The following is a 72,089-nucleotide window of genomic DNA, read 5'->3' on the forward strand; positions in this document are numbered from 1 at the left end:
GGCAGGATTCGAACCTGCGACCGTAGCGGTCGCGCGGTTCCAGACTGTAGCGCCTAGAACCGCTCGGTCACTGTGGCCGGCTGTACAGTAGAAGAACAGCTCAGAGACAATGATTGTGTCAGCCTGACCATGCACCTTGTCTTAAAGCAGCATCCGTGAGGCAATGATTTGTGGATAACAGCATTCCTGAAATGGCTGACTTGCCAGAGTCCGGACTTGAAACGAACGCAACACCTTTGGGAGAAGTTATAACTCCGACTTCGTTCCAAACCCCAAAGTCCAACATCAATAACTTCTCTGTTTTAGGCTCTCGGAGACAGAATGAGCTGCCATTCCTCCACAGGCATGCCAACACATCATTGAAGATGTCCCCAGTAGAGTTCAAACCACCATTAAAGGCGAAGAGTGGACACATCCCGTAGTCATCTCCACTGATAGGTGTCTGGGAACTTTTGTAAATCACCTCGTATATAGGACTACCAGGAAACAATAAAAAGGCGGACTGAAAAGGAGGTATTACGAGCCGTGCAGAATAGCAGGAACCGTTGTTACTATACGTTCCAAGTTTGCTTCGAATAATCAAAATGAAAAACCGTGGGTTTTGACAACTTTGGCGTGAGTACCAGCTTTGTTGAAGTTATTGGCCGAACATTGTTCCACTCTGCCCTGCAGGTAGATCTGCTGCGAACCACGTATCTTGTGGAAACCAACATTGACTTTAGGTCGGTGGCCGAAAATGCCGTAGAAAGCGGAGGTTACGACAGGAAATAACGAGAGCTCAAATCAGTATCAATGAACAAACACACAACACACTATCAGGCTTCTAAACCAAAGTCCAGGCCCATAAGAGCGAAGTAAGGGTTCTATTAGAGGACCGCCGTAACTAGGGCTTTAATGACGAGGTTGGGTGTTTATTTGCATTACAGACTATGCCATCCCCATGTGACGTGTTAGCCGTGTCCCGTGGACTCGCGGCTTCCTAAGGCGGAGCTATGCGCCAATCTTTTAAGTATCTTCGCACTTTTAGATTGCTGGGACATTGGATGCTTGTTCATCAGTATTATTCAAAAGCCTATGTACTGATAATTGACATAGGCGTTCTAAAGGTCTTTGAGAATTGCCTACACCTCTACTGCATCAAGTGATTTATGACAGACGCTGAACGCAAGGCGTATGATAAAACGAATGCCGGACATTTGCCACGCCGGACGTTTGCCGCGCCGGACGTTTGCCACACTTGCCCCTTCGCCAGGTAGCGATCCCTTAGGTAAGGGACGCCCTTCCTTGTACTTCTTCAGTCCGCTTTCAAACCGCCGTCTCCACATCGTACTCGAGTCAACCAGTACGTAAGGGACCTTATTCTTCGACACCTTGGCCAAATACAGAGCTTATTTTCCGAAATCGAAATATTTATAACTTTTGGGAAACGAAAGCAATACCGACGATTATGTCAGTATGTAATTAGTTCTGCCAAGAATAAATATAGATCCCCCTGTCTGTACGGTAGCTTGCTTTCACGCTTACTGATTGCGATAGAAACAGTTCATCGCCATGGGAGCAACAAGAAAGGAACGATGTAAAGAGAATGTAGCAGCAGCAGCAGCACTCCGTCTTCAGGCCACAAGTGGCCCATCGGGACCATCCGACCGCCGTGTCACCACAGTGAGGATGCGGATAGGAGGGGCATGTGGTCAGCACACCGCTCTCCCGGTCGTTATGATGGTTTTCTTTGACCGGAGCCGCTACTATTCGGTCGAGTAGCTCCTCAATTGGCATCACGAGGCTGAGTGCAACCCGAAAAATGGCAACAGCACATGGCGGCTGTATGGTCACCCATCCAAGTGCCGGCCACGCCCCACAGCGCTTCACTTCGGTGATCTCATGGGAACCGGTGTATCCACTGCGGCAAGGTCGTTGCCTAAAGAGAATGTGAATGTACGCTAATCATTTCTTTATGATCACTGCATTTGTACCTACTTTAATTGCTACAACTGCATGCCCAAAAGACAATAAGGAAAGAAGAAATGGGTATGTGAATGTTTGGAAAAAAGAACGGCATTTTCCATATTAATTTACTCTCTAAAATGCGATATCCCTTGCGGCGAAACATTAGTTGATAAAGTGTAGCGGGACAATGTTCAAAACATGACTGAAAATACGTTCATTAAATAGAGATAAGAACATCTATGACTGACATGTCATCTAAAGTCGACGTACAATTTTAAAATGTTAGAAATAAGGAAATGAAGTAATATAGAATGCTATGCTTGTAACGTACGTTGTTGTTCTACATTTTTTTAGCTCTGGTATCTACAGGGTCAGAGGAGAAAGCATCCTAGGTTTTGGAGAGAAAAACCTTAATTGTAATTATGTGCAATACAACAGAAACAAGAAGCACAACTTAAGGAAAAATAATGTAATATGTGTTCCAGCTCACAAGCGACATTGAAGCAGATAGTTCCTGTGATTTAGTATGGGCAGATGTTATATTCGACAACCGGAATAAATTAATAACTGACTCCTTTTACCGACCTCTGGTCTCAGATGAAACAGTTGCTGAACAGTTCAAAGAAAACTTGAGTCTCATCACAAGTAGGTACCCAACTCATACAATTATAGTTGGCAGTGACTTCAATCTACCTTCCGTATGTTGACAAAAATACATTTTCAGACCCTATTGTAGATAGAAAACAACTTCCGTAATTGTTTTAAATGCTTTTTTAAAAATTATTTTGAACAATTAGTGCACGAGGCCATTCAAATTGTGAATGGTTACGAAAACACACTTGACCTCTTAGCCACAAATAATCCTGAACATCACGACGGATACAGGGACTAGTGAACACGCAGTCGTAGAGAGGCTCACTTTCGTAACAAAGAAATTCACCAAAACTAATATATCTATTTATAAAAGCAACTAAAAATTCCGTTGATGTCTTTCTAAGAGACAGTGTCCAATCCTTCCAAACTATGTAAGTGAAGACCATATGGGGCTTAAGTTCAAAGAAATAGTGTCAACAGCACTCGAGAGATTCATACCAAATAAATTATTAATAAGAGACGGAACTGATCCCCCATGGTACACAAAACAGGACCGAAAGATTCTGTAGGAGCACCGAATAAGGCAAGTATAATTTAGACGAACGCAAAATCTCCAAGATCGGCGAAGTTTTACTGAGGCTCGAAATTTAGTGCGGATTTCAGTGCGAGATTCAATTAATAGGTTCCACAACGAAACTCTCTCTAGAAATGTGGCGGAAAATCCAAAGAGATTCTGGTTCTATGTTAAGTAAAACAGATGAAAGGCTCAGTAAGCGATGAGGAGGAGGAGGAGGAGGAGGAGGAGGAGGAGGGGGAGACAAGGGACCCAACCCTTCGGAGAAGGTAAAAACGTGGCAAATGTCCGGCGTGGCAAATGTCCGCACTCCTGATAAAACCTCCTGGAAGATTAAAATTGTCTATCGGACCTTTGTATTTCGCGTGCCAGGTCCCATTTTTATTCTTGAAAGTTTCAAATCAGAGTGAAAAATGATTCAGGATGTATGTTGATATGATTCTATGGTCTTGCGAAAAAGAAGCAGCACAGCGTTTAGCACACTCCGCTGACATTCGGGAGAACGACGGTTCAAGCCCCGTCCGGCCAGCCACATCTATGTTTTCCATGATTTCCCTACATCGCTCCAGGTAGGTCGTTTGGTTGGTAGATTTGGGAGGAGGGGACCCAGCAGCGAGGTCATCTGCCCCATCGGATTAGGGGAGGATGGGAAAGGAAGTCAGCTGTGCCCTTTCGAAGGATTCATCCCAGCATTTGCATGAAGCGATTTAGGGAAATTACGGAAAACCTAAATCAGGATGGACGGACGCGGGTTTGAACTCTCGTCCTCCCGAATGTGAGCCCAGTGTGCTAAACGCTGAGCCACCTCGCTCGTGCTCCAGGCAGTATGGTTCCTTTGAAACAGAGCACCACCGATATCCTTCATCATCATTTCGTAATATTTGCTTGCCTTTCGTCTCTAAAGATATCGTTGTCCACAAGATGTTTAACTCTAATCCTCCTTCCTTCAAGAGAAGGAAGTGAAACTCCATCTGCATATGTGCTTAACGCTATCCGATGATTTTTGTCAAATGGTTCAAATGGCTCTGAGCACTATGGGGCTTAACATCTGAGGTCCCCCTAGAACTTAGAACTACTTAAACCTAACTAACCTAAGGACATCACACACATCCATGCCCGAGGCAGCATTCGAACCTGCGACTGTAGTGGTCGCGCGGTTCCAGACTGAAGCGCCTAGAACCGATCGGCCACAACGGCCGGCTGATTTTTGTTACCTCGGTGTATAGCCACCCAATATTTTACGCTTTACGGGTATGCTCGTAGAGCGTAAATTTTTGTTCAAAAATTTGCACTGGCTGGGAATCGAGGCCACCTAAGCAAGCGCATTCTGTCAAAGAGTCACACTGCCTCTTGAAACAAAAGTTGCCTTCTGTTTAGGCTGTTAAAGATGTTCAGGAAACTTGAAAGATGATTTCCTCGAGAATGTTTGACAGTCACATTGCACTGCTTTGGTACAGTGATATTTGAATTCTGTACTTCGCGTACCATAAATGTAAAAAACTACGAAAATCCAATTTCCGTGTGGTGTCCTTGTAAATCGAAATGGAAATTAAATGGACACCCTAGCTGCAAACAGGCGTTGATGTACTTTATTGGGGACATGTTGAAAATGTGTGCCCCGACCGGGACTCGAACCCGGGATCTCCTGCTTACATGGCAGACGCTCTATCCATCTGAGCCACCGCAAGAGATCCCGGGTTCGAGTCCCGGTCGGGGCACACATTTTCAAAATGTCCCCAATGAAGTACATCAACGCCTGTTTGCAGCTAGGGTGTCCATTTAATTATCATTTCATTTCTACCAAAGCTGCATGGTCATCCACGGTAACTGTTCTTTCGGGAACAGATACTACCGTCATATATAGTTAAAATATGGCTTCCCGGCCATTGACCTTCTTGTGCGAACGCACACGCTATGCCCGAACTCGTACGGGACTTGGTAGATTAATCTGCCACGAGTAATGAGTATGATGGGCAAACATCTATTAGGCGCACTACGAATGTAGTAGTGTGGATATGTTGGGAATGTGGATCTCACGGGGAGCGTGCAAGGGATAGGTCCCTGCGGATGCACTATCCTCTGTGCCCGCGGTGGCTCAGATGGATGAAAATGTCTCTGGTTAGCAACGTCAACAACCATCAGTTTTCGTGTGGTTGGCTTACACGCCAATTGTATAATTGAAAATGAATTGAACATGAATATGACGCAACCGCTTCGCAAAGATACTTTGAAGTTCACGTTCGATGATCGCTTTGCACGACCTAAAGCATTCGAAGTAGAACAGTTCTTGCACGATGTAGTAAAGCTCAGTTCCACTGATATAATTGGGATCCACTTATCGATTGTGAGTAGCACAATATATGTAAAGATGGTGAATGTTAAATGCTGTGATAGGATTATTGAAGGATGTGGAGGATCTTTTAAATTTAATCACTGTGATGGAAACGTCGGATGATGTCAAAGTAGATCATGCAGGTTTCGGGATAAGAACAGTCCGTATTTTTGAACTTCCCTTTGAAATAACTACGGAACAAATTAATTGCGTCCTCAAAGCATATGGGAAGGTCATTAGTCATGTTGCGGAAAAGTGGACCACCTTTCAAACGTTTCCAGTTTTAAATGGTGTCAGGCAAATAAAAATAGATCTTCAGCAGCATATTCCCTCGTATGTTTACGTATGCGGTTATAGAGCTATTGTGGTGTATGATGGACAGCCGCGTACTTGCTCCGGCTGTGGACAGACTGGACACGTGCGTTCAGAATGTATACAGAGGAGAGTGACGCCGGTACCGGCGAGGGAAGTAGTCCCTCCCATGACGATGACGACCTTACCAGTGACATATGCTACGGCCACCCGTGGCCACACTGCTACGACATCGAGTTTCGCTTTGGAGAGCAGTGGCGACAGAAAAGACGACGATCAAAACTTGTCAGTGACCACTAGCTCTACTGAAGTAACGACTGTCGTTCCGTCACCTGAAGCGGCGCCCATCACAGAAGGATGTCTTTCCAAAAATGACGGAACTATTGAGCAAGATGTACAGAGAGACGAGAACGAGGATGCTATACAAGATCCCAGCACGGCGTCCGAGACTGAAGAGCGACAGAAATCCGGATCTCTTCCCAAAAAGCATAAAAAATGGAGGATAGCTCCACCTGACGCTCCTCAAAAGGTACAATCAGTGCGTGAAAAGGCACAACAAATCGGTCGCAAAATCAGTTGTATGACATCCGTCAATTTTGACGTAGACCCTCAGACCCCGCATACAGCGGGAAAAGACGAGTTTCGAAAAGTGAAAACGCAGACGCAACAGGATGGCGAAACGAAACAGTCCACAAGTAAAGAAACAAAGAACAGAACTCCATCTCAACGTGGGCCAGAGATAGAGTTGTCTCAACGCAGTGATACGAAAAATTGGGCAGATGACATTGAAGAATTTCCCGCAGATGAGGAAATGAAGGAAGTGTCACACCTACCAGGTGGAAAGATTCCAGTGCAGAAAGAGAAGCAAATGAGGGACGAGACATCGTCTCGGCCATTACAAGGAAAACCTTAGGCTTTGTCGACAGTGGGCCATAACGACTCGTATACTTACTTAACTAATCATGAATTCATTACAAGCTTATAGAATCGGGACTTTGAATCTAAACAAGATCCGTAGCGAATTAAACCTTAAGAACTTGCAAGACATGCTCTACGCCGCTGATATTGATGTTATTATGTTACAAGAAGTAACAGATATTAGACTGGATGCCATCACAGGTTACAATGCAGTCGTAAATCCAGGGAGCGACAGTGACCTCGGAACTGCGATACTCGCCAAAGAAGGAATTATCATCAAAGATGTCGAGAAACTGGTAAACGCCAGAGGTCTAGCTGTCACCATTCACAATACGCGTTTTATAAATATTTATGCACCATCTGGCACCGGGAACAGGAGGCGAAGAGCTGAATTTTATAAAGATGATATAGTTCCCCTTTTCGGTGGCCGCTACGAGCATATCATTTTTGGAGGTGACTATAATTGTGTGCTGTCTCCAAAAGACCAGACGCCGCATTTTAATAACTGTACAGAACTCGGAGCCGTGATTACAGAACTCCGCTTAATTGACACCTGGGAGCTCAAGAACGGTGCATTGCCGGGTTTCACTCATATTACGAATCATTCCGCTAGTCGCATCGACAGGATCTATGTAACAGTCGACCTGGAAACGCACATTCTCCAGACATAGTTATGGCCCACTATCTTTTCGGATCACGCTGCATACATATGTACCATGAACTTAAAACGGCAAGAAACGTACAGGGGACGAGGCTTGTGGAAGTTGAACGTGGAACATCTAAAAGACCCTGAATACCACGAAATATTCAATAACGTATGGAACGCGTGCGAGAACAAATTCACTTCATATACCTCGGCACCGGCATGGTGGATGAAATGTGTGAAACCCGCGATAAGAAAATCGCTGACGAATTACTCCTGCGAGAAAAGTGTTTGGCAAAAACGGACGATAGAATATTACTTCCAAGTCCTTCGTGACCTCTACCAATCTGATGCGTCCGTAATCGCCAACTACGTGGAAATAAAACGGATTCAGGCTAAACTTCTCGGACTGAAGCGGAAACAGCTGGAAGGTCATCAAGTAAGAGCAGGACTTCACGATGCTGTAAAAGGAGAACAAACATCTATATATCATGTGATTAATGAGAGGAAGGGGCAACGCAGGAAAATAATAACCGAACTAAGATCTTCTGACGGCAGATTACTGACGCAGCAACGTGACATCAAGAACGAAATTGACAAGTACTTCACAGAGTTATTAGGCAAAACGACAATGGATATCCCGGTGGACAATGACTTCATGACGGGATTCACACGCAGGCTCGACCCGGTAGAAGCAAACAACTTGTTAACTGAAATTACAGAAGAAGAAGTCGCAGACGCTATAACACGAAGCCCGAAAAATAAGTCTCCTGGGCCTGACGGAATCCCGGCGGAGTTTTATCAAATGTTCAGAAGGCAGTTGATTCCCAAATTAGCGTGTATCTGTAAGGAATTAATGAATCCCACCAATGGCGTCCCACACGACTTCCTAGAAGGAACCATTGTTCTAATCCCGAAACATCCTGCAGGAAAATCTGTAACAAATTTTAGGCCTATCACTCTCCTAAATTCGGACTATAAAATATTTGCCCGCATCATAAACGAAAGATTAAAATCAGTATTGAACAGTCACTGGATCATATCAATCGAGCGTAGGAAAGACAGATCAATTTACCAAACACTGTGCGACTACAGAGATATTATTTCCATTGCCGCAGTCTGTAAAATAAAATGCGCCATCGTATCATTGGAATTTGAGAAAGCGTTCGATAGAGGCGCTCATGCTTACCTTTTTCACACCATGCGTGCCATGAACTTTCCGCAAGGTTTTATCAACATTATTACAAATCTTCTGCAGAAGTCAACATCGACAGTTATAGTAAACGGTCAGTCCAGTAGGCCCATTGTAATGAAAAGTTCGGTGCGACAAGGGTGCCCGATGTCTATGTCACTCTTTGCAATAGCAATCGAGCCATTATTTATTCGCCTGAGCCACAACCTACAAGGATTCACTACACGCGGCCGTAGGATTGTCTGCACGGTATATGCCGATGACGTTGCATTTATTGTCAAAGACAACGACAAAATAGAGAAAGCACTCGACATAATAAACACATATGAACAAGTATCTGGTGCGAAACTGAATAGAAATAAGTCTGGCATAATGAATATTGGTTAGGTTAGTGGTGTTTAACGTCCCGTCGACAACGAGGTCATTAGAGAAGGAGCGCAAGCTCTGGTTAGGGAAGGATTGGGAAGGAAATCGGCCGTGCCCTTTCAAAGGAACCATCCCGGCATTTGCCTGAAACGATTTAGGGAAATCACGGAAAACCTAAATCAGGATGGCTGGAGACGGGATTGAACCGTCGTCCTCCCGAATGAATATTGGAAGCGGATTAGGAGTTCCCATTCATGGACCAATAAAGGAAATCGTCACCATGACGTGTCTTGGGGTGGAGTATACAAGGAATATTCGGCAGACCATCGCAGTTAATTACAGAAGAATCCTCAACACCATCCTTGCCTGTATACGTCAGCACAATCTCCGTACTCTTGATGAGATACAAAGAGTGGCTCTCGTCAACATCTATTTGTCCTCTAAATTAAATTACGTGGCGCAAGCCCTGCCAATGCCGAGGGAAGTGGCGAACAGGATTTTGGCTGCTTTTGGCCACTTCGTCAGCCGCGGCCACATCTTTAAAGTCAAGTGTCAAACGTTGACTCTACCGACTGGGAACGGTGGATTGAATCTCACAGACGTGTACAATAAAGCACATGGATTGTACGTCTGTAAAACATAAACTGTGGAAGCGGTCAGTCAACAGTGTCGCCGCATTCTTGTTAAATGAAATAGCGCCGGCCAGCCAGGACGCCCCAATAGACGTTCACCACATCCCAAATGAACTTTACCACCTAAAACATTTCTTCGTAGAATATGGCTACATTAGACTCGGAACACCCGAGAAAGATGTCATCAAAGTCAAGAAAATAAACCAAAACTTAATGAACTTCCAGACCAAGAACATCATAGAACAAAAATACGTCGGTCACTCTTGGCATGATATCTGGAGGAACATACACCACCCGTATTTACCAACAAAAGTGCGGTCATTGTGGTACTATTTTGTGAATAGGAAATTTCCAACGAACTCCAGACTATATTCCATTCACCTGGCTGATTCCCCTTTGTGTACCACTTGCAACCTGACTCATACAGATGAACATCAATTTGTCTGTGGAAATGCGAATAATATATGGTTGTTCAAATGGCTCTGAGCACTATGGGACTTAACATCTATGGTCATCAGTCCCCTAGAACTTAGAACTACTTAAACCTAACTAACCTAAGGACAGCACACAACACCCAGCCATCACGAGGCAGAGAAAATCCCTGACCCCGCCGGGAATCGAACCCGGGAACACGGGCGTGGGAAGCGAGAACGCTACCGCACGACCACGAGATGCGGGCTATGGTTGTCAATCAGAAAAAAATTAGCAACTATGCAGAGAAAACCGCCGTATTTGATAACGCCAGCGTGCCTTTTATACCCGGAAGAAGAGCTATACCCCACCTGGAAGAAAAACGCCGTCAACTGGTTGAAGGGACACGCGGTATTTTACCTGCTGTCCAGTAAAGAAAGGAGCGAAGGAGATTTTTGGACGTACATTTCCGACCAGCATCACAAGGTACTACGCATGAATAATTATTATGATACATACGCCAACTTCCTCAGAAGAACAGTCATGTGAACTCCATTTTCGATGATGCGATTCAGAACATGAAGAAACGAGAGACAATTTGATCTTTGAAAAACAAATACGATCAAGTGACGAACATCACTATCTGGTTTAGACTTGGATTTTTTTTCTAAAATGCCAACGAACCTGTAATTAATTTTAGTTTGTTTTATTACTTTTAAATGTCAGTTGAAAATTATGTACTACTGTGGAATGACATGACTAATAATAATAATAATAATAAACCCCGTGGAGGCCCGGGAAAAGAATAGGCCTCCGGTATGTTCTGCCAGTCGTAAAAGGCGACGAAAAGAACAAACCACTAATAGGGCTAACCCCCCTTTTAGTGTGATTACTTGGTTCAGGACAGAACTAAAGAAGCCTCGGACAAGCGCCGTCATGGTCGGGGACGGCGCTTGAACCCTATGCCCGCCCACAATGGTAATGACACTGCTAGCCAACTGGAAAATGATTTAAATCCAAATAGAGGTATTTTGCAGGATATGCTTCCTGCAACCACCCTAGAAGGAAAACAAAGCCAGAGGATGAGATGGTCAGATGAAGTTAATCGACACCTCATATTCTGTTATTACCAAGCAACAAACCTAGGAACCAACACAACTGGATACAGATCACAAGTATACACAACATTTATTACCAGATACCCAGAATTAAAATTTTTAACAGAACAACGTCTAGCTGATCAGATTCGTGTAATAATAAAAAATAACAGGATACCCCAGTCAGAATTAGAAAACATCAAACAACAAGTACAACAAATACTGGAACAAAATAATGTGCAATTAGAAGAAGAAGAAAATACAGTAATGGACTCAAACATCCCAAAGAAAACAAACAAAGAACAACACGCATCAATTAAACAATCAGAGGAAAATGAAATTTTAAGACAGCCACCAGCACAAGCACAAATAGAACACGAAGTGACACACATGTTAGATATAGAAGAAAAATTTCAGTTGACATATATAGAATACAAAGACACAAATACAGACATTAGACCATTCTTGCATAGACCACCAAATAGCCCACAAGTCGAAACAACAATAAAAACTATCAACACAATCATACACAACAAAATAAATGAATACACAACTATGGAAGAGTTACAACTACTGGTTTATGTAGGAGCACTCACTACACTAAATATACACACTAGGCAGATATCAGAACCAACCAACACACAGAAGAAACCCACAAAACCAGCATGGCAACACAGGCTACAGATCAGAATAGAAAAACTGAGAAAAGACATCGGACAGTTAACACAATTTATAAGAAATGAAATATCAGACAAAAAACGAAAAAGGTTAGGTAAAATCTCACAACAAGAAGCAATAGAGCAATTAGATGAAAAGAAGCAAAAATTACAAGCTTTGGCGAAACGACTTAGAAGATACAAAAAAAGTGAAAATAGAAGGACACAAAACCAAACATTCAACACAAACCAAAAGAAATTTTACCAAACAATAGATAACACACACATAAAAATAGACAATCCACCAAACATAAGAGACATGGAACACTTCTGGAGCAGCATATGGTCAAACCCGGTACAACATAACAGGCATGCAAGGTGGATACAAGCAGAAACAGATACATACAAGATGATACCACAAATGCCTGAAGTGATAATTTTGCAACATGAAGTCACCCGAGCAATTAATTCTACGCACAATTGGAAAGCCCCTGAAAATGATAAAATAGCAAATTTCTGGCTAAAGAAGTTCACCTCAACACATTCACATCCAACTAAATTATTTAACAGTTACATTGCAGACCCATACATATCCCCTGATACACTTACACATGGAATAACTTATCTGAAACCTAAAGATCAAGCAGACACAGCAAACCCAGCTAAATATCGCCCCATAACATGCCTACCAACAATCTACAAAATATTAACTTCAGTCATTACACAGAAATTAATGACACATACAACACAGAACAAAATTATAAATGAAGAACAAAAAGGCTGCTGCAAAGGAGCGCGAGGATGTAAAGAGCAACTGATAATAGATGCAGAGGTGACATATCAAGCTAAAACTAAACAAAGGTCTCTACACTACGCAGACATTGATTACCAAAAAGCTTTTGATAGTGTACCCCACTCATGGTTACTACAAATATTGGAAATATACAAAGTAGATCCTAAATTGATACAGTTCCTAAACATAGTAATGAAAAACTGGAAAACCACACTTATTATCCAAACAAATTCAGATAATATCACATCACAGCCAATACAGATTAAGCGTGGAATATACCAAGGAGACTCATTAAGTCCTTTCTGGTTCTGCCTTGCTCTGAACCCACTATCCAACGTGCTAAATAATACAAATTATGGATACAATATTACTGGAACATACCCACACAAAATCACACATTTGCTATACAGGGATGATCTAAAACTACTGGCAGCAACAAATCAACAACTCAACCAATTACTAATGATAACAGAAGTATTCAGCAATGATATAAGTATGGCGTTTGGAACAGACAAATGTAAGAAAAATAGCATAGTCAAGGGAAAACACACTAAACAAGAAGATTACATATTGGATAACCACAGCGACTGCATAGAATCGATGGAAAAAACGGATACCTATAAATATCTAGGATACAGACAAAAAATAGGAATAGATAATACAAATATTAAAGAAGAACTAAAAGAAAAATATAGACAAAGACTAACAAAAATACTGAAAACAGAATTGACAGCAAGAAACAAGACCAAAGCTATAAATACTTATGCCATACCAATATTGACCTACTCATTTGGAGTAGTGAAATGGAGTAACACAGACCTAGAAGCACTCAATACACTTACACGATCACAATGCCATAAATATAGAATACATCACATACATTCAGCAACAGAAAGATTCACATTAAGCAGAAAGGAAGGAGGAAGGGGATTTATCGATATAAAAAACCTACATTATGGACAGGTAGACAATTTAAGAAAATTCTTTCTAGAACGAGCAGAAACTAGCAAAATACACAAAGCAATCACTCATATAAATACATCGGCTACACCACTGCAATTTCATAACCACTTCTACAACCCTTTAGATCACATAACATCAACAGATACGAAGAAAGTAAATTGGAAAAAGAAAACACTACATGGCAAGCACCCGTATCAACTAACACAGCCACACATCGATCAAGACGCATCCAACACATGGCTAAGAAAAGGCAATATATACAGTGAGACAGAAGGATTCATGATTGCAATACAGGATCAAACAATAAACACCAGGTATTACAGCAAGCATATTATTAAAGATCCCAATACCACAACAGATAAATTCAGACTTTGTAAACAACAAATAGAAACAGTAGATCACATCACAAGCGGATGTACAATACTAGCAAATACAGAATACCCCAGAAGACATGACAATGTCGCAAAAATAATACATCAACAGCTTGCCTTACAACATAAACTTTTAAAACAACAAGTTCCTACATACAAGTATGCACCACAAAATGTACTGGAGAATGATGAATACAAATTATACTGGAACAGAACCATTATAACAGATAAAACAACGCCACATAACAAACCTGACATCATACTCACCAATAAAAAGAAGAAATTAACACAACTAATCGAAATATCCATACCCAATACAACAAATATACAAAAGAAAACAGGAGAAAAAATTGAAAAATACATCCAACTGGCTGAGGAAGTCAAAGACATGTGGCATCAGGATAAAGTTGACATCATACCAATTATACTATCAACTACAGGAGTCATACCACACAATATCCACCAGTACATCAATGCAATAGAGCTACATCCAAACATATATATACAACTACAGAAATCAGTAATTATTGATACATGTTCAATTACCCGAAAGTTCCTAAATGCAATATAACACATACCATACAGTTAAAAGGAAGTGACGCCTGATCAAGGTCCGCGTCACTTTTCATTTTTAACCAGACTTAACGTCTGAGAAAGTAAAGAATAATAATAATAATAAAAAAGATGGATAGAGCGTCTGCCATGTAAGCAGGAGATCCCGGGTTCGAGTCCCGGTCGGGGCACACATTTTAAACATGTCCCCAATGAAGTACATCAACGCCTGTTTGCAGCTAGGGTGTCCATTTAATTATCATTTCATTTCTAGCAAAGCTGCATGGTCATCCACGATAACTGTTCTTTCGGGAACAAATACTACCGTCATATATAGCCTTGTAAATCGAGTGGATCTGACCTATTTGTTGCAAGTAGATCCAGTACATTTCTCTAGCGACTGGCTGACTCAACAACTGCTCAAATTAATTTTTTTAAACTCGGTTTAGTGCAGTGTTACAAGGGTTTTCGTCCCACTTCGAACAAATATCCGACATCAGCAACGCTGTGTATGACTGAATTTATTCTTGAATATTTAAGGCATTCTGCCACTGGAATTCTGACAGGCGCTAAGTTTGTCGCTGGGCACTATTTCAAGCTTATGTCACTCAGGGTTCACTAAACCCTTGGTTCAACAAAACCAGACAGGCAGTAGGGGTATCGAAAGTGAGTACTCTGAGATAGAGAATCAAAGGTCATAAAAGTTAGCTCAAGCGCAGAGAAGTTGGGAATGAACAAGGTGGACATACGAATACAAATACTGTCTTATCTTTCGAGACAAACACAAGCAACTGCCTATCGAGAAAACAAAAACCGGCCACAGAATGCGTACACAGCGACAGTTGGGTAATGTGGACATCCGTAGCGAGTGATGGGGACTCAGCCGGCCGTGGTGGCCGAGCGGTTCTAGGCGCTCAGTCCGGAACCGCGAGACTGCTACGGTCGCAGGTTCGAATCCTGCCTCGGGCATGGATATGTGTGATGCCCTTAGGTTAGTTAGGTTTAAGTAGTTCTCAGTTCAAGGGGACTGATGACCTCAGATGTTAAGTCCCATAGTGCTCAGAGCCATTTGAACCATTCATGGGAACTCATTTACTGATCTCTGATTACGTGCGAAGCCACGGCGGGACCAATGTGACGGGTACAGGGTATTGATCATTCTTTCACGCATTTCAAAGCCATCCTCCAACATTTGCCGTCTGATCTCTTCTTCACATGTCGATGGTTTTTGTGTCCCATTGTCGTAAATGTATTTGTCTCAAATGTCTCTGAGTACTACGGGACTTAACATCTGTGATCATCAGTCCACTAGAACTTAGAACTACTTAAACCTAACTAACCTAAGGACATCACACACATCCATGCCCGAGGCAGGATTCGAACCTGCGACCGTAGCGGACACGCGGTTCCAGACTGAAGCGCGTAGAACCGCACGACCACACCGGCCGGCTGTAAATGTATTTCAGTTCATCTTTTTGGTATTCTAGTCTTTAGTTATTTTGTTATATGGCAATTTCTAGTCATAGAAGGTAAAAAAAAGTCTCAACTTATATCACTTTCCTCATGGCTTTGTGCATTCAGACCGTCAGTACACCATTTCAGTTCTCTAAACTTCTTTATTAGCCGTATCATTCTGACCGAAAGGATGAGGTTCCAGGATTGCAATTAGATGGCATCGAAATCTTGCTACGATATTTCTAACGACGACTATTTAGCCATATTCCTGTAAATGTTACACTGGAGATTGCTTGTTCATGCGCTGAGTTTATACCACAAATTGATGTAACCATGATATTACATGAACGACTTCTATTGAATTACGGGTCTGCAGAGTTGAGATTCAGTTGTCAAAATTATAAACTTAACTGGGGCAAGACGTGTCATTAGGTGTAAGATATTTTCTTTCTGAAGATTTTAAATGAATCTACGCGCCTTACGCCTTATCCATTAACAAGATCTTTTGCCAAATGTATTTCAACTGATTTCTTAATTTTTGAATCTCAGAAGGATCTCGTCGTGGTCAAAATCCCCGTGGCGGAATAATCCATAGAATATCCTGTGGAGGGACAATCTTCGGCTTGGCTGACTTAATGGGTTGCTGAAGGCCTATGTGGCGATACGTTGGACGCACCTTACGTACTGTGCGGGTGGTCGGACCAGTGTTCCATTTGCCACACTGGCATGGTATTCTGTTTTCTCCACTCTTCCACAAATCCAGATCATCCTTTACTAGGCCGAGAAGAGCACAGGTCTTTTTAGATTTTGTGCAGAGCGCTTTCGGAATTGCAGCCAGACGACGTCGACATATTGCCACGGCAATTCTGTTAGCAACCATAAAGCCGTCTTCAGGTAAGTTTTGAGCTGAAAATTGCTGGTGCACATCGCTAAGTTTATACTAAAAATTGGCGCAGATGAAATCTTTTGTCATGTTAACATAAACAAAGACGGTTATGGAAATCCTTCAGAGAAAAAACTACGCATATGCTTCACCTCCTTTACCCATGTCAAAGATCGACCTCCTTTAGGATTAGAACATGAATTAACTGAAAGCTTACATGTTAATATATGTTGCGGCCGATGTTACAGTGGAGCTTTCCTCATGAGTGTTGTACACAATCGTGTGCAAGAAAGATTCAACTCACAACTTAAACTTAGTTCTTAAAGGGGCTGTAAGTTATAAGCATGAAACCGTCCTGTATTACGGAAATATTGACAACATCCACTAAGTTTTAGCCACAATGTGCTACTGTTGTATTTAAAAACTGCTTACGTTTAAGACACAACCATTGAAGTTCTTAAGGCTCTGATAAACATAATTCTTACGAGTCATAGATGTAATGAATGAACCGTAGGAATAGATCTTAAATCCTACAACTCTGTCGTTCAACGTAAAGTACTAGAAAAAAAAATCGCTATAGTACCGGTTGATCAAACAGTCAGTATAAATTTGAAAACTGAATGAATCACGGAATAATGTAGATAGAGAGGTACAAATTGACACACATGCTTGGAATGACATGGGGATTTATTAGAACCAAAAAAGTATTAAAGTTCAAAAAATGTCCGACAGATGGCGCTTCATGTGATCAGAATAGCAATAATTAGCATAACAAAGTACGACGAAACAAAGATGATGTTCTTTACAGGAAATGCTCAATATGGCCACCATCATTCCTCAACAACAGCTGTAGTCGAGGAATAATGTTGTGAACAGCACTGTAAAGCATGTCCGGATGTTGTCTTTCAGCATCCCCAGAGATGTCGGTCACTCACGATAGACTTGCGACTTCAGGTAACCCCAAAGCCAATAATCGTACGGACTTAGGTCTGGGGACCTTGGAGGCCAAGCATGACGAAAGTGGCGGCTGAGCACACGATCGTCACCAAACGACGCGCGCAAGAGATCTGTCACGCGTCCAGCCAGGCTGGGGATGATGCGATTCTGTAACATATCGGCGTACCTCTCACCCGTCACGGTAGCAGTTACAAAACCAGAATCACGCATTTCCTCGAAGAATAAAGGTCCGATAACGGTAGATGTGGTAGATCCAACCCATGCCGTGACTTTCTCGTCATGCAATGGAGTTTCCACTACAGTTCTAGGATATTCGGTAGCCCAAATTCTGCAGTTGTGGGCGTTGACAGACCCTCGGAGCGTGAAATGTGCTTCGTCGGTCCACAACACGTTACTCAACCAATTGTCATCTTCCGCCATCTTTTGAAACGCCCACACCGCAAATGCCCTCCGCTTCACTAAATCGCCGGGTAAGATTCAGAAGGATGTAGGTTGCAGTAGGTACTGGGAGATGAAGAAGCTTGCACAGGATAGAGTAGCATGGAGAGCTGCATCAAACCAGTCTCAGGACTGGAGACCACAACAACAACAGTTCATGAAGCCGATGGATTCTGTACGAATAGCATCGGAGGGTACGCCAAGGTGCCAACCAAACAGTAGAGTATGGAGTGCCGGTGCGACGTGCGACTGCTCGAGCGCTGATTTCCCCGTGCACAGACGAACCCGCTACAGTCTCCATTTCTTCCTCAACTGTCTCAGCAGCATTACGCCTTGTGCTCGGTCGGCCACTACGGGGTCTATCGTCTAAACAATCCGTGGCTTCGAACTTCGAAATCATTCTCGCCACAGCTGCATTTGTCAACGGACCTTTACCCGTTCGATTCCTCTTCCTATGGCGATAGAATCGTAACGCTGAACTAGCACATTCCCCATCCTGATAATACAGTTTCACTAAAAACGCCTCTTCAGGTGACGTCAACATGCTGCGACTGCTGGCGCATCTGATTACACAAGGCGGGCTGTCAGCAGCAGAGTACGCCGCTCTTCAGCCTTGAGTTCAACAATAAGTAATACATAGAGGGGGCACAGAGAATACAATCAAAACGGCGGGCAGAACAATGTAGAAAATGGTTCAAATGGCTCTGAGCACTATGGGACTTAACATCTATGGTCATCAGTTCCCTAGAACTTAGAACTACCTAATCCTAACTAACCTAAGGACATCACACAACACCCAGTCATCACGAGGCAGAGAAAATCCCTGACCCCGCCGAGAATCGAACCCGGGAACCCGGGCGTGGGAAGCGAGAACGCTACCGCACGACCACGAGCTGCGGACAAAACAATGTAGACACTAAAAAACAAAAAAACATGGAGCCGTTCACGCTGGACGAGAAAACATCACTGACACTAGTTGACACGGCACACATAACATGGATGATGGCGACGGTACACGGGAACAGTGGCGGCGTGACGGCGAACAAACACTAAACAAAAACGAAGGCACACACATGAGACACTGATGGCGATGATCTCTGGCGCGCGAATGTTCACTATGCGTGTGCGAGTCCGGGGACCTGCCAAGAGAGGAGGAGGAGGAAGGGGAGTGGGAGAGCGAGAGGGGAGAGCAGAGATGCCATGGGCAGGGGAGATAGGGGGAGGGAGGAAGGGGAAGGGGAAGCCTGGGGGAAGAGGGGTGGAGGGAGGGGACGGGGGAAAAGGAAAGAGAAGGGAAGGGAAGAGAAGGGAGGGAGGGTGCCCAAAGGAAAGGACACCGAAAGTGGGGGGTGGGGCAGGGTTAAAGCTGATAGGAGGGGTAGATGGAGGGGAGGAGGGCATCATCAGGGAGGGGGAGCTGACGGAAGCCACCTTGGGAGAGGGTAAGGAGGGTGGAGAGATGGAGACCAGGTGGGACATGGGAATACAGGCGCGGCAGCGGGCGGGGGTGGGAGAGGATCGGGGAGACTAGTGGGTGAGGAGGATCGAGTTTACGGGAGGTGTACAGGATCTGTATCCTTTCAAGGAAAAGGAGGAGGTGGGGAAGGGGATGAGATCGTACAGGATCCGCGTGGGAGAGGGGAGACGGATGCGATAGGCGAGGCGGAGAGCATGGCGTTCAAGGATTTGGAGGGATTTATAAAAGGTAGGGGGGGTGGAGATCCAAGCCAGATGGGCGTAACAAAGGATAGGGCGGATGAGGGATTTATAGGTGTGGAGGATGGTGGAGGGGTCCAGGCCCCACGTACAGCCGGAGAGGAGTTTGAGGAGACTGAGTCGGGAGCGTGCCTTGGCTTGGATTGTCCGGAGGTGGGGAGTCCAGGAGAGGCGACGGTCGAGGGTGACGCCAAGGTACTTAAGAGTGGGAGTGAGGGCGATAGGACGGCCATAGATGGTGATATAGAAATCGAGGAGGCGGAAGGAAGGGGTGGTTTTGACTACAATGATCGCCTGGGTTTTGGGGGGATTGACCTTGAGCAACCACTGGTTGCACCAAGCGGTGAACCGGTCAAGATGGGATTGGAGAAGGTGTTGGGAGCGCTGTAGGGTGGGGGCAAGGGCAAGGAAGGCGGTGTCATCGGCAAACTGGTGAAGGTGGACGGGGGGTGACGGCGGCGGCATGTCCGCCATGTACAAAAGGTACAGAAGGGGGGAGAGGACGGAGTCTTGGGGCACACCGGCGGAGGGGAAAAAGGTGTAGGAATCTGTGTTATGGATGGTGACATAGGAAGGACGGCGGGAGAGAAAGGAGCCGATCAGACGGACGTAGTTAATGGGAAGGGCGAAGGTTTGGAGCTTGAAGAGGAGACCGGAATGCCATACGCGGTCATAAGCACGTTCGAGGTCCAGGGAGGGGAAGATTGCGGAGAGACGGGAATTAAGCTGGTCGGAAAGGAGATGGGTGAGGTGAAGGAGAAGGTCGTCGGAAGAGAAGGACGGCTGAAAGCCACACTGCGTAACGGGAAGGAGGCGGTGCTGGCGGAGATGCTGGTGGGTGCGTCGGGTGAGGATAGATTCCAGGACCTTGCTGAAGACCGAGGTAAGGCTGATGGGACGGTAGGGGAGACGGCGGACGGCGGTTTGCCAAGTTTAAGGAACATGAGGATACGGGAGGTTTTCCACAGGTCGGGGTAGTAACCGGTGGACAGGACTACATTGTAGAGCCTAGCCAGGGTGGAGAGGAAAGAGACAGGAGCTTCACGAAGGTGACGGTAGGTGACACGATCGTGACCAGGAGCGGTGTTGCGTTTGGTGTGGAGTGTAGCAATGAGATCCTGTGTAGTGATAGGGGCATTGAGTTCCATGTGTGCAATGTTGTCCAAGTACTGGAAACCAGGAGCGAGGGGAGGGACAGAGGTGTCAGTTCGATCGCGGATATCCGGGAAGAGGGAGTAATCGAACTGGGGATCATTGGGGATGGAAAATACATCGGAGAGGTAGGAGGCAAAGTGATTGGCCTTACTAAGGGTGTCAGGGAAGGGGTGATCATCATGGAGAAGAGGATAGTAGGGAGAGGGTTTAGTTCCGGTAAGGCGACGGAAGGCTGACCAGAACTTGGACGAGTTGATAGGTAGGGTAGCATTTAAACGGGTGCATGTCTGTCGCCAGTCCCGGCGTTTCTTAGCCGCTGATTCCCTCTCTCATTACAGCTCCTTTTATACACGATTGTCATGCGCAGTCACTGACGTTTTGCTGTGCAGCGCCATCTGTCGGACATTTTGCGAACTTTGTTTTTTTTTTTTTTTTGTTCTAATGAAACCCCATGTCATTCCAAACATGTGTGTCAATTTTTACCTCTCTATCTACATTATTCCGCGGTTTATTAAATTTTCAAATTTATACTGACTTTTTGATCACCAGGTACATAAGGCTGCGTGTTTGAGAGTAAGAAGGTAGCAGCCGCGTATGACCTCTTAGAAACGACGCTGTCAGAAACATAATAAGCTAACATCAAAGGATCATTCAATAAACAGCTTGACGAAATCTACATCATTGGAAGATAGCACATCAAGTGCAAATTCTCAAACAAACAAATAAATAAAAATAGCAAAGAAGCGCTTCGACGAGGTTACTAAGGACAAGAGGCTGAAAGTGTCCATAATTAGAATCAGAAACACACTTCATTTACCCAATTTCTGATAATATTTATATGCGCAACCAAGCACCTTGTTTTAAGGAAAGTTATAACTGTATACAGAGTAATGGAGTCTTTGCTCGCTTAACTTAACGTTATACATACATCAACAAAATGTTTTCGGCACCTCTTTATTTCGAAATTCATGACACAGAAAACAAAAACTGACTCTGAAGCATGCACATACATTTATTTGCAACGAGTCCAGACCACAAATAAAAAAAAGCGTGTAACGACAAAGTCGTCTGTTTCCCTTGGTGAGTTCTTCAGAGCACTCAGTACGTGTTCGAACGTCCCCTTTCTCGGATACGAGCTTAAGTCCGTCGTGCCGTATCGTCGATTAGATCATGAAGCCAGTCTTAGTCAAAGTTGTCCCCCGTTAAACGGCGATTCTGCGTAGGTCACGCAGAGTACGTGGTCATTGTCTATGTCCAAAAACAGGTCGTTTCAATCGATCCCACACTTATTCGATTGGGTTCATGTCTGGGAAACATGAAAACCACTCCAGTGTGGTGGGTCTACCTTGCTGAAGGAACGTGTTCACGAGTTCATTCATCATTATGAAAATGTCATCAAAATGGTGGCGATACGAACCCACTATTGGTTGCAGAATCTCGTTCCTGTACTGTAGAGTAGTGAGAGTGCCCTCAACAACCACGAGAGGTGTACGGTGGCCTCATGTAATGCCGTCGCTGTACATCAGTCCAGTACTACCTTGTTACACAAGTGGGACACAATGTTGAAGGCGTTCGATATTAGTGGGCTGTCTTTAAACACACTACCTGCAGTTATCAGGGTGCAAACGGATCCGAGTTTCGTCTGTAAACAACACCCGACACCAATCCTGGGGTGTCCATTCTGCATGATTTCCTGGCTATTTGTAATGGAGTCCACGGAGTTGCAGTGTATGACGTGGTGCTTACTATAGCCATAGGGAATGGAGATTCCCGTTCTGCAATCGTCCCCTGATGATATGATGCGACACATGACATCCTGCAGTCTCTTCGAACGCCGAATTCAATTCTGGAGCACTCGGCCCACAGTTCCTTTGACTCAAAAACCGTAGAATATCGATAATCCTGTGCAGCTGTCGAACATGGACGGTCTTTGCGGTGTACTTCTTATACACTACCTGTCAATTCGAACCGATTCCATATCCGCATCACATCACTTTGACTCTGGTGCACTCATCGAGCAACTTACGTGTTTGAGAGGTCTTCTGCGCGCAATTTTATAATGCAGACCCAATCACTGCTCGCGATTGTCATTCGTGGCATGGTGTATGTTCACTCTAATGTTCCACAAACATCTCTAATGTGTCCCTACTGGTGCTTCACTATTAATTGAAACACTTGCGGCGTTCGACATGTAGGTAACACTCTTGGTAACTGTGTGTATGTTTACAAACAACGTTAGTTGCGATCTCCCAATCACTACAGGAACAATCACAATAGCAGTGTATCTAACGAGATATCAGGATAGTGCAAAATTTTTGTTGCAACATAATTATTTTCAGAGAATGAAGTACTCTGAAAAATAGTTGAAGAAGGAGTTAATACTTAGTTCAAGAGGAAGTAGAGACATTGATGCAGCTAGAATGTTCAATGATTAGTGTTTTGAGGCTTTTGCTGTAGAAGTAGACATTAATGGAAAATAAAATGTAACAGTGGAAATATACAGGGTAGCAGCTTGTAGTTTTGATTATTGTATGAAGCAACTTGATGCATTACTAACCTTCTTGGCTTCTAAACAGAATGAGATTAAGGGTAGATTTAATTTACTTTTTGAGGTAGAGCTGTTCTAGAGCTATACTGAATTCCCTTGCCATTTCATGTAATCTATTTCTACGCAATACAATTTACAACAATAGTTGTGGCAACCAGCAGCACTTCCATTATTCACATTTTGATGGACATGCTAGATTGCAGACTTGTACTTAAATCAGAAGAAAAAGGAATTGAAAACTTGAAGTATTTATGAAATAAAGACTTAAATGACGTGCACATCAGAGTTGCCGTCAATTACAAGTATAAAAGTTTTGTAACTTACACAGGCTATCTACCTTGAAAACTGTTGTCCTAAAAATTTAACCTAAAAATTAGATTAAATGTTCTGCAGAATAAGTATCAATGCATATCTATTATATAAGAGTTAAACCAAATTACGAACTGAATCGTAAAATTGTAGAGTAAATCATAAGTGAATGAAAATATGTGTCTTACCAAAGAATGACCTAGACCACAAAATCCCTTGGATTCCCTCAGAATTTCACGATTTGTGTCGTTTTTCATTAGAAAAAATAACCCAGAACCCACAAAAATATTCTACTTTCATTCTTCTCATTCACATCACTGCTAAGAAAAATAGCTACAGGAGCAGAGAAATGACACTTTTAGGTATAATATATATATACTATTATTTATTTATGAAGAATTCCAAGAATGTGACAATCTGCAAAAACATTGACTTTGGTAAACATATCTTATTTTTCAAGTTTTAATTAAATCTTACATTTTTTATTTTATTTATAAGTTTCTCTTTCAAATTTTTTATGTTTTTACACTTTATCAGTAGTAAGAGGATACACTGGGTGAGTGTGGGTAGCAAAATTACCATCCTTTTTTGAACCCAGTACAATGATGACCAAGAGCTTCAAATTGAATCGATGAAATTTTAAGAATAGAAAACTAAAGGTAACATTCGAATTACACTAGAAATTCTAGTTCATGAAATTCGTTACTGTTATTCTTAATCTACCATACTTCACTTCATTGTATCTGTGTTTAACTTTTGGATCTTCAAATCAATGTAAGTGCCAATTAGTTATTAATTTCAAAACTCTGTTTGCTAAAACAATCTTATTTCTGATATTGAATTCCATACAAAATATCCCTCTTATTTTGTATTCAAATACCCACAGCCAGTAATGTTATACTTAACATTTATCTGTAGCTGACCAATTCATTAAAACAAGTTAGAGTTACTAGTATTGTCGAGCTTATTATTATTACATTTTTCCATGTAAAGGGAAACTTAGAAAACAGCAATGAAAACCTATAACAGTTTATACAGCTGAAGAGATGGTATGAATGATATGTAATGAACCTGAATTATACTATTCACTTTTTGAAGGTGAAGAAGAAGACAAAGAAGAAGAAGAAGAGATTTCAGATTTGGATGATGACGATGACGATGATGATGATAAAGATGACTGTGGCAGCTGATAATGTGACTGTGTAACGTCCATTTGAAATATATCTATTTTATTTTCCAAACAAATCTTTCATCATTTGAGGACTAAATGCTTTTTATTTACCTTGATTGAATAAATTTCGCATTCAAAGTTTCATACCTAATTCATGGTTCTTTGTTGTTCAGTATTATTAGAACAAACAATTTTTATGATATCTTCTATGCTTGGTTTTATTTTTAACAACACATCTCTTGACTCGTTTTGATTTTTTACTCTTCCCTGTCACCAACTTTATAAGTATACATTTCTGCTCTCAAACCATAAAATTCTTCCATTATTTTTCCATTAAATTTATGTTTCTTTTTTCCTAAAACTCTTTTGTTTACTTGTGGAACATTGTATGTATTATCTGTTGGGAAGTCACTAGTATCAAATTTATCAATCATTCATTTCATGATTCCATAGAAATCTTCAGTCTGTAAGTTGTAGACATAACTACCCATGTCTCCATAACAAGCTAAATATTTTCACTGTATTTTGGTTTCACAACTCTATAATGAAAATTATACATCAGTTCTTTAGATAAATCAAGTATACTTATAAGAATGTAGCTCTCTTCATTTGAATTGGAGCCAGCTTTTGATTACATACTGTTCTTCCTTTGAAGTTTTGCTTTGCCACAAGTCTTTCACATTTCTCTCCACATGAAACTAATTTTATGTTCACTCTCTTTCTAATATTTCCATCATTTTTCCAAATACTGAATATTCATCAGTTTGTAGAAATCTTTTTCAAAATCATTCTTTGCTTTCATCCTCATTTCTATATTCAAATCTACATAGTTTTGGAACCAACAAGATTATTGAAATTTACAGACCTTTGTATTTTTGTTGTCTTAATTCCTAGAGGAACAGACTGTTTCAGATTTCTAAAGTGAACTACATAATTATTTTTATCATCCAGTGTAATCAACAACTTACTTTCTTCTGTTCCAGGCACAGTGTTATTTTCGTGAAATGGTATATCTTTAAGTAAATCATGCAATGGTCTTGGATATTCTAGATGTAATTCAAATGTATATCCAATTTTAGAAGCATCTGACATCTCACTTTTTTTAGAATCAAATGAATGTGATCATCCCATTCAAATCCAGAATAAGGTAAGTATTGGCTTATAGCAAAACTATACAGGTTGTTAGCATCAAATATGCTAAATAATTTGATATATTTTTACATCATAATCTTTCATATAATTATTATTTGCCTTCATAAATCTTTTACACCATTGGGCTGTACCACATTTTAGTGGTTATCCAGTTACTTTTAGCATTCAATTACAAGACAAACAAAGTGCAGTAAAATACTGACTTGGATCTTAATTGTAAGCTTGTATGCAAGGTTTATTGTCAAGTACATCAGCCAATAACAAAACATCAGTTTTAAAATACAGATAATGAAATTCACCAAGATTTTTGACACTGAAATTGTTGCAGACTAATTTTACATGGTTATAGCTTTCATCACTTATTTACAGTCATTCAGTTTATTGTGAAATTCTTTTCTTAATGGGAGCTCTGTTTAGTCAAATTTCTTCCAACTATTAATATATTCATAAGGATAGACACCTACCTTGATTATCAGAAAGATCAAATTTTCTGGAAAAATCTTTTTAATATTAGTCACTTGATCCTTTTTCAAATGTGATGAAACTTTGTTGAGACTTGAGGCCATGAAACTAAATCTATCAATAAACCTCATCTTCAAATTATCTGTCCTCTTCCCAAAATTAATTTATCTATTAGTTGTGCATCATATCTATTGCAATTTTATCATAACTGGGTTCTTTTATGAACAAATGAGACTCATGTCCTGGGAAATTATGTAAACAAACTGAACAAACTTAGGATGCTTCAATTGAAGATTACATTACTTTCATACTAGAGTTATATATTTTCCAGTCCAGTGATAATGGTGACGGCCTTGTGTATTGTGTTTGGGGTAATGATATCTACATAATGTGCATATTTTAGATCTTGCATGTCTTGATTCTTCTTCAGGTCTTAATGGTCTCATTTCTTCAGTTTCAGAATAAATTCTACCAATTTATTCAACCTCTTATTTCATCAATACATTTTTTTTTGGAAGTTTGGTCCTCAATATATAACTGGATCTTTATAATCCTGATATGGTAACAAAAACTCTTGATTCATGTTTTTGATATTTCGTAGTATAACACTTGTGACTTAATTTTAATTCGATTAGATTTATTTGTTCATTGGTAAGTTAATTTCTATCGTAAAAATCTCTCTATAAACCAACATGAATATCATTCTCTGTTGATACTGGATATTTTAGAACTAATTTAAATGTGCTTGTCATTTTTAATTTAGTTCACAATTAGCCATTTTTAAAAGCAGAAAGAATAACCTGTATATGTTGATAATGAGCCTTTATCTGGGAATTCTACTTTTAATGACATGCTAACTAAGCAGTTTGTTGCAGGACATCTAATATATCCTTACTGTTGATGTGGAGTAAACACATAGGACAAATAACTTTTAAATCTTCATGTTTTGTAATTAGACTTGAAACAAGTCTAGCTAAATTTTTATACAGCTTTTGTGTGAATTACTCTTTCTCTTAAAACAAAGAAGATTTATGTGGTTCTCTTTCTTACATTGCATAACTTCTAGTGGATACAGTTCATATTTTTCATTAAATGAATCAGTATTAGTAGATACATTAATTTCATACTCAATTCTTGGAATATTATGAAGCACCAGAGGGAATTTAAAATTTTCAAGTTTCTGGCCAATATCAAGAGCAATATTTTTATATTTTATGACTCCAACAGAATGTAATGAAGATTTTACAGCCTGTAGAATATATTTTTGGTCATTGTTTTTGCATTAATACATGTTCTTTTATTTTTTTGGTAATCCAATGTCAGATGAACCTCTTAAGGGTACATAACTATTAATTCCTAGTTGCAGACCAACAACTGTATTTAATGTCCAATTGGAACTAGGAGCTTGAAAGTTCTAAATTTTTCATATATTAAATTTCCCTATTAATATATCTGAATGCAGAATTTATTCCTGTAGGAAATTCAGAAATAAAGCCACACATTTAATTTTTAAAATTACATTCATCCATCTTTGCATGGAAAAAATAATTAAAGAATATATATGTCCGAACTGAATATGTGTTTACTACAACATTTAATTCAATATCTTTATGTAATCCTGTACTAGACAGTGGCTTTGGGTATTGTAGGATTAACTGTAATAAATGTAATTTATCATGTGTATCATATTGACAACAGATAGAACAACTTCGCCAGGTTGTCTTTGATATACTTCAGCTACTGTTTGTAAACCTTGTTGCACAAATGTTAACCATTTAGTTATTAATTACGATTTCATATCTTTGCCTATCCACACTCACTTCTGGTAAAAAAATTGTAAGGTGTCATTCACAATCAACAATTGATTGAACTCCTTAATTTGACATAATGAAGCAACTGACTTACTTTTTCGTATAGATGGTTGTGGTGTTAAATACTGAGCGACTGCTGAAGCAGTTTTTTGAATGTATATATAGTTAAGTTATCTTCTTGAAATAGCTTTGAATTTGAACCATTATAGTAAAGATATGCATTAATTGCATTTAACATGTGTAAGGGCGCTAATAACCTCGCTGTTGAGCACCAAAACCATACACACAGCAAGGATTTGTTACCATCCATAAACATCTGAATGTTGCAAACCTAATGTTTGGCCAGTTTTATACATTAAAACTTGAAATAAATTTTATAGTAGTTTGCCACATTCCCAACAGTCTCCAAGTACCATACTTTCTCTTTATTCATATGTATCTCTATGGGATTATTACTCATGTTTGGAAAAAAGATGATCTAACACATTACGTTTTCCATGTAGTTCTTTTGAACATTGGTTTCCATATATTTCATTTGTATTTATTCATCTTCTGCCTGTATTTAAAACATAACTATTATTACTATAATGAGCAAACTGTATATCAATATATTTTTACCATAAATGAAATGCTGCCTCTATTCTTTTTAATACTTTTTATTGGTTCCTTTATCCTTCCTTTTTATATTTTTATTCTATTTATACATACTGGTTCTATAGCTACCAGAAGCATCTTTTACACCACATTTAGATCTATTCATAAAACTGAAGGTCTCTTCACTTAACTCACCATATATCTCAAGATTATGTGTTAATTGATATGTCAGTAATTTTTGTTTGAATGTATCATCTCTCTCTCTTCAGTTGCTTCAGCTGTTTGACGCAATTTCTAAATAACCAAAGCCAAACAAGTTTTCTATTGCTTTACTCTTCTTAGGTTGAGGTGCTACTACTATTTTCACAAATAACAATAGTAAAAGTGCGTTCACTTGTAAAAAATAAATGGATTAAAAAAATTTATAAGGAAAATTTTCTATTAAATGGAGTCGTTCATAGATCTTATCAAGAACAAGTTTACCTTACAATGAGAAGCAAGCATTTGCAATAACTGATAACAAGAATAATCCTTTGTATAAGGATAAGTATGTTCCTGAAGTTTTAAAATATGATAAACATATAAACATTATACAAAAATATGTAGATGATGGGAGTAAGGTATATTAGGCTGATTTTAAAGTGGTTCCCAATTCAGGGCTCCTTCAAAATTCACAACTTCACTTAATATCTATCAATGAATGTGGTCTAATTGTTAAATTTTTTGATCACAAAAGGCGGAAAGTGAATTATTTTCTCTTAAACTTGGAAACAGGGTGAACATAAAAGATGACATTAGATATTTATATGGAGATTTAATACTCATATTCAAAAAAAAGAACGAAATTCAAGTGAATTGCTTAAGGATCAAAATAAAAATGAAGGATAATTATATACACAACTCGGATTAATATTTTAGTAGATCTATAGAAATATTAACAGAGAGAAATAATATAAGTGAAGAAATGGCTTAAGTGAAGAAATGGATAAACATGTTTTGTGCGACAAACAACTAACCAAGATTCAAGACCGACATTTGTTCTTTTAAGATTATTTGATGAAAACTGTTTATATAATTATAATGTCAATAGGGAAGTTATACAGATTTGGAGTTAGACATCCAAGCTCTTTTGTTCTAGCTTTTAGTGTTAGTAGGCTTTCCATTTAGTAGCTTTATTTTGAAATAAGGAAATAAAAAAACTGTGTATTTCCACATAGTAACTGTAGAGTCTTATACTGATTGCTGTCAGTATTTTTATATTTAGGATGGATAAGGATTTGATTAATGACATAATTAGTCTTCGTGAGATTAAGGTAGTATAAAGATCTGATGTTTAACTCATTTTATTCTTTTTAAATCATGATGAACTCATTAAGAGCATGATCTTATCTGTCTTCTAACAAACCATGATCAGATCCTTGATGAATATAAGGAAATTTTTAGAAAACCTCTCAAATACTTAGGAAAGTACAAAACACTAGAAAAACTGAATCTCCTTATAGTCAACATTACACTAATTTTCCGAGGTCTGCCAACCAAACTAGAACTGGTCCAGATGGATGTGCCTATTGTTGTTGTGGTCTTCAGTCCTGAGACTGGTTTGATGCAGCTCTCCATGCTACCCTATCCTGTGCAAGCTTCTTCATCTCCTAGTACTTACTGCGTCTTACATCCTTCTGAATCTACTTAGTGTATTCATATCTTGGTCTCCCTCTACGATTTGTACCCTCCACACTGCCCTCAAATACTAAATTGGTGAACCCTTGATGCCTCAGAACATGACCTACCAACCGATCCCTTCTTCTAGTCAAGTTGTGCCACAAACTCCTGTTCTCCCCAATTCTATTCAATACCTCCTCATTAGTTATGTGATCTACCCATCTAATCTTGAGCATTCTTCTGTAGCACCACATTTCAAAAGCTTCTATTCTCTTCTTGTCCAAACTAGTTATCGTCCATGTTTCACTTCCATACATGGCTACACTCCATACAAATACTTTCAGAAACGACTTCCTGACACTTAAATCTATACTCGCTGTTAACAAATTTCTCTTCTTCAGAAACGCTTTCCTTGCCATTGCCAGTCTACATTTTATATCTTCTCTACTTAGACCATCATTAGTTATTTTGGTCTCCAAATAGCAAAACTCCTTTACTACTTTAAGTGTCTCATTTCCTAATCTAATTCCCTCAACATCAGCAGTCTTCATTCGACTACATTCCATTATCCTCGCTTTGCTTTTGTTGATGTTCATCTTATATCCTCCTTTCAAGACACTGTCCATCCCGTTCAACTGCTCTTCCAAGTCCTTTGCTGTTTCTGACAGAATTACAGTGTCATCGGCGAACCTCAAAGTTATTTCTTCTCCATGGATTTTAATAGCTACTCCGAATTTTTCTTTTGTTTCGTTTACTGCTTGCTCAATACACAGATTTAATAACATCGGGGAGAGGCTATAACCCTGTCTCACTCCCTTCCCAACCACTGCTTCCCTTTCATGCCCCTCGACTCTTATAACTGCCATCTGGTTTCTATACAAATTCAAAATAGCCTGTCGCCCGTTGTATTTTACCCCTGCCACGTTCAGAATTTGAAAGAGAGTATTCCAATCAACATTGTCAAAAGCTTTCTCTAAGTTTACAAATGCTAGAAACGTAGGTTTGCCTTTCCTTAATCTTTCTTCAAAGATAAGTCGGAAGGTGAGTATTCCCTCAAGTGTTCCAATACTTTTATGGAATCCAAACTTATCTTCTCCGAGGTCGGCTCCTACCAGTTTTTCCATACGTCTATAATGAATTCGAATTAGTATTTTGCAGCTGTGACTTATTAAACTGTTAGTTCGGTAACTTTCACATCTGTCAACACCTGCTTTCTTTGGGATTGGAACTATTATTTTCTTCTTGAAGTCTGAGGGTATTTCGCCTGTCTCATACATCTTGCTCACCAGATGGTAGAGTTTTGTCATGACTGGCTTCCCCAAGGCTGTCAATAGTTCTAATGGAATGTTGTCTAATCCTGGGGCCTTGTTTCGACTCAGGTACAAACTCTTCACACTCTTCACACAGGTTCCCATCTGAGCTCTTGATATTCATACAAGTGGTTCTCTTTCCTCCAAAGGTCTCTTTAATTTTCCTGTAGGCTGTATCTATCTTACCCCTTGTGAGATAAACCTCTACATCCTTACATTTGTCCTCCAGCCATCCCTGTTTAGCCATTTTGCACTTCCTGTCGATGTCATTTTTGAGACGTTTGTATTCCTTTTTGCCTGCTTCATTTACTGCATTTTTATATTTTCTCCTTTCATCAATTAAATTCAATATTTCTTCTGTTGCCCAAGGATTTCTACTAGCCCTCATCTTTTTACCTACTTGATCCTCTGCTGCCTTCACTACTTCATCCCTCAGAGCTACCCATTCTTCTTCTACTGTATTTATTTCCCCCATTCCTGTCAATTGTTCCCTTATACTCGCCCTGAAACTCTGTAAACCTCTGGTTTAGTCAGTTTATCCAGGTCCCATCTCTTTAAATTCCCACCTTTTAGCAGTTTCTTGAGTTTTAATCTACAGTTCATAACCAATAGATTGGTGTCAGAGTCCACATCTGCCCCTGGAAATGTCTTACAGTTTAAAATGTGGTTCCTAAATCTCTTTCTTACCATTATATAATCTGGCTGATACCTTCTAGTATCTCCAGGATTCTTCCATGTATACAAACTTCTTTTATGATTCTTGAACCAAGTGTTAGCTATGATTAAGTTATGCTCCATGCAAAATTCTACCAGACATCTTCCTCTTTTATTTCTTAGCCCCAATGCATATTCAACTACTTGTTTCCCTCTCTCCCTTTTCCTACTCTCGATTTCCAGTCACCCATGACTATTAAATTTTCGTCTCCCTTCACTACCTGAATAATTTGTTTGATCTCATCATACATTTCATTTATTCATCATCTGCAGAGCTAGTTGGCATATAAACTTGTACTACTGTAGTAGGCGCAGGCTTCGTGTCTATCTTGGCCATGATAATGCGTTTACTATGCTGTTTCTAGTAGCTTACCCACACTCCTATTTTTTATTCATTATTAAACCTACTCCTGCATTACCCCTATTTGATTTTGTACTTATAACCCTGTATTCACCTGACCAAAAGTCTTGTTCCTCCTGCCACCAAACTTCACTAATTCCCACTATATCTAACTTTAACCTATCCATTTCCCTTTTTAAATTTTCTAACCTACCTGCCCAATTAAGGAATCTGACATTCACACTCCAATCCGTAGAACGCCAGTTTTATTTCTCTCAACAGATACCCCTCCGTTGCGGTTGCACCTATGGTAGGGCTATCTGTATTGGTGAGGCACGCTAGCCTCCCCACCAATGGCAAGGTCCATGGTTCTTGGGGGGGAGGATTACACAAGATATTACACAACATATGATGGAAAATCCAATAAAAAATTAATCAATAATTAGGTGGCAAAACTGTTGTTTTATCTAGAATTGAACACCCTTTTCTTTCATTGTCAGTTTCATTGCATTTGACTGAATCTCTTGCTGACAAAATAAGCTTGGAAGCTCATATACTTAACAATGAAAAAATAAAGAGCAAGTAAAATGGGTTGCTTTATCCACTTGGAATGCCTGGTTGATCTTTTAAAGATTTTAAAGAGTTCATGTAGGAAACCAATCTTTCTGTAATTTTAAATGGTTTTTAAATGATGGAGCTGCTATTCTTAGATGGGCTGATCAAAATGATGATGCTACTGGAATAAAAGATATTCTTCCAAATGAAGATGGAATTGTTGTAGAACCTATGGAAATTCGCTTACCTACTGTTCAATGTGAACCTAGTGATCAGCTTGAACAATGAGAAAAGGTTTTGAAAAATCTAAAAATTCCAATATCTTTCTATGAACTACAAACTATGGATGTTGCTGCATCGAGTGGGGAAAAGCATATTAAGTTAGATATAACGAATTTCTGTAACTCAGAGAATTTGATATGCCTTACTTTCTACTCATTACATTAAAGACAAAGCGAGAAAATGATCAGTGGTTTAAGTCATCAATATTTGACCATGTTAACCTACATACACATTCAGGAGAATGGAAGAAAGGAAGTCTTCCCACAAGTAATGTGGAATTTGAATACACCAAATAATGATTTGAAGGCTTATGACTTTTTTAAACTTTAAACAAGTTACAAAACTGGAATATTTCATAGCAAATTATCCAATTTATGTCATAAATATGAAACTTTACACAATATTAAATGACAAAATTCCTGCAGAAACTCCAGCATATTTTAGCATATATGGAAAGAAATATTTGATATGTATTGCACAAGACAGAATATTAACTAAGAATTTTTAAACAGATCAAAACTTAGGTATCCATGCACAGTTCTATTATTTTATTCATACTTCTGCAGCTGTCACAGTGTTTACACAAATAGAGATCTTAGCTTTACAGGCATCATGAGTGAGCTGAATGAAACTCCAGCTGTGTGGCTGCAAGCAGAAGAGGAAATGAGATAATGCCTGAGGGCTAATTAGCTCTTGTGAGATAATGCTGCTTGAGATATAAAATTAAAGCTACTTACACTGCCCTGAGTGGTCAGCTCAGCACATGTGGTGAGTGTGTTTTGAACTATGAAATATTTCCCATGGGTATTTTCTGTTTCAAATCCTGTGCAAATACTTGGCATTTTTAAAAGATACTGAAGAAGCTGAATAATGCAGGCAGTTCTAATTTGTTGTAAAACAGGTACTGAGCTACAGGTAATGTTCTATATAACATTACTAGCTGTGAATATTTGAATACTTTGTATGGGGAGAAGGTTAAAATGAGACATAAAGTTTTAAAGAAAATTAACAATAATAATAATGAGTTTCATGAGCTACAATTTCTAGTTTACTGAAATTTTGCATTCTAATACCTATTTTTACAATTTTATTAATATATTTTGGAGTTCTAGATCATCACTGCACTGGCTCCAAAAAAGAATGGTAATTCCCCCCTCATCTACAAGTGAACCCTAAAAATATAAAAAATTTAAAAAAATGTATAAACTAAAACATAAAATAAATATGATAATAAAAGTCAGTGTTTTTGCAAGTTGTCAAATTTTCGACAATCTAGATATCTTCATAAAGAAATAATAAGGTATGTATTATACCTAAAATTGGCCATTTCTATGCCAATTTACTTAATTATTTTTCTTGGGATTTAGGCGAATGAGGTGAACGAATCGAAAGGAAGTAGTATATTTTTATATGTTCTGGGCTATTTTTTCTACAAAAAAGACATAAATTGCGAAATTATAAGGAAATATGAGGGAATTTGTGATGTTTGAAGGTTTTTCCTTAGAAAAAATGAGCTACAAGCTATAAAAATATCCTGATAGGGTTCAGTTGCTTAGCAAATTGCTCATGTGTGGTGGTGTCTGTGACAGTGATATTGCTGCCGAGATTGTCACTGTTATATCCTTCGGGGGGCCAGTTAATCAAGTCATGGAGGTAAACACTTCACACGTTGCCAGCCGCCACTCTGTACTATTTGTTGATCTGTAGTTGAATACTGATTGCCATACTTTGGCTGGTAGGATAATCAGACATTCGAGAACCCTAAGTAGCCAGTTTTGGAGGGCGATCTTACTCCCAAGATACAAGCGCCGATAACTAAATTTCCGACAATGACCCTATGACACATGCCCTATCCGATCCCCCACGCTATGCTTCAATTAAGCCCCTCCAAAATTATTCTAATAATAATGAAAAACTATTATTACGTGAACACTTTGATATGACACAGTTAATTTACTTCACTTTAAATTCAAGCATCACGTGTTTATATGTTCTGCTCGCACTCGCACTACAATTGCAATCAGCCATCTATCCCGAGGTGTATGAGTTTTCTACTGCCGATCCTTTTCGTACAGCCTTTTAATTATATGACAATACCCCCCCCCCCCCCCCCGATACGACATTAAGTCTGAGCTTCAAAATTATTTTTTTAACCACAATGGCTTCTGTCATATTTATGCGCGTCCTACTCGCGTGATGGCTCTGGCGTGATGGACTCACTCCTTCGTGCCAGAAGAACAGCAGGCGCCAATCAGTCCCTCGTAGAACCATGGGGCATCCTCGTCAGCGCTGCCGCTGCGCTGCAAGAAAAGAAGTATGAAAGAGCAGATTCGATCCTTCAAGTACAGGATCAATATCAGTACCCTTACAACGTAAACCAGGAGTAATACAAGGGCATAAGAAGTCAAGTACAAATGGTCCTTACTATTATGCAGTATTCATCCCGAAATGAAACACAGCATTAAGCAAAGACGAGTATAATGTCAAGTGTACTGTGCACCGTATCGTTTGATTGACGAGGAAATATTGGCGCACAAGACTGGAACTGAATGCATAAAAGACGCAGGCACAAAAACAATAAATATTATTATTCCACCATAAATGATTTCAAATCACATTTCATACTATTAATGGCCAAAGTTTTTAAGATTCCTATGTCGTAAATGGGGAATTAGTTTTCTAGCAAAAAGTCTTAATGCACGAAATTCATCTATAATGCTTTAGAGATTCTTATAAAATTTTATTATTTGTTGTGTTATATCTATGAAAACATCTGTTTCAAGAAACTATGGTGGTACGATTTCTTGAAGTTTATCTGTATGGGCAAATGTAGAACAGCATTGGGGACAAAAACTACGTAGCAGAATGTATGAATTACATTATTTAGATTTTCCTGTAATAACATTCAGCCTTCTCCAACACAAATTCGTTCTGACAAGCTGGGATAAACAGTCTGGATGACTGATTCGCAGAATCAGATTGCCCCGAATATGATATCTGTGCCGATGATCTCCATATTCATTACATATATTTATAGTTCACCAAGCTTTTGATAGACATGCACCTTCAGGATGGGATGGAGTCTCCATTGTATATCCTGGGGCTACAGATAAAGAGATGTTTCATGAATCACCTTTGGCTGTCAAGAGGGCAATGCGTGAAGCCTTTAGTGACTACAGTTGTAGAACAGTGCCAAGGAATATCTTTCACGAACTCCAAAGATATTCTGTTCACATGTGAAAACCGTTAATGACATTTAAGTTACTGGACAAGAGAGGGACTGAACTGAGAACAGCAATGCAAAAGCAGAAATACTGAAATCCTTTCTCAAACTTTCATATGCAGTGAAAAGTCCAGGGTTATTGCCCCAATTTATTTGTCGCATCACTGCAAAGACGAGTGATACAGGTATTAGTGGCACTGGAGTTGAGAAACAACTAGGGTCGCAGAAACTGAACAAAACTCCAGGGCCCGGATTCTACACCGAGCTTGAGGCTGAGTTAGCCCCTGTTTCAGCTATATTCTACCGCAGATCCTTCAAAAAACTGACACCGGTAGCTGGAAGAAAGCGCAGGTCACACTCATTTCTTAAATGGTAGCAGAAGTGGTCCAGAAAACTACTGACCAATATCTTTGACATTAATTTGTTGTAGAATATTAGAATATATTCTGAGGACAAACGTAATGGAATATTTCAAGCAGAATGACCTTCTCCATGACAACCAGAATGGGTTCCGAAATCATCGATTCTATTAAACCTAACTTGAACTTTTCTCACATGACCTTCTGAAAGCCATGGATCAAGGTAGATAAGTAGATGCAGTATTTCTCTATTTCTGAAAATGTTTCAGCCAGTACCACACCACCACTTATTAATTAAAGTACTATAATAGGGGATATTAAGCGAAATTTATGGATGCATTGAGAATTTCCTGGCAGGGACGACACAGTATATTATCTTGCATGCAGTCATCTATAGATGTAGAAGTACCTTCAGGTATGCCCCAGGGAAATGCATTGGGATCCTTGCTGATCATGTTGTACGTTAATGAGCTTGCTAACAATAGTAACAATAATCTCAGACTTTTTGCAGACGATGCAGTTATCTGTAATGAAGTGCTGTCTGAGAAAAGCTTCACAAATATTCAGTCGGACCCTAATAAGATTTAAAAGTGATGCAAAGATTGGCAACTTGCTTTAAATATTGAGAAATATAAAACTGTGCACGTCAGAGAACGACAAAAAAAAACTTAAAACTATAATGTCAATGAATCACAACTAGAATCGGCCAACTCATACGAATACCTTGTTGTAACAGTTTTTAGGGATATGAAATGGAACGATCACATAGTCTCAGTAATAGGTAAAGCAGGTGGCAGACTTCGGTTCAGTTGTAGAATACTACGGAAGTGCAGTCTACAAAAGAGATTGCTTAGAAACCACTTGTATGGTCCACCCTACAATATTTCTGAAGTATGTGAGACCCGAAGCAGGGGAGACTGAACGTATACAAAGAAGGTTAATACGAATAACCACGCGTTTACCTGGCTTGTAGGAGAGCGTCACGGAGATGCGAAAGAAACTGAACTGGCAGACAGACACAAAAAAAATAACCATGGCGTAGCTAAGAAGACTAGTCAGCGGTAATTGCAGGCCTTCACTGGGCTGAGGCACTGGTGTATGTTCCGGGACCCCCGAGGACAGATGGCACATTTGAAAGAAAGGAAAAATGAAAAGGAAGAATGCTAAAATTAGAAAATCGATCAGTCCAGTTTACTCTTCCGTTTTATAAGATTAATGTATTAGAATGGACAAACATGTTTTAGGAAATTCTTCGCTGGTACAGATATTTCAATTATTTACCTCCTTGATGCAGATGATAGATCAATCTGTATTAAGACATCAGTCAACTGAATGAACGAAATTACGTAAATCAGAGCAGATGTTACGGCATCTATCATAAGTAAAAGTGCGGAGACTAATCGTCGAACAGCCCTTTATTTCGAAATCGTCGATAGCATCTACAATTTTTTGGCCTCAGCGGATGACGGTGGTAGGATGAAAAATATGTTCTGTGAGTACTTTCAAGGTAAGATTAAAGACACTGGATGTAACGCGTTGGACTGCCAGAAAAGACCCATCTAAGCATTTGAAGAGAGATTGGTAGGCGTTTTTACGGCTCTGAAAAAAAAAATTCTTACGGGTAGGATGTCTAACAAAGTATAGCAATAATCTTAAACAAAGTAATTGAATCCTACGGCTTCTTCGTTGAACGTGAAATAGTAGAAAGAATCAATACAGCATCTAAGGAGTTGAAATATGAGAATACGGGCGCTGCACCTAAAAATGACTACTTCGAAAGAGAGCTGCAAGAATGGGTCAAAAGGTTCATTCACACACACTACTTGACAAAAGATGAAGTATCGAATGTAGATTCTCTAACAAACGAATAAAAACAGTAAAGAAGGCTGACAGAGCCCTTAATTAGAACGATACAAAATTTATCCAGTGGCTGGGCAACATTTACTCGCAACTAAACATCTTGTTTTAATTAATGAAGTAAGTTACAGACACATACAGCACAAACAACCACTCTTCATACCCACCGCCTGTGACGAAGATATTAAAAATTAATCCATCGGCATTTATCTTATGTTTCCAGCACAGCTGATATTGATGAGAACTTAATCGAAACTGGCCGGTGTACATGAGTTAGCAGAGCTGGTATAGACTTCACCTGACAACGGTGATGATAAATCTGACAGAATCTGTTGCTGTTGGAAAAACTGACGGTCGTTTTCCCATGCTAAAATTATTTACAAAATGCTTCTGTTCTAAGCTAAGTCAAGAATGGTTGTCTGTTGTGGCAGTACTGTCAATATGAGAAGAGTGGTGCATAAGGTCACCGGATTGTTGGATTGGCGAGCGAGAGTGACACACAGGTTGAAAAATTTTAAATGGCAAAACTCGAAGCAAACCGCCGTACATCTCACATTATCGAAGACGTTTTCTAGAGTTAAAAAATGATTTTATAATCTCAAACATTTTGTCTGTAAACCGTAGTTCCATCAACATCGCTTCTCTTCTGCCTCAGTTTCATCTAAAACCGAACTGGTCTTCAGCTACATTTAGTTGAATTTTATTGATTGTTAGATTATTCGTTATTCATGTCAATATTTTCTACGTGTGGGACAATAGACTCAGGGTGCAATGTTCTGTTAGTGCTGAAACTATAACTATTGTTCAACTACCTTCGTTTCCATCCCGTAAGATCGTGCCGATAATATCAGCAAAATAACAATTCATTCTCCACACGCTTCACTCTTGCATTCAAGTGGAACAGACTTTAATTCTCCCTTTAGTCTTAATGAGAAGATTAGTTAGGGACAGTTCTTCTACTCCACTTTATTCCTTGTTAGTCTCTTCATTCCCTCGTATGAGCCTGCATCTACATCTGATATGTCTGGAGTATAGCTGTTGTGTCTGTAGAGGTAGCCAATTAATTAACTTCTTTCCTATACCGTGGGTAGCAGAGATCAACTTTCACCAAGTCTTCTAATGACTTCTTCACTCGTGAGCTTTGCTGTCCACGAGACCTTTCCAATCCCCCTTCGTCACCACATTTCAAATACGTCAGGACGTCTCTTTTCACGATAGTCAATATCTCCGAGCCAAGGAAGGCTTTTTGGTCTCCGCGTATAGGTCCCTTGATGTTAGCACCACCTTTTTCTTTGAATAGGTTGCTTTCAATATGCAAATCTGCTCTAGTGTAAGAGTGGTGTAATACTGACTGTTATGTCTACTGTGATATGTTGGCGACTGCATTCCATAATTTCGTTCTTTGTATTAATTTCGGTGTTGTAACTCTCTCTTCAGATATTGTTACATTCTTTCTTGCGTTCCTTTCAGTTTCTCTTTGTTCTACTGAATGGCAGTTACGTCGTCAGCAATCTTGTTATTTGGTTTCAACTATATCAATTCCTTTCATTTCCTCTTTACATTCCTCACGGCTTTTCTCAGTATGCTAGTTGAACAATACTGGTGACAATTACGTCCTTGACGTACTCCTTTCTGAATGTAAGTCTCCTTTGCTTCGCAATTTGCCTCTATGATGCCTCTTTGGTTTATATAATATTATATATTATTCACCCGTCTCTGAGAGAAGTCCTACACATGATCTCCATTAACCTATTTCAGTTCACATTATCGAAGACGTTTTCTAGAGTTAAAAAATGATGTTATAATCTCAAACATTTTGTCTGTAAACCGTAGTTCCATCAACATCGCTTCTCTTCTGCCTCAGTTCCATCTAAAACCGAACTGGTCTTCAGCTACATTTAGTTGCATTGTATTGATTGTTAGATTATTCGTTATTCATGTCACTATTTTCTACGTGTGGGACAATAGACTCAGGGTGCAATGTTCTTCACAGTTTACAATTCCACATCTCTTTGACTTTGGATTGTGAGCCACCGCTAAAATCTTCTGGAATTTCGTCGGTTTCATTACTCTGTGTCATTTTTCCAGTCACTTCATCCCATCCTCGTGCTTTATTTGTTTTAGTTCTTTTACAGCCTTATGACACTCTTCGTTTTGTTCAAGAAGGTCCAAACTGACCATTTGCTATGCTGTTTTCATTTTCAAAATTCATGTGTATGTTGGATCTTCGTTTAAATTTTTATGTATCCCTTCTATCTTTCTCCCACGTCTTTGCTTTCAGACATGTTTCCCATTTTCGTTCAATATGCTGTTACTACGAAGTACGTTCAATAAATAATGCAATTCATTTTTTCTGAGAGCAGGCTAGTTTCATATAGTATTGCAGTACACCATATTATTCCCAACTCTTTGGTCTACAGAACCCTATATTTCAACATAATCACATTTCACTGCGACGGCCTTACGCCACGTTACAGGGAGGGCCTGTAGGTTCACATGGTACTACTCTACTGGTCGACGTCGGAGCCAATGTTTGCTGCAGTAACCTCACCATCATACAAATATTGCTTCCAGCAGAGTGCATTTTTCATTGGGCCAAACAGATGGAAGTCGGAAGGCGCTACAGTCGCGCTGTAAGGTGTGCGGACTTTCAAATAACTACGCTCCCTCAGACTCAGAGATGCAATATTAAAAGTTTTGGCTGGTTTCGTTGTCTAGGGGCTGGGATACGTAGTTTCCGCATTACAGGCTAAATACTGCTGAGTCTACAGTATACGATAAGAATACACACATCAATCGAGTGGTTGAAGGTTTCTATCACTCGGCAATTGCGAATTATGAATGTAACATATAAATTTATAAATGAAAGATTGCAATTAAATAAAATCTGCAGGTACTATCTTAACGACTTTAAATGATGAGCACGATAATAGAAGTACTTCTGAGAATGTGATATATTTCTGCAAAACACTTATTGGTGTCGATGGTCCAGCAATTAAATAAAATATAAGTTGAATAACAGGGAAACAATAGATTCCTACAGCACGTAATTGTTCAACAACATAGCTTGCGAGACATTCACTTCTAAACGCACACTATGTCTTCACTGCAGAAGCCACGGAAATCACACAAGAGCACAAGTCGGCACTCCGAAGTACGAGGGGCGTTCAGAAAGTAAGCTCCGATCGGTCGCGAAATGGAAACGACTATGAAAATCCGATAAAGCTTTGCACAGATGTGTTGGGTAGTGTCTCTAGTATAACCCCAGTTAGCATCACGTCGCTCTTCTCATTTCTGAGCTCGCAGTGAGTGCGTAAAGATGTCTAGAAAATAGTGTCTGCCGCCAAGTACGAGGGCCTGGTGAGAAATTTCGCCTGAAGCTATGCAGCTAACATTACATAACTGTCGGGCTGTTTCTTCTTCAAGACAATTCTCAGCCGCATTCTGCAAGGGCAATGAAGATGCTCCTGCATCGTTTTCAAATGGAAATGTGAGATTACCCACAATACAGTCCGCAATTGTCTCCCCCTGAGTTTCATCTCTGGTCACATGAACCGCTGTCTTTGAAGACAACATTTTGACACAGACAACGAGGTGTAGGCCAGCGTGGAGAATTGGCGGAAAGCACTGGCGGCTGCCTTCTATGATGAGGCTATTGAAAAGTTGGTACAACGCTATGACAAAAGTCTAAGTCAGAACGGCGACTACGTAGAGAAGTAGCTGAAAGGTGTAGCTAATTGTTACAAGTAAAAAATTTCTGATGTTCACTGTGGTTTCAATTTGGCAATCAATCGGAGCTTACTTTCTGAACAGGCCTCGTATTTCTGTCTCTCGCGATGACGCGCTAACTGCTCCACTCCAAGTCTTTCCCGCGACTGTGCGTCCGCCGCGCCGTCCAGCACTTTCCATGTTCTGTCCTGCCCTGTCCACCACTGCCTCCTGTGTCCAGTGCCGTACTCCCCGGACTACGCCGGTGTCCTCTCCGCAAACTCGCTTCCATCCAGTCTCCCCATTCCCGAGCGCTGTCATTGGCTAGAGCGCTCGCGCCATGTCTTCATGCCAACGCGCAGTCACACAAACATAACGAAACATATTCGAAATACTGGATTTACATTTAAATACTTGAAATTAAATAAATATTCCTACAGCTGGAACATAAACACGCTTTAACACACATTATTAAATACACAAACAATTAAATAAACATATATCAAAAGAAAAGAAGCAAAAGGTAGGCCAGGAGCCTAATGTCTCAGTGCTTTCTAAAACACGGTAAATATTTGACCAATTTCTTCATGAATAGTATATATCGGATATAAACAAATACATAGATGAATAAATATATTTATCAGCATGCTGCTACCATTTTATCGTGTAACTGTCGAGTGCTTATGGCCTGACGCGATCGATAGTAGTGGGCCACTTTGACCTCGAATAACTCATGTACTATTCAAGTTACATGCCCGTAATTCATACCAATTTAGGTTTACATTAATAGCTTTCTAAAGACACGGCGATCGACATAATCGGATGAAGCCATTAAAATTGCTACACCAAGAAGAAATGCAGATGATAAACGGGTATTCATTGGACAAATATATTATACTAGAGCTGACATGTGATTCCATTTTTAAGCAATTTGGGTGCATAGATCCTGAGAAATCAGTACCCAGAACAACCACCTCTGGCCGTAATAACGGCCTTGATACGCCTGGGCATTGAGTCAAACAGAGCTTGGATGGCGTGTACAGGTACAGCTGCCCATGCAGCTTCAACACGATACCACAGTTCATCAAGAGTAGTGACTGGCGTATTCTGACGAGCCAGTTGCTCGGCCACCATTGACCAGACGTTTTCAATTGGTGGGAGATTTGGAGAATGTGCTGGCCAGGGCGGCAGTCGAACATTTTCTGTATCCAGAAAGGCCCGTACAAGACCTGCAACATGCAGAAATGTAGGGTTTCGCAGGGATCGAATGAAGGGCAGAGTCACGGCTCGTAACACACCTGAAATGTAACGTCCACTGTTCAAAGTGCCGTCAATACGAACAAGAGGTGACCGAGACGTGTAACCAATGGCACCCCGTACCATCACACCGGGTGATATCCCAGTATGGCGATGAAGAATACACGCTTCCAATGTGCGTTCACCGCGATGTTGCCAAACACGGATGCGACCATCATGATGCTGTAAACAGAACTTAGAGTCATCCGAAAAAATGACGTTTTGCCATTCGTACACCCAGGTTCGTCGTTGAGTACACCATCGCAGGCGCTCCTGTCTGTGATGCAGCGTCAAGGGTAACCGCAGCCATGTCCAAGCTGCTGCAAACGTCGTCGAACTGTTCGTGCAGATGGTTGTTGTCTTGCAAACGTCCCCATCTGTTGACTCAGGGATCGAGACCTGGCTGCACGATCCGTTACAGCCATGCGGATAAGATGCCTGTCATCTCGACTGCTAGTGATACGAGGCCGTTGGGATCCAGCAGGGCGTTCCGTATTACCCTCCTGAACCCACCGATTCCGTATTCTGCTAACATTCCTTGGATCTCGACCAACGCGAGCAGCAATGTTGCGATACGATAAACCGCAATCGCGATAGGCTACAATCCGACCTTTATCAAAGTCGGAAACGTGATGGCGCTCATTTCTACTACTTACACGAGGCAACACAACGTTTCACCAGGCAACGTCGAACAACTGGTGTTTGTGTATGAGAAATCGGTTGGAAACTTTCCTCATGTCAGCACGTTTTAGGTGTCGCCACCGGCGCCAACCTTGTGTGAATGCTCTGAAAAGCTTATCATGTGCATATCACAGCATCTTCTTCCTGTTCGCGTCTGTGGCACGTCATCTTCGTGGTGTAGCAATTTTAATGGCCAGTAGTGTATTTTGGAAATTCGTTGCTGGGTGTTACTTGTGTAACTTACCGTCAGATACTAAACTTTAAACTAATAAGGATACTGAAAATCTGATTACACCATCAAAATCGTCGTGCAAATAATAGTAATGTAAATGTTTCTTTTGAGGTATCATGATTCATCTGGCTACTATTAATTTCTATGCGAACTATGAAATGTCTGCCATTAAGGTTTCACAAAGCCCGCCATCTTTGCCACTCCCAGTTAGACATCTCCTTCATCGACACCATGCATCGTCCTCGTCATAGCGGAATTCCCAGCCGCGCGGCTGGGGCTACACCTCACGTCCGGCTAACGTTCGCAACCACGTGTTTGCTGCCGGTCCCCGGCTTTGACGAGCGTTGTGTGCGGCCGCCCCCATTCCAAACATATATTTCCAGAGCGCCACAACTTGGCCGTTACCTCACAGGTGGATGAGGAAGAACAGTCCAGTGAAGTTTTGTGAGCGCCTCTCGGGTAAGCAGGGTTGTGTGGGAATGGAGAAGGAGAAGTTATTTGCATTTTTGTGGCGACGAACACGCTGGAGTTGTTCCTTCAATTTCCTGAGTGTTGCAAAATACACTTAACAGTTGATCGTTAAACCAAGAGGGAGGGTATCAATCAGTATAAACCCTTCAGAGCCCCAGAAGACTGTCGCCATGACTTTAACGGCTGAGAGTGCAGCTTCGAATTTTTTTTCGGAGGAGATGCGATTTGGTGCCACCATGCGTTTCCGTTTTGTTTCCGGTTCTAAGTGATGAACTCATGTTTCATCTGCGTTCGACAAAAAATTTTCACGGTCTACCTCGTAACGCGTGAGCAATTCCGCACGGACCGCTTCTTGCTCTTTATGGTCTGCTGTTAGGCGCTGAGGAAACCAGCGGGCACACACCTTTGAATACCCGTATTGTTTGTCAGTGTGTCAGCACTGTCAGCAGAGACGTCCAGTTGTGCAGCGAGGTGTTTGATTGTGATTCGCCGATCACTTCGAATGAGAGCACCCTCACGTTCCAACACTGTAGGAGACACAGCTGTATGTAGCCTTCCGGATAGGTTTGCGCGACCTTGTTGCGATCGTCATATGGGTACATTCACTAAAGCTTGTTTCAGGTCAGGGAATTCTTCATTTTTGACTTCACCCCATTTCCGAGACGTATGTTTTCGTGCAATTGTGCACAATGCCAAGATTTCGTTCCCCAGAAATCTCCAGTAAAAATTTATTAGGCCAAGGAAGCTAGCATATTTTATTGTGTTCAGAGTGTAGACAAGGCCCCGCATGCGCTAGTTTTCCGCTTATTATTTGGTTAACCTGGTTGGCTACAGTCCAGAGCTGGGTTCCGTACTTCAGCTTTCTCCACTGCATCATTTTGCCGTTTCCTCAGCTGTCCTTGCAAGCCATTTCCCAGGTGGGAAGTCTCCTCGTTATGTCTGAGTCTCTGACCTCTGTCAAGTAACTGAGCACGTAAGAGATACTGTGAGATGAGTTTGCAGAGGTCGGGGACGAATGAAATCTATGGTTGGCGGCGGACCAGGGCTGATAGTGGCCAGGAAACCTTCTCCTCTCCGAACTGAACAAAGAGATGTCTCATTTCTTAATGCGTCATCGTTTTACCCTTTGGCCTGTCATTGTTTCTGAAACGGAAGCACTTCTCTGCCCTAAGTCACAACAGAACGGATGACATCACTGCCTCGGTTTTTCCACGTGTCAGTGCCCTTTCATAGCTCTGGCTGTGCCGCGGTGCTGTAGCAATTTTGCCTTTCAGACGCCCCGGGCTGTGAATTCTGCAGTGTCAGCATAATTTGCATAAAGCCTCTTACACAAGACTCCTAGCCTCTGTTACTGAGGTTCCTTGCGTCGCTTTTGTAGTGACATCTCCTGCGAAGTTGTTCACAGGATTTTCCCACTGCACTAGGCCAGACATGGCGCAGCAAATTGGTTTGCACAGTAGAGGAAGTCGTGCTGGGCCATATAAAACCAGCCAGACGTCTGATGACTTGCTTTGTCTCCGAGATGTGCCCTAAAGTGAGCTGAAATCGCTGCAGTAAGTTGTTTGAGTACGTGATTACGCCTTCGATAAATTCATTGCCATTCATAAGCTAGTCACATATGAGCGGATTTCTACGATGGGCCAGATCCATGCGCCATTTCAGCGGATACTTTTGACAGATCCGGCTTGCCGATGTCAGGCCCGTCTTTTCCCCTGGCGTGCACGCTCTATCCGTCGGCTCTAGCCTCCGAGATCTGACCGGTGCTTGGATCCGTTTGCGTGTGAGTTGAATTGGCGGATGATCGTGTTTTGTCCATGGACCCAGGACTGCGGTGCATGCTGGGCACGCCAGAGGCTAAGGGCGACGGATTTCAGGAGTTGCGACTGTGTCTCACAGAAGGTGTGTTGTGTAGTGCGGCGTTTTTAGGTATTATTTTAGTGTAGAACATTTTTCACTTTTCAAACTATTTTTATCGTTGAGAGGAAGGTAGTATAGGCTACAGTAGGAAGAAAATAGGTCAGTCACTGGCGGTTTGTACAGCAAGGACCCACATTGCTCGAAAGAAGGATCGCACAAAATGGTGAAAAATGGATTTACGAAAGGCATATGGGTATGATTTATAACCGAGGAAACTCTTTTAAGAATCATGAAGGCGTTCTTAACCATTTGTAGAATACAGTAACTCATAATACATGTAAAGTAACTGATGTATCACAGTTGTAGGTAATAGAGTAACAAACATACAGAGTAGGACAAAAATGTAGATACACCAAAAATACAACACATTACCATGCCTACTACGGTGTAGGAAACACAATGGTACGCAAAAGAGGTTCCAGTAGTCTCGGAGTGGGCAAATACAGGTTCTGTATGGTTTCCAAGGGAACCTTGTACCACTATTCCTGCAAAGCAGTGGCAAATTGAGATCCGGTGACTGTTGTGGCCAGGGGATATACGACGATTCAGCCTCGTGCTCACAAAACCAGTCCTGGACGAAGCGAGCTGTGTGAACAAGGACCCAGACGTCTTGGAATGCAGCATCACCGTTGGGAAAGAAACATTGTTCTTGAGCAGCCAAAATGGTCACCAATCCCATGACAGTAATGTGACCTTGCAGAGTAACCAGGAGGCCCATGGAATACCACGATATGGCTGTCAAACCACTCACCGAACCCACGCCATGTTTCAGTCTTGGGACGCAAACTCGGCCAGGATTTGGAAACAGTGTGAAACAAGACTCACCCGCACAAATGACTTACTTCCATTTCTCCAAAGTCCTGGTTTTACGGTTTCAACACGTCGCCTCGTTTTGCTGTTACGGGTATTTGCATCACTCCTGTGTGGTTTTGGAATTCGTTTGCCCTGCAGTTCTCTGCTTACGGAGCTCCCTTCGCGTTGTTTTGGTGCTGACAGGGTTCGCGAGTGCGACATTGAGTTGTGCAGTAAATTTTGCAACTGTCGTCTTATTTTTCCACACAATCCTCTTCCATGACAGTCTGCCATGATCACTCAACACGCACTTTCTGATGAGTTTTGGCTTAGTGGATGACGTTTTCCCGCTTTCTCTGTATGCTGTATAAATCTTCGACACCAAACTCTTAGGCTCGCTAATATGGTTACGGGAGCACCCACCGTAGGAGCAACAACATGTTCGAAAAAACAGGTACCACGCACTCATATAATTGATTCGCAACGATGGGCAATGGATTCACGACATTCAGTACAGGATGCACAATTACGTCTGATCTGCGGGAATCTTTAAGTAGCAAGGATGGAAGACATGGACAGGGACTGCCCATAGGTGGGGCTAGGTGGGAATGTGGGTCGGCAGAGAGGCGTGCTGCGATAGTCCGCGCAATTGCGATAAACACTGTGTCCCAGTGGTACAGTGGTTAGCTAATGCAACTGCCTAGGAAGCAGAAGCGCCCGGGTTTGAATCCCGTCCGCCACACATTTTCACTCGTCGCCGCTGATACCGCACGGAGTTCTGATGCAGGTGATGTCAACAAGCCCTTCCACTCCTTACCTTTCCTTTCTCCCGTCTGCATCTTCAATTTGCAAAAATGCGTGCATTTCTCGCAGTGTTTCCATGTTTTCGTCCAACCCCTATATTACAGTCTTTTTACTATTGGCACAGTGTTGGTTTGTACAATTCACTCACCCGCCCCCCGTAACTCCGTTCTCAACTTTTTTCAGAGGCCTGCATCTTCCTGACTTCTCTTCTGAAACTTAATTTCAAATTTTGTAACTTAGTTTTTATTACACGTTGGACCACGGTTGGAATACTGTCTAGAAATATTTCAACCATCTCTTCGTACATTATTTTTTTTTTTTTACATTCTTATTCGTGTAATTTTTAAGGGTAAATTTCCTTTCGCAAGATCTTTCTGCGTAAATTTTTCGATGTGGTCATTGGTCCACTCCTTCGCCATAGAAGCATCGGAATATTGCAGCCACGTGAGAACTATTGGAAAGCACACGGACTTCCTGGACGTGACTCGTCGTAGAAATCCGCTCGTGTGTTCCCACCTGGAGAGGCGGCATCGCCGATTCTAACTGCAATTAATGGCCTGAAAATTGTGACTGACATACAGGTGGAGCCTGCGGATTTTGCAGAATCCGTTGGGAATATCCGTGGTCCGTCATTAGAATCTGTTCGTGTGTGCCCAGCTATTAGTGTGAGAAGATGTTCGATGTCTATTTATTTATATATGTAGAAACTGACTGCATATTTACAGATCGTTGTTGGCATCCCTTGATAATACGTGTGTTAATGATTTTCTCACATTCCGTTCTACTGCCTATCCACAAAAAAAGTCTACGATGCAAAGGCATACCGCGTCGGCAGTCCAGAGTTGCCATAATTGCGCAAACATTGCATGCCATCACAGTTTGTTGAATGTCGATCAGTATTGCAACTGCCAATTTGCGTGCCAAACTTCTGGCTTATAGCATTATCAATGGAAAGAGGTAATGCCGTTAGTCTTTTTCCCCGCGTAGCTTTTGCGAATGGAACAGGAACAGTCACAGTCACACACGGTAAGAATGTTTGTCGAGCAGGGTAGTAGCCTACTCCTCTCACATATTAGAATATTGGATGGAATCATTGGCAGAGTGATCAAACTGTTTGTATACAATACTGCACGCCTTAACGTAACGACATTACGTATGCATAACATTCACTTTAAAGATATTAAGCCGTAACACATTGCCGACGTCCATGCAATATAGATAATTGATGTGTGTGTGTGTGTCTGTGTGTGTGCATGTGTGTGTGTGTGCGCGCGCGCGTGTGTGTGTGTGTGTGTGTGTGTGTGTGTGTGTGTGTGTGCGTGTGTATGTGTGTAGCATAGACTACTGTATAGGTAGTGACAAATGAACCCAGATGTTCTGAAGATGTACGGAATATAAATTTCTCCAAAAGAATAAACAGAATAACGCTATCTGACTCGAAAATAAAGAAATAAAATAGTCACACAGCCACACTTTCATAAAGTCGGCGCAACGTACAGAATTGAGGGCCTGCATATCTGCCATGTTAAATAGCACATAAATCAATAAATTCGTGAATTCAGTAATTACTTTAGACATGTGTTAGCTTTCCGCTTAGGGCGTCCAGCTATTCTATAGAGACCGTCTCCCCGGCTGTGTACACAGAAATGCAGAAAATGTTTAGTTACCATTGTGAACACTTCCAACCCTAATGCGTCTGGTACATATCATCGCATTAGATGAGTGAGACGACACAGCACCACGTTTCATTGAAGCAGCCAACAGCGAACCATTTTTTTTATTCAGCGCCTGAAACTTAATCGACATGCAGAGAGATCCCACTTATTATTTATGACTTATAATTCTCAGTGCCCACTCTGTAGCTCAGTGGCGGTTCATTAGAGTGACTATGACTAGTTTATTTGACTTTCGTAACGCGACCAGACGGTGGTGCACTAGCGTGACACCTTCGTGTACATCAAGAATAAAGAATAATATGATTCCGGTAAAAGAATTCATAAGACTTGAATTTAACAAAGAATGTACTGATTTTAAAGTCAACAGAAAACTTTACAAGTTGCCTATTGTATTGTACAGAATAACGTTGTCTGCTGTCTACGCCCCGGGTAATACACCCAAGTACCCCCAAACTAAAGTCGCTACGAAAAAACAACCTTCCTTACAGGAAAATAAATTGAGTTGCTCTCACTCAATGCTTTGGAATTGCTGTATCTGCTCAGTGTCGTGGGCATAGACCAGACAAAAACACGTTCCTTCTCAACATCAGAAACACAGCACAACGTGCCTCTCGTCTATACAGTACCAACACCAGACAAAAAATTACGATGAGTAATGGCGAACTTGGTTCAGATAAGCAAGACCACTTGTTCCTCATACACAAATGAATACTACTGGTCGAGCGCAAAACTGACTCCCCCAGGACTTTCGTTAATTACATTGAGTGGTGAAGAGATTACTGAAGAGCTATAAACGACATACTAAAACTGGTTAGGACACGATCTGACAGATTACAGCAACTAAACGCATCGCGAAAAAGACAACAATATGCTTTGCCCAAATGAAGACAGAGAAAAATTCCACTGTCGTATAGTAATGTCATTCGCTTCAAGGCAACATAAGAAATCAAATTTGCGACTGGACTGAGAATTTGTTGGTAGGATGGACACAGCATATGATGCTAGACAGACAACCACCGCCAGATGTAGAAGGAACTTCATGACTACAACGGGGAAGTTTGTTCGATCCTTGCTGTTCCTGTTGCGTATTAATGATGTAGCAGGCAATACTAGTTGTAACCTCTGACTGTTTGTCGACTATATAATTATCTATAATGAAGTACAACTAGAAAAAAGCTCACAAATATTCACTAGTTTTTAAAGGGGCCGAGGCCTACAATTTGCTTTAAGTGTTCACGAAAGTAAAATTGTGCCCTTCACAAAATGCAAAAATATGGTATCATACCAGCTTGCCGCCCGTGCTTCACTCGCATTGACCGTATAGTCCGTAAAGATTTTTTTCTTTAATCGAATTTTTCTGTTGTTCACGAAATGCAACATCTTTTAAACTTTTTACATTAATTTACGCCATGGAAGGAGGGTCTTTCGGAATGTACTTCTGATCAAAATACGATTCTGGAGCCTAAGGTTTTTGTTCATCATGCCTTGTGCGTTCTTGTGGTGATATTTATAGAGAAACTTTCATCCTCTCAGACATATTTCTTCATATCTAATCGAGAAGTGAAATACCAGTTTCCACAGATTTAGCTTTAAAATTTTTTTAATATAAAGAAATATTTTCTTTAAAATTTTCATCCCTTATATCACCCCTATAGGGGTTGAGTTTCCAAAATAATGGAACACGTATTTCTTTGTTGTTTTTTTTCGTTTGCAGCAGAGAAGCCAAGTACCAGTTTTTATAGATTTACCTTTTAAATATTTTCACAATGATATATTTTTATAAAACATTTCACCCCTTAGGGTTGAGTTTCCAAAGACACTGAAACACACCCGAGAAGTCAAATACCAATTTTCATAGATGTAGCTTTAAAATTACTTTAGCAGTTCTTTAATAATGATTTATTTTCAAAAATAATTTTCACATACTATTTCACCACCTTAAAGGTTGAATTTACAAAAATGCTGAAACACGTATTTCTATATTTCTGATCAAAATTCATGTTTCTATCCTTAGCGCTTTTGGAGTAGGCAATGACGAGTCTGTCAGGAAATTGTCTTTTCTATAAGTAAATCACTACAATATCAGTGAGACACAGCTGGAATCAGTCAACTCGTACATAAATACAAAGGTGTAACAATTTGTGTGGAGCTGAAGTGGAATGATCATATAAGTTCAGCCGTAGGAAAGCAGGTGTCAGACTTCGGTTCATTGGGCAGGACACTGGGAAAATGCAATTATTCTACAAAGTAGATTACTTATAAACATCTGCGAGCCATCCTAGAATATGGCTCAAGTGTGTGGGATGTACGAGCATATTTAAAAGGAGATATTAAACGTAAGCAAAGAAGGGTCATAGGCCTGTTTGACTCGCGAAAGAGTGTCAAGGATGTGGTGAAGAGCCTGATCTGGAAGACGTTTGTAGATAGACGTCAAATATACTGCAAAAGGTTTCTTACATTCAAGAGCCAGTACCAGGTGATTAGGAATATAGCACAGCCATCAAAGTATTTCTCCCATAGGGCCAAGAAGATTTTTCTAGAATTTCACAGTGTAAAGTTATATTTATTCAAAAACTACGAAATTTTTATTTTAATTAATATATTATTTTGATAAAGGCGAAATGCGTTAGTAGTGTGTTTACGATTTTTGTTGTAAGTAATCCGTTCTCTGTCTTTCAATCTGCATACATGCGAAAAAAATGTGAGTTATCTTCTAATCTTAATCCATCACATTCACAGCAATCATTATTTCGAACATGTATTTGGCGAAGTAGGCTAGTGAGTGCTCCGTGACTGAATCTTACACGGATTACGGAACTTAATTTTTTGTTCACCTTTACTGTGTTGGACCAGGTTTTCGAATGCTCGGCTCTGCTTGACCATAAAATTTCATTTTACCGTATTTCGATAATTGATATATATCTTATGTAGTCTTCAAGTTTGATACCAGCAGTTTGATATTTTAAATTGCAATTTTGAGTGACTGTCTTGGTTAAGTCATCCTCTGTTTCATTACATTTAATGTTAACGTGTCCTTTGAGTCACATAAATTTTATCTTCCTTCTCACCTTTTCATTTTCCTTGATAGACTTCGTAATGTCCATTATCAGTGGATTAGTTTTTTAGAAAAGTTCTAGGGTCTGCATATCTTGGAGAAAGCTACTACAGTCTGTTAAAATCAAAATATTTTGGTTCTGAGACTCTAAATATAATGTAAAGCTGCGACTACAGTTATGGCTTCGACAGAAAAACTGGAACTCTCACTGAGAAGCGAAATCAATTCTTTCTAACGTGTGCTTGGACACAGCAGCCCACAACCCTCTCTGCCATTTCTGTTGTTTTGGAGTCGTCAGTGTTGTTGTTGTCGTGATCTTCAGCAGACCGAAGGCTGGTTTGATGCAGTTCTCCACGTTACTCTACGCTATACAAGCCTCTTCATCTCCGACTAACTCCATCTGAACTGGCTTACTGTATTCATCTCTTGGTCTCTCTCTCTCTCTACCATTTTCCACTCCATACTTCCCTCCATCACCAAATTCACGATTCCTTCGTGCCTCAGAATGAGTTATATCAATTGATCCCTCCTTTTAGTTAGATTGTGCAACAAATATATTTTTTCCATAGTGCAATTCAATATCTCATTAGTTACGCGATCTACCGATCTAACCTTCAGCACTCTTCTGTAGCATCACACTTCACAAACTTCTGTTTTGTTCTTACCTGAATTGTTTATCGTCCACGTTTCACTTCCACACAAGGCTACACTCCAGACAAATACCTTCACGGAAGACTTCCTAATACTTCAATTTATATTGTGTGTTAACTAACTCCTCTTTTTCAGAAACGCTTTTCGTGCTACAGCTAGTGTGCGTTTCATATAACCTCACTATTTCAGCCATCATCATTTGTTTTGATACCCAAATAGCAAAACACGCCAACTACTTTTAGTGCTTCGTTTTCTAATCTAATTCCATCAAAATCACCTGATTTAATTCGACTACTTACCATTACCCCAGTTTTACTTTTGTTGGTGTTCGTTTTGTAATTTCTTTTTACGGCACTACCCATTACGTTCACTTGGTGGCCTAAGCCCTTGCGTCCCTGACAGTATTACATTCTCATCGTCAAACCTCAAATATTTTAATTCTGCTCCGCGAATTTTAATGTCCTCGCCAATTTTGTTCTTAGTTTCCTTTACTGCTTACTCGATGAATAAATTGAATAACGTCGGGGACGGGCTACAATTCTGTCTCACTATCTACTCAACCACTGCTTCCATGTTATTCAACTCTTACAACTGGAGTGATCACTGTACAAGTTGCAAATAAACTTTCGCTTACTGTATTTTATCCTCGATACCTTCAGAATTTCAAACAGTGTATTCCAGTCAATACTCTCAAAATATTTCTCTAAACCTACAAATGCTATAGACATAGGTTTCCCTCTCCTTTTACTAAGATAAGTCGTAAGGTCAGTATTCCCTTGTGTGTTTCTACATTTCTCCGAAATCCAAAGCCGAGCGGTTATAGTCGCTTCAGTCTGGAACCGCGCTGCTGCTGCGGCCGCAAGTTCGAATCCTGCCTCGGGCATGGATGTGTGTGATGTCCTTAGGTTAGTTAGGTTTAAGTAGTTCTAAGTCTAGGGGACTGATGACCTCAGATGTTATGTCCCACAGCGCTTAGAGCCATTTGAATTTGATCCGAAATCCAGACTGATGTTCAACTATCAGCTAATCTAGCTGACAGTTCCGTAGTACTTACACTTCTCGGCTGCTCCCTTCTTTACAACTGGAGATATTACAATTTTCTTGACGGCTGGTGATGTTTGGCCTTTGTCATGTGGAGTAGTTTGGTAATGGATGCGTCGTAATTCGAAGTGAGTCGCGACAATCTTACTGCAGAAGCCCACGCTCAGATCAGAGGTGAAGCGGGATATTTGCTCATCCTTCTTCTGGTACGGAAGCGACTACATTCAGAAGTGAAGCTGCGATGGGCTCAATCTGAGATTTTTCGGGTCTCTGTGGTTGAAGAAAGTACATCGATTCGGATGTTAACTATGGAGGTAGATATGGTGACGGTAGGGAAAATGATACTCTGGGTTGATTTACTGGTCTGACTTCTATTTCTTCTTCACGTGTTTGCAACGAAATGCAGAGGAGCACACACACACTAGTTTACAACGTCAGTAAGTGTAGAATATAGATGAGGCTTAACAACCAATTACCAGAACAAATGGCCACTCCGTCCTATAACTCTGTTAAGATACGGCTACACACAGTAATGTTAGGAACTACTGACCACGAACCATGGAGGTGCCAGATTCAATTGCTGTAACCGAACCCTCAATCTGAAGTACGCGTCACAGTGAAAGTGGAATGCAGATATACACTGCTGGCCATTAAAACTGCTACACCAAGAAGAAATGCAGATGATAAACGGGTGTTCTTTGGACAAATATATTATACCAGAACTGACATGTGATTACATTTTCACGCAATTTCGGTGCATAGATCCTGAGAATCAGTACCCAGAACACCAACTGTGGTCGTAATAACGACCTTGATACACCTGGGCATTGAGTCAAACAGAGCTGGGATGGCGTGTACAGGTACAGCTGCCCATGCAGCTACAACACAATACCACAGTTCATCAAGAGTAGTGGCTGGCGTATTGTGACGAGCCAGTTGCTCGGCCACCATTGACCACACGTTTTCAATTGGGGAGATATCTGGAGAATGTCCTGGCCAGGGCAGCTGTCGAACATTTTCTGTATCCAGAAAGGCCAGTAAAGGACCTGCAACATGCAGTCGTGCATTATCCTGCAGAAATGTAGGGTTCCGCAGGGATCGAATGAAGGGTAGAGCCACTGGTCGTAACACATCTCAAATGTAACGTCAGCTGTTCAAAGTGCCGTCAATGCGAACAAGAGGTGCCCGAGATGTGTAACCAATGGTACCCCATACCATCACGCCGGGTGATACGCCAGTATGGCGATGACGAATACACGCTCCAACGTGCGTTCACCGCGATGTCGCCTAACACTGATGCGACCATCATGGTGCTGTAAACAGAACCTGGATTCATCCGAAAAAATGATGTTTTGCCATTCGTGCACCCAGGTTCGTCGTTGACTACACGATCGCAGACGCTCCTGTCTGTGATGCAGTGTCAAGGGTAACCGCAGCTATGGTCTCCGAGCTGATAGTCCATGCTGCTGCAAACGTCGTCGAACTGTTCGTGCAGATGGTTGTTGTCTTGCAAACGTCCCCATCTGTTGACTCAGGGATCGAGGCCTGGCTGCACGATCCGTTACAGCCATGCGGATAAGATGCCTGCCATCTCGACTGCTAGTGATACGAGGCCGTTGGGATCCAGCAGGGCGTTCCGTATTACCCTCCTGAACCCACCGATTCCGTATTCTGCTAACAGTCATTGTATCTCGACCAACGCGAGCAGCAATGTCGCGATACGATAAACCGCAATCGCGATAGGCTAGAATCTGACTTTTATCAAAGTCGGAAACGTGATGGTACGCATTTCTCCTCCTTACACGAGGCATCACAACAACGTTTCACCAGGCAACGCCGGTCGACTGCTGTTTGTGTATGAGAAATCGGTTGGAAACTTTCCTCATGTCAGCACGTTGTAAGTGTCGCCACCGGTGCCAACTTTGTGTGAATGCTCTGAAAAGCTAATCATGTGCATATCACAGCATCTACTTGCTGTCTGTTAAATTTCGCGTCTGTAGCATCTTCGTGGTGTAGCTATTTTAATGGCCAGTATTGTACATGTAGACAAATGTAGCTTTGTTTTCTTTGGGGGAGGGGAGGGGGGGCGGGAAGGGCCCTCTCATGATTTTGTTATTGCAAATGGCTCTCGTGCGGGCCTCAGTAATTCTGATGGAATACAGTTTACTCCAGGGGACTATCATCGGCGTAGGCCTTTCAGAGTCTCGTCAGTTTTGTCTCAGTATAAATCTACAAATGGTTGCGGTTATTTGCAATTGAGCTACCATTCTTCCTGTGCTCTATTCTCTAAAGGAGCGGCAAGAAATCCTGATAAGTAGTGCATTGGGAAGTACCCTCTGTCATGCACTCCACGGCATATTTGGGAAGTATGGATCTAAGTGGAGGAACTGGGATTTGCTGGAGAGAGGTTAGAACCTAGCTCGTCCTGGAGTTTGCTCCAGCGCCGCAGCCACCGTGCGAACGCGCGCGATAGGCTGATTGATTGGTTGGCAGGCCTTGTGCGGAGCACGCGCGTGCTGAGATGTTGATGGGGCGGGAATGGCCGCCCGCGAGCGGCGTCACCCGGCGGCAAAAAGCCCGCAGCCTTCAGAGGCGCTGGCGCTGGCGCTGGCGCCGGTTTACAAAAGCCGAGGCCGGCGCGAGGAGAGGCGAGGCGAGGCGCTGAGCTGCGGGCGTCGCTCCTCTGGAGCCAGCGACCCGCCGGCCTTCCAGCCGCAGCCACGGACCCCGCGGGGTCACGGGCCGCTCTCTCCAGATCCGCCACTCACCCACCGCCGACTTGCCTGGGGTTAACGAACGGCAGCTCGCCTCGCATGTGGATAGTTAATGCGCGCGAGTGGAGGATAAATAGGGGAGGCCGGGCAAGGTAACGAGTGGGGTAAGATATATACCTAACATACATTATGTGATCAAAAGTATCCAGACACCCCAAAAACATACGTTTTTCATATTAGGTCCATTGTGCTGCCATCTACTGCCAGGTACTCCATATCAGCGACGTCAGTAGTCATTAGACATCTTGAGAGAGCGGAATGGGGCGCTCCGCGGAACTCACCGACTTTGAACGTGGTCAGGTGATTGGTTGTCACTTGTGTCATACGTCTGTACGCGAGATTTCCACACTCCCAAACATCCCTAGGTCCACTGATGCCAAACGACGCCTCGCTTGGTGTAAGGAGCGTAAACATTGGACGATTGAACAGTGGAAAAACGTTGTGTAGAGTGACGAATCACAGTACACAATCTGGCGATCCGATGGCTGGGTGTGGGTATGGTGATTGCCTGGCGAACGTCATCTTCCAGCGTGTGTAGTGCCAGCATTAAAATTCGGAGGCTGTGGTGTTATGGTGTCGTCGTGTTTTTCATGGAGGGGGCTTGCACTCCTTGTTGTTTTACTTGGCACCATCACAACACAGGCCTACATTGAGGTTTTAAGTGCGGCATGGCGATGGCATCTTTCAAAACGATCGAGCACCTGTTCATAATGCACGGCATGTGGCGGAGTAAGCATCCCGCTACGACAATGACATCCCTGTAGTAGACTAGCCTGCAGAGTCCTGACCTGAATTCTATAGAACACTTTTGGGATGTTTTGCGACGCCGACGTCATGCCACGCCTCACCGACCGACACCGATATCTCTCCTCAGTGCAGCACTCCGTGAAGAATGGACTACCATCCCCCAAGAAACCTTCCAGCACCTAATTGAACGTATGCCTGCGAGAGTGGAAGCTGTCATCAAGACTAAGGGTGGGCCAACACCATACTGAATTCCAGCATTACCGATGGAGGGAGCCGCGAACTTGTAAGTAATTTTCAGTCAGGCATCCGGATACTTTTAATCACATACGTACACTGACAGAAAAAACATGCAACACCAAGAAATAATCAAAATAGAATAAAGAAATTTCGCGATCATTTTTGTTTAGGTAACGTATTTAAGAGATTTACGTTGCAAGATCTTAAGTTAATGTAAGCGCTTGAAAAGCCATTGCAAATATAAAATGCTGGTACATTAGTAACCGATGTAACCGCCAGAATGTTGAATGCAAACACGCAAACGTACATGCATTGAGTTGAACAAGTGCCGGATGTCAGTTTGTGGGGAAGGTGTTCCATGCCTGTTGTACTTGGTCGGTCAATAAAGAGACGGTTAATGCTGGTTGCGAATGATGCTGAAGTGGCCGGCCGGTGTGGCCGTGCGGTTAAAGGCGCTTCAGTCTGGAACCGCGTGACCGCTACGGTCGCAGGTTCGAATCCTGCCTCGGGCATGGATGTGTGTGATGTCCTTAGGTTAGTTAGGTTTAATTAGTTCTAAGTTCTAGGCGACTGATGACCTCAGCAGTTAAGTCGCATAGTGCTCAGAGCCATTTGAACCATTTTTGATGCTGCAGTTGTCGTCCATTCATGTCCCATACATGGTCGACTAGAGAGAGATCTGGTGATCGAACAGGCCAAGGCAGCATGTTAACACTCTGTACAGCATGTTGGGCTACAACAGCGGTATGTGGACGAGAGTTATCCTGCTGAACATAATCCCTTGAATGCTGTTCATGAATGACAGCACAACAGGTCGAACCATCAGATTGTCGTACAACTTTTGAGTAAGGGTGCGTGGGATAACCACGAGAGTGCTACTGCTGTCATGCGAAATTGCACCCCAGACCCTAACTCCATGTGTAGGTCCAGTGTGTCTAGCACGCAGACAGGTTGACGCCATGCCTTCAATGGCCTTCTTGTAAACAACGCACAGCCATCACTGACACAGAGGCAAAACAGGCTTCCATCAGAAAACACAACAGATCTCCATCCCACCACCCAATAAGCTCTCGTTTGACACTGCAGAAATTACGATGATTTGGGGTCTGTGGAATGCACACTACAGGCCGTCTGGCTTGGAGCTGTCTTTGAAGTAACCTGTTTTTAACAGTTTGCTGTGTCACTGTGGTACCAACTGCTGGTCAGATTGCTACTGTAGATGCAAATGCCCCAGTACCATATGCCGAACAAGATGATCTTCCCTGGTGGTAGTGCCACGTGAGGTTTGGAACAAGGGTGGCACCAGTCCAAAGTACCGTTATCAAAGATGTCGACGATGACGTCATCCAAGATGGCGGCTATGAAGTCAATCAAGATGGCGTATTTTGGGGGGGAAGTTTGAATTTTGGCGGGAAAGTGCCATGCCCCCCCCCCTCCCCCAGAAAAATGGCACGAAGTTCAAATTCCAGCAAAATAATGCACAACACCACTCTTATCTCTACTAAGCAAAGAAAATGGTGGGAAAAAGTACTAGTCTTTATTATTTAACCAATTTCAAGCAGGTGTGTTCCCCACTGGGTCTGAACTCGAACTAGCTTAGTTCATATTGTCGCCACCAGAGGACACCACAGTGACGACAGGTGATGACCGAAGTAGCGTTATTAAAGATGGTTGCATCCAGTGTGTTCAACACGACCTCCAGAGCACAACTGACTTAGTTCATATCGTGGCCACCAGAGGGTTGTATCGTGAAGTTGGGTGATGACACAAGATTGTCTGCTCTCCCTCTCGTTGTATCCAGACATATGCTGCGTCAGCGGCCCGAGAGTGAGCGACTGCTTACATCACAGCCTCAAGCCCCCACCTTTATACTCGCGCCGGACATAGTCTTCTGTAAATATGCTAACGAATTTAACAGAACACAAGTGACACCAACGTCGCTCATCTAACCTATCAATTACCCAAGTACATATTTCCATTTCAATTTTAATCGTATTCAATAATTCAATTTACAGTTTCAATATTCAATGATCAAATGAGAAGTTCCACATATTCCCACTATCAGTGCATGTTCATTCAGGAGCTAGCACCACCCACCCCTACAATGCTGCACTCTATTGGCTGCTGCATTAGTAACGTGATTCGATTTCATAGAACCTAGGACTTAGAATCAAGTTTCACCAATGCCACACCCACCTGGAATTGGAATCCAATAGTTAATGTCTCCACCACGATCCTCTACCCAGCACCACGCCCCCTGACTGACCCATGTTGGAGGGCTGACAGGTACCTCTTCTTTCTGGGAGTTTCAGTGGTAAAATTATTTTGCACAGATCCCTAAAGTACATTACAATTAAACCCTTAAACTTGTCTATAGATCATCAAATACATACCATACCCACAACAATATTGGAACTACAATTAAATGTTACTATTCATGCTATAGTCTGACACCCATCAATTTACAGTTACTGTCAGCTCTTGACTACTCTGCTTCATTATCTACAGCACATATAATTTTCTACGAAAAATCTCTCGCCGTTATCGATATGCTCAATCTATACATACCTCACTATAGGATACACAGTCATCCTCTCTAGTCATGTCATAATATAAACCACAGTAACTTCACAATACAATATACACACATTTTACACAAACAGTGCAATTATCTTTTATATCTATACAGCGCCCAAAAAAATTATCCTATGCCTACACTCACACAGGCTATATGTCATGATGCTCCCCAGTCCTAGGTAAGCACCGTCTACCTTTTCTGTCTTTCTACAGAAATGACATTTAACCGCAATAAACTATTTTACACTGCTCGCCATATTGCACCAACAACTAAACCTCGCAACGTGCCATACATATCGTCAAATACGTAAAGACACCTGCTCATTTACACTGTCATCCCACTCATGCCAGGAGCTTGAATATTAGTGCATGATCTTTCCACCCACGAATACCGATCTGGCTGATCTAACAAACTCTCATATCATCCCTATAATTATAAGCCAACTAAGGTCTTTCCCATGTCTAGAGAATAAACAAACATGTCTTCCACATGCCAGATGCACACACCACTATCGATCTTCTCTCAACTAAACAAAGGCCTGAAATGTGCAGAAGCAGTCAACAAAAAAATTTACATGGAAGTGAAAGCCAAGCGCAAACGCACCTCCATACACAATCTACTGAAATTTCCACTTGATTACAAAAGCTGCCCATCTTATGATCAGGGTCTCAATTGAACTTCATTCGACAATGAGCCAAGTATTGGAAATACACCCTACCGAAGGCAGTGGCTCTGGAAATGGAAATATCTGTACCCACCTTACGACTGAACATACTCTTTCCTTTGCTATCGCCGGCAGGAGTGGCCGAGCGGTTCTAGGCGCTTCAGTCTGGAACCGCGCGGCCACTGCGGTCGCAGGTTCGATTCCTGCCTCGGGTATGGATGTGTGTGATGTCCTTAGGTTAGTTACGTTTAAGTAGTTCTAAGTTCTAGGGGACTGATGACCACAGATGTTAAGTCCCATAGTGCTCAGAGCCATTTGAACCATTCTGTCTCAAGACCATATCAGACGTTCAGCAATATATCCAGTGAGTTATAGGCGATGACTGATTGAGAAGGAACACAAACAGTAGTAGTGGATAATGTGCTGATTGAGATCTTAAAAAAAATGTACACTAGTTTCACCGATCTCTAGTGTCACGCTATCCGCTAGAAATGATGTCAGTCATTTGGAATCGGGTCTTTTCGTTCAAGCACATACCCGCGTTCGATCCTATTGACCATTCCTTTAATTATTACAACGACTACTGAATGATATTTCTGGCACTGTCATATTTTGAAACGAGTCACCTTTCCCGAACCTAGGTGCTACAGTAAAATTCCAATATAGTTTTAGTCACCCCCTACGCATCTTGCAACTGCTCCCATTTCTACAGTTTTCCACATGTGATCGTTCCAATTTGTCCAAACTGAGAAAAAGTCGAAGAAAGACATATTCACCACCTGCTGCAACCCATGTATAAACAGAACGACCCAAGTTAGTGCAAAAGGACCGTGTTTTGACCATTCGGCAGAAATGCGCGCAATGTGGTACGTCCCCAAACTACATACAAGTACTATAGATGCGTGCCCATTCAAATCAGTCAGCCCAACATGCTATCAGCGTTATTCTCTAGCTCCCAACCGAGGAAAATTACGAAATATAAAAGCTCATCCCATTTAGAAGCCAACCAGGCACTGATGCCGGCGCAATGACGCACAGCTGTGTTGCGGTCCAGTGCGGAGTAAGAGGTTTCACTGTGCTCCCCAGAATAGTTCAGTGTGCAGCCAGGCAAACATTCCTAGAGGCATATTCAATCCCTCTGCGAATTTTCACCTCAAACTGCTGCTCTTACTGCCCCCTGTGTCATACCGCGGAAACCATAATACACCACACATCTGTTGATTTTAAATAAAAGACACTTACTACATAAACAAACTGGAAGACTTTTACGGCATTAGGTCTCCAAACTCTAGTCCAAAAGTTATGGGTTAAGTTATGTTGTTTGGGGGAAGAGACCAAACAGTGAAGTCTTCGGTCTCATCTGATTAGGGAAGGATGGGGAAGGAAGTCGGCCATGTCCTTTCAAAGGAACCATCCTGGAATTTGCCTGGAGCGATTTAGGGAAATCATGGAAAACCCATATCAGGATGGCCGGACGCAGGATTGAACTGTCGTCCTCCCGAATGCGAGTCCAGTGTGCTAACCTCTGCGCCACCTCGCTCGGTCCCGAAGGTGATTCAAGAGCTCTACTTTTAGACTGATCTCTCACACTGATTGAATAGCTGACGACTATGTGTTCCCTTTCGACTCATTCCGCATATTGCACTTATGTATACAATCACTGTTTCGCTGCCAGCAAACCCCAGAAGTTGCTGTCCATTCACCAAAATTTTTTCCGAATTCAAACAAGCCATATCAGTCAGTCATTATCTGCTAACCAATGCGGGGATGGGATGGAAAAGACACCACCCATGTACTCTAATAATAAACATCACACTTGATAGCGAGAAGAATTTTACACTAAGTTCAACACGGACCAATTATGTGGCACCATGCCCTCTCCATGTTGCGAGTATCATTGCGAACATGGGTGTATGACTGAGCAGTACATCCATTCAGTCTGAACTCTCGAACACATAAATCATCAAAGCATACCAGACAATGCTCCACATATTTCTATCACCTCGAGCACAGTGTTTAATTTAGGATCTATCTCTCGGCGTATGGGAATCAAAGAGCATTCTCGCTGTCTTAGGGTAAAATTAGTGAGTCAAAGACCCTCACCACACTGTCATTGACCAACCAGCCCGCAGCACAGTTAGCGAATTAATCTGCAACCGACCAGAAGAAGACCACTACACTCCACGTCACGTGAATGAATTGAGCTTTCCGAGTCCTAACCCGTCCAAGTGCACGAGATTTCCCGAGATGTGACCATATCGAGGAGCTTAGCACCGCTTATCGATGTATAGTAGCAGATTTCAAAGTGTGGTCATATAATAGCGACAGTTAAGAAGAACAACAAACCATTGATTTTTATAAGCGATGGAGCCCCAGTTGGATGAGGTTCGACGCATTTTTACGTAAATCAACCAAGCTATCAACTCTAAAGTATTGTTCTAGAGTCTAGGATCGGCACCTGGAAGGTATTCGTAAGAGAGAGAACATAAACACATGCACTCCTAAAGAAACAACGTTCTGCACTTAAAACTGGCCTATAATGTTAGATCGCATGCGTTTGCGACCTATCAGATGTATGGAATTGCAGCATTGTTAATATTCCAATGTGAGAAATATATTTCAAGCGGATGACATACATCTTTCTTCCCAATTTCTCTACCATAAATTGTCTTATTGAACTGTAAAACGAAAAACAAACTACTTCCGTAAAACACTTGCAGTGCGTGATATGAGCACAATATAGGTTCCCTGATACGGATAGTGTCCACTGTTCACATCCAATCATGGTTCAGAAATTATACTATGCTTGCATCAGGCCTATATAAAATGATGCTTCGTAGTGGGGTATAGATCCTACAAAGAAACAGATAATGCATAGCAACAGCGTCCGACATGTGAAAATTACAAGTCATTCCGTCACTAACTATGTAAACCGCACATGTGTCGGGCAATTGTGTACACGGGGATTGCAGTGCTTCACAAGCTCCTATTGCTAACTTAGTTCTGACGCTGAAGCCTCAATTTTACATCCACAGTGCGACAGGGAGGATCGCATAAATCAACATTCAATTAGAGGAATGTGTCAAGTTCAATCACTCATGAGATGGAGGTCATCTGATGACCGACAGGTTTACCGTTAACGATGGCAAGTAGACAGTGCTTTAAACCACATACAGAACACATGGCTGTATACAAGTAGAACGAAGGCTGTGTCACACGACTGATTCCTCTGGACAGAACAATGGAAAAAAATTGACCTGCAGCAACTTCTCCTTCTCTAGAATGAATCAGTCAACCATTAAATCGTACCTCGTAAAGCTCTGTCTCAGTCGATCACCCAGTCAACTCTCGGTTATCCTTTAACGCAGATGCAAATAGTTTCAGTCGTAAGGTCGGTACAGATATTTCCATTTCCAGAGCCACCGCTTTTGGTAGGGTTTATTTCTGATACTTGGCTCATTGTCGAATGACGTTCAATTGAGACGGTGATCGTAAGATGGGCAGCTTTTGTGATCAAGTAGAAATCTGAGTAGATTGTGTATGGAGCTGCGTTTGCACTTGACTGTTATTCACTTCCATGTAAGTTGTTTGGTTCACTGCTTCTACACATTTTGGGCCTTTATTTAATTGAGAGAAAATCGATAGTGGTGTGCGCATCTGGCATGTGGAAGACTCGTTTGCTTGTTCTCTAGACATGGGAAAGACCTTAGTTGGCTTATAATTATAGGGATGATATGAGAGTTTGTTAGATCAGCGAGATCAGTATTCATGGGTGGAAAGGTAATTTTTCATCTGTTTGCTTCTAGTTACTCAGTGGTATAGAGCATGCTCGACCTACCTAAAGTTTGGGGTTTGTAGAGAAATAATTTCCTGTCTATATGTTCGGAATTATGTTGCATGAGCGATTGGGCGTCTACTGCCGTGTGCCTGATAACGAGAAGTACGGCTAAAATAGATGTTTTCTTATATCCAGGAGTCCGGAGATGTGTGTAGAAAAGCAAGCAAGCAGTCAGGTCCGACAAGAAACAGTAGCGCATTTGTACCAAGGGGAAACGAGCCTGTCTTTGCACATAAGATCTGAGAGTGACTTAAATTGAGTGAGGCCTTTCTGATGTAAAAGGGGTGATTTTATATGGCCTAGGATAGGAATTGTATGTTTACTACATCAACACGGCACATGTTGATACATTGCTGAGTTGGAGATCGGTTTGATGCATTAATATTCAAGCTCCTGGCACGAGTGGGATGACAGTGTAAATGAGCGGGTGTCTTTACGTATTTGACGATATGTATGGCACGTTGCGAGGTTTAGTTGTTGGTGCAATATGGCGAACAGTGTAAAATAGTTTATTGCGGTTAAATGTCATTTCCGTAGAAAGAAAGAAAATGTGGACGGTGCTTACCTAGGATTGGGGAGCATTGTGACATATAGAATGTGTGAGTGTAGGCATAGGATAATTTTTTTGGGTGCTGTACAAATATAAAAGATAATTGCACTGTTTGTGTAAAATGTGTGTATATTGTATTGTGAAGTTACTGTGGTTTATATTATGACATGACTAGAGAGGATGACTGTGTATCCCACAGTGAGGTATGTATAGATTGAGCACATCGATAATGGCGAGAGATTTTTTTTCTTGGAAAATTATATGCACTATAGATACTGAAGCAGAGTAATGAAGTGGTGACATTAAATGTATATTTATGGGTGTCAGACTGTAGCCTGAATCGTAATATTTAATTGTAGTTACACTGGTAAAAATGCTCCAGGCTTCCAGTATTGTTGTGGGTATGGTATGTATTTGATGATCTATAGACCAAGTTTAAGGGTTTAATTGTAATGCACTTTAGCGATATGTGCAAAATAATTTTAGCGCTGAAAGTCCCAGAAAGAAGAGGTTCCTGGTGCTTGGATATAGGCGGCATCAGTAATTCAGCGAGCAAATTCGATAAGAGCAAATGATAATGCTGGATTGACATGCTTTTTGCTGGGATATGGGAGCCCCTACATAGCTGTGCGAACATTTGCGTATGTTGATAGCAGGATGGGTATAACGTGATGTGGTTGGTATCACGTTAGGTCCATGAGGAAGACTACATTGGACGTTATTGTGCGTTATTTTCGTTAAGAGGTTCTATTAGGGCAAGAATTTCGTGTATAAAAGCTGAGAGAAGACGAAAACTAGTACAAAAGCGCACGTTAAGTATTTCTGAGGGACTATGGAATTTACTAGAGTTAGAATTGGTTATTATTTTTGATAGAAATATGACTTGAGTATAAGATCGATAACGTTGCTAGATGGGTTTGCAATGGTATGTAGCTACACGTGGCGAAGCGTCAGTGAAACATCACTTGTGGTCCGTTAGAATAGCTTAGGAGAAAGCATGTTCTGCTATTCTGGAATGGAGTTCTGCAGCGTCTTCGCCGGACAGCAGTTAGAATGAGGGTAGCGAGGAACGCCGCACGCGCGCCACGCTCTGTAAATAAGCCCCGTGCCCCTGTCTGATAGCGTCATCAACGGCGCCTGCATACAACTTTCGCCTGCGTTCGGCTGCAGCTCTCGGCTGCACTCCCGCCCGATCATGTCTGCACGTGTGTCTAGGTGGACACGTACGAGGGCAGTTCAATAAGTAATGCAACACATTTTTTTTTCTCGGCCAATTTTGGTTGAAAAAACCGGAAATTCCTTGTGGAATATTTTCAAACATTCCCGCTTCGTCTCGTATAGTTTCATTGACTTCCGACAGGTGGCAGCGCTGTACGGAGCTGTTAAAATGGCGTCTGTAACGGATGTGCGTTGCAAACAACGGGCAGTGATCGAGTTTCTTTTGGCGTAAAACCAGGGCATCTCAGATATTCATAGGCGCTTGCAGAATGTCTACGGTGATCTGGCAGTGGACAAAAGCACGGTGAGTCGTTGGGCAAAGCGTGTATCATCATCGCCGCAAGGTCAAGCAAGACTGTCTGATCTCCCGCGTGCGGGCCGGCCGTGCACAGCTGTGACTCCTGCAATGGCGGAGCGTGCGAACACACTCGTTCGAGATGGTCGACGGATCACCATCAAACAACTCAGTGCTCAACTTGACATCTCTGTTGGTAGTGCTGTCACAATTGTTCACCAGTTGGGATATTCAAAGGTTTGTTCCCGCTGGGTCCCTCGTTGTCTAACCGAACACCATAAAGAGCAAAGGAGAACCATCTGTGCGGAATTGCTTGCTCGTCATGTGGCTGAGGGTGACAATTTCTTGTCAAAGATTGTTACAGGCGACGAAACATGGGTTCATCACTTCGAACCTGAAACAAAACGGCAATCAATGGAGTGGCGCCACACCCACTCCCCTACCAAGAAAAAGTTTAAAGCCATACCCTCAGCCGGTAAAGTCATGGTTACAGTCTTCTGGGACGCTGAAGGGGTTATTCTGTTCGATGTCAACTCTGAAGTGTATTGTGCTACTCTTCAGAAATTGAAGAAACGACTTCAGCGTGTTCGTAGACACAAAAATCTGAACGAACTTCTCCTTCTTCATGACAACGCAAGACCTCACACAAGTCTTCGTACCTGAGAGGAGCTCACAAAACTTCAGTGGACTGTTCTTCCTCATGCACCCTACAGCCCCGATCTCGCACCGTCGGATTTCCATATGTTTGGCCCAATGAAGGACGCAATCCGTGGGAGGCACTACGCGGATGATGAAGAAGTTATTGATGCAGTACGACGTTGGCTCCGACATCGACCAGTGGAATGGTACCGTGCAGGCATACAGGCCCTCATTTCAAGGTGGCGTAAGGCCGTAGCATTGAATGGAGATTATGTTGAAAAATAGTGTTGTGTAGCTAAAAGATTGGGGAATAACCTGGTGTATTTCAATGCTGAATAAAACAACCCCTGTTCCAGAAAAAAAATGTGTTGCATTACTTATTGAACTGCCCTCGTATTTGGATAGGAATTTCTCAGAAATGAGGTATGAATGAGATCTCGCCGCCTCATGCTTGCGGGACCCAGGCGGGGGCCTCTGGGTGGTTTCACAGCTGACGGCCGCGCCATGTCGTTGGGGGTGTCTGTGCGGTCTGCTGGAGAGGGGTTGGCGGAGGGTGCTTGTGCGCGTTGATTGAATGATGTTTTGGGCCAATTTGAAGGCTGCGGTATGAGTTTCTTGGACAGTTTATGAGTACTGAGCATGTCTAGACATAACTGTGCTCAGTTATTTATGAAGAAGCGAGTGTTTTGCGTCAGTGTGATAAATACATTCCATACGTAAATAAAATGTTCGAAAATAAATAGAGTGCACTCCTTCCTTACTCTTCCCAGCAGCCCAGTGCAGCCTGAGTAATTTTAGCACAATTCTCACCCCATCTTGGATGACATCATGCGCCGTGCACGTTAGTACACGTTAGTACAGTTTAGTGCACATTAGTACACTGTAGCCCACCAACATGGGTATGTAAGGGGGCGCGTGCTGTGTTGAGGGTCGTGGTGGAGACTTTTAACTATTTGATTGCAAGCCCAGGTGGGTGTGGCATTGGTGAAAATTGATTCCAAGTCCTAGGTTCTACGAAATCGAATCACGTTACTAATGCAGTAGCCAATAGGAGTGCAGCATTCTAGGGCTGGGGGCTGCTAGGTCATGAATGAACACCACGCTTATAGTGGGAATATGTTGAACTTCTGATTTGATCATTGAATATTGAAATTGTAAATTGAATTATTGAATATGATTAAAATTGAAATGGAATTAAGTACTTAGATAATTGATAGGTTAGATGAGTGATGTTGGTGTCACTTGCATTCAGTTAAATTCGTCAGCATATTTACAGAAGACTTTGTCCGGTACGAGTATAAAGGTGCGGGCTTGAAGGTGTGACGTAAGCGGTCGCTTGCTAGCGGGCCGCTGACGCGTCGTGTGTCCGGTTATAACGTCCGCGAGAGAGAGAAGAGATAATCTTGTGTCATCACCCTACCTCATGGTAGCGCCCTCTGGTGGCCACATTATGAACTAAGTCAGTTGGGCTCTGGAGCTCGCAGTGATCACTTTAGGTGCTGCTATCTTGAATAACTGCACTTGCGTCATGATCTGACATCATGGTGGCGTCCTCTGGTGGCGACGATATGATCTAAGCCAGTTGGGCTCTGGAACTCGTGATGAACACACTGGCTGCGGCCATCTTGAGTAACGCTAGTAGTGTTACATCAAGGTGGTGTCTTCTGGTGGCGACAATTTGAACTAAGCCAGTTGGAGTCCAGACCCAGTGGGCAACACTCCTGCCTGAAATTGGTTAAATAATAAAGACAATTACTTTTTTCGCACCATTTTCTTTGCTTAGTAGAAATTAGAGTGGTGTGGTGCATTTTCCTGCTGGAATTTGCACTTCGCGACATTTTTCTGGGGGGGGGGGGGCACTTTCCTGCCAAAATTCAAACTTCCCGCAAAAATCCGCCATCTTGATTGACTTCACAGCCGCCAACTTGGATGACGTGATCGGCGCCATTCTGGCTAACGGTACTTTGGACTGGTGCCGCCCTTCTTCCAATACTCACGTGACTGTCTGGGGAGCCTGGTCTTCTTATGACCATACATGCTCGCAGTGACCACTGCTGCCAGCAGCCACGTACAGTGACTTACATTCGTACCAAGTCTTTCTGATTATCGCAGAAGAACATCCAGTTTCTCAAGTCTATGACACGACCTCGTTAAAAATTAATGAGGTGTTGATAATGGAGTCTTTGAAGCACCCCTGCCAACTTTTGTTTAACCTTCACAACTCCTTCTTGGTGTTACGACTTTTTACCCTCAGTGTATGAAGAACAGAAAATAGGAGAGGTTGACAGTGTTAACTTCATGGGATTATGGCCTGACAATGAATTCAACTTGGAGGATAATGCCGCAGAAATGCTGGAGCGCCTAACCAAATCGTCACTTGCTGTGCTAACGTTGCCAGATGAATATGATATACAAATAAAGATGCCAACATAATTCACTTACTTTCTTTCCATAATGTCATAAGGGATCTTTTTGGGGTAACCAACTAAGTGAAGCTAACGTTTTCCGAGTCCAAAAACCAGTATTACGATTTGTTTATAGGGTGAACTCAAGAAAGTCCTGCAGAGGTATGTTTAAGGAACAATGGGTACTAGCTACTTCTTCCCCGTATACTTATTCCTTAATGAAATCTGTCATGAATAATACATATCTTTTCCAGACCAACAGCTCAGTTCACGGAATCATCATTAGAAATAAGAACAATCGACACAAAGATTTAAAGTCACTTTCGTCTTATTATTTAGAAACACACATTTTAAATAACTTACCAGAAAATATAAAATATTGATCTTCTAATAAACTTAATTTTAAGACGAGCCTATAGGATTTATTGGCAACGGCCTTGCCGCAGTGGATACACAGGTTCCCCTGAGATCACCGAAGATAAGCGCTGTTGGGCGTGGCCGGCACTTGGATGGGTGA

The sequence above is a fragment of the Schistocerca nitens genome, chromosome 8, assembly GCF_023898315.1.
Source record: "Schistocerca nitens isolate TAMUIC-IGC-003100 chromosome 8, iqSchNite1.1, whole genome shotgun sequence".
NCBI lineage: Eukaryota > Metazoa > Arthropoda > Insecta > Orthoptera > Acrididae > Schistocerca > Schistocerca nitens.